This window comes from Schistocerca piceifrons, chromosome 2, assembly GCF_021461385.2.
Source record: "Schistocerca piceifrons isolate TAMUIC-IGC-003096 chromosome 2, iqSchPice1.1, whole genome shotgun sequence".
In the NCBI taxonomy this organism is placed as follows: domain Eukaryota; kingdom Metazoa; phylum Arthropoda; class Insecta; order Orthoptera; family Acrididae; genus Schistocerca; species Schistocerca piceifrons.
This window is the reverse complement of record NC_060139.1, coordinates 430,155,996-430,228,084: the sequence shown is the minus strand read 5'-3', so window position 1 is coordinate 430,228,084 and position 72,089 is coordinate 430,155,996.

The following is a 72,089-nucleotide window of genomic DNA, read 5'->3' as shown; positions in this document are numbered from 1 at the left end:
TATGAATTATGAAGTTTTTCTTTGCAGATGAGGATAATGATGAAGTTTATATATTTACGGTTAGTTAAGAGATGCTATGTAATTATTTAAGTATTTGTTGCAGTTCGTTTTGACAGTATGTCTTATGTAGCATCGTATAATGACTGAATGTTTTGGAAAGGACAGCTAGAGTACATACATATTGAGTACACGTTTCATTACCTGTTAATTAGAAGTTCACTACTTTTCAGCATAATATGCGTTTCTTCTTTCAGCTGAATAACCCATTTTGTATTTTTTCCAGGAGAAGCTATTCATTAAATTAATGTGCTATAAGCAGTTGGTTATTAAACCTGTTCTAGTACTTGCACTTTTTTTTACTCATTTGTGTATGTCATTCATGAGTGTGATCACATATACTCTACTTGTTCATAACATTGCTACAGCTGACTCATGACGAATGACGCTACTGATCCTTATTTGCAGCAATAAGTCAAAAGCAAATATTTTCATGCGCCAGCAATTAATTATCGATCCCAACGCAATGCATTGCTGACACAAAAAAAAAAAAAAATGTTACCAGTCCCAAATAATGCTACTAGTTTAAGAGATATTTATAGTACTAATCTATGTATTATTGCACCACACACCTTGAGTAATAGTTACAGTGTGTTACATTTTAAATATGTCCTATGTCACTTGAATGATGAGTTCTGAGTAATACTGAATGATGTTTTCTAACCACAGACCTTGAGTAATAGTTACAGTGTGTTACATTTTACATATGTCCTATGTCATTTGAATGATGAGTTCTGAGTAATACTGAATGATGTTTTCTAACCACAGACCTTGAGTAATAGTTACAGTGTGTTACATTTTAAATATGTCCTTTGTCACTTGAATGATGAGTACTGAGTAATATTAAATGATGTTTTGTAATAATACATAAATGCTATGCCAATAATTAGCTCTCATTTTGAATGATGACTTCTGAATAATACTGAATAATGTTTTATAAAACTATATGAATACTTTGTAACTGGCCAATGAATGCCACTGTTTCTTATATTTTAAATTTGTCTTATGTCACTTACATGCTATTATATATGAATACCAGTAACTTGATGCTACACTCATTAACTCTTGTTTTGAATGATGAATTCTGAACAATGCATAAAAATGGTTTGTAACTGGCCAGTGAGTGCCAATGATTACTATAACTAGATGAATTATGTAAATGGTATGCCATTAATTAACTCTTGCTTTGAATGATCACTTCTGAATAATGCATAAAAATGGTTTGTAACTGGCCAATGAGTGCCAATATTTAGTGTAATCAGATGACTTATGAATAATGTTCTGTAATACTCCATACATAGTACAGAAATGTTTAGTAACTAGGCAATGAGTGCCAACAATAATTCAAATCGGTTGATAGACTAGTGTAATTCTCAATTATGACTAGCGTAAGACTTAATGTCCTTCACCTTCTGACCTAATTACCAGAAATTACTGCAATATCCGTTTGTCCTGCCTATTCTCATGATCATGGAGCACTATATTTGGTTTTTGCACTAATTCTACGTTGGTGTACCTTACAAGAGTGTGGTGTTGACACATCAGGCTGTCCACCACCTTGAACGATGGAGATGTTATTATGGTCCCACTGTTTGGTGTACCTAATGTACTAACAAAATGATAACATTGAATGTTAATACGACATTTCAGTGTCTTGGCTACACTGATTAATACTTTGGGGAAGAGAACTTCAGATTGTCTCACTTGGTGTAGTGCTTCTGTAGAAAGATATGGACTTTCAGTGCAGCTACGTGTAACCTACTTTGCTACACCCATGATGCAATCCTTCCCTTTCCTTTCCTAGTTCTTGTAAAATGGTAGAGACATATACAGTGTGTGTGCACTTTATGTCATTTATTAATATGTTTTGTACTCATTGCGTATCCTAATTCTTGTAAAATGGTAAAAAATATATACAGTGCGTGTGCACTTTATGTCATTTGTTAATGTGTTTTGTACTCATTGCTTATACATTTTGTCATTGCTTGATATGTTCTGTACTCAGTGCATGTGCACTCTATTTCATTTCATATTCTGCACTTATATATATATGTATATACTCTGTGACTGTAAACTTAGTTATTTAAGTAGATTTTAGAAAAATTTGTTGCTCATGGCAAGTCCAATTGGCTCACCATCGCTGCCAAATTTTTGCCTCCCCAGTGGAGGGTTATGTAAGAGGTCCGAGCAGATGTATTTCGATGTATTGCTCATGCGCTGCCTGCGATATGCAAGGTCTCTGACCAGAGAGCAGTGTTGACTGCAGTAGGAACTGTGTAGCTGTAGCAGTAAGTTGTTGCTAGTCTGGAGTCTGCTCTGGTCTGGTATGGTGTATCGTGTTGGCTGGCCCGGTAGCGGTGCAGCGATGCCGGAGCCTGAGTATTATTGTATAAGGTAAAAAGCAGCCTCGCGCATATGTAGTAATGTTATCTCAAGTCGCATGTAAATGTTTTAAAAATCTCGTAATAATAATCTTCCTCATAAAAAGTAACTTTTAACAACCATTCATTTCAATTTAAAGAATTTACTAATTTCTCCCATCCATGATAATCCCGATTATTGCAATAGAAAAATCAGTTGCTTCCTTTCATAAATGACAGATAGGTCGGCCAGCATTGCACAGAGCTGTGCCGGAAAAATTTATTGTAAGAGCAGATATATCCGGCGACTTCATTGGGGTAAGAATTTTTCCTTTTTTTATTCAGAACGATCTTTCAGGGCCATGACGCAGCACTGCTGTCGTCCAAAATTTACCATGTTAAATTCACAGTGAATTATTGAAAAAGTCATAAGTGAGCGACAATTTAATTGAGAGGTTAGTTACATTGTTTTATCACCAGGTTACCGAATTTATTTTTTTATTGGGACGTTACACTGATTGTGAACGACATAATTATAATTTTTACTGTTGAGAGGTTCAGGAATTTTTCTGTTGTGAGATTACGCTAAATGTGAATGAATTTTGAGCTTAGATTAAATCAGAAAGAATTTTGTGGGTAGATTAAATGTAAACGAATTTTGTGTGGAGGTTAATGTGAAAAGAATTTTGTAGGGAGGTTATAAGTGTAAATGAATTTTGTGGGGAGGTTTAACTGTGAAAGAATTTTGTTTTGAGGTTACACTAAATCAGAAACATTATTCATAATATTTATTATATTTTATGGGGAGGTTACATACTGAAACATAACCAACCTAAGGACATCAGAAACATTCACGCCCAAGGCAGGATTCGAACCTGCGACCACAGCAGCAGCGCGGTTCCGGACTGAAGCACCTAGAACTGCTCGACCACGGCGACCGGCTCTTCCTTACGCATCTGCGACGTTCGCTATGACTATCTCAATGCAGGACCGCACTCTGCATGTAAAATTGTATTACAGGAATGATGACGGTACAGACGTCGCTCTGCAGAAGGGTTTTAAAGAAGGCGTTGGTCTGGAGAAAACTATTCGGGAATTCGAAAAGACAGGTTCCTTTGGTGTGAAACCTGGTAGAGGGAGGAAAAGAATTGATTCATCGTCAGTGGAAGCAGTCACCACAGCAATGCTGGAGGAGACGAGTGGTGGTGTGCAAAAGAGTAGGGCACGGAGAATTGCCCGTACATTGGACATACCTGTGAGCACGATGCGTGAAATCCTACGAAACATCCTTCTTTGCTAATCATTCAAAATTATCTATGTGCAGGAGTTGCTTCCTGTTGACCTGCCAGCAAGAACGACATTTCCTTTAGAATTTCTTGCTCGCTTGGAAGTGGACAATGATTCGCTCTGGAAGATTTTGTGGACAGACGAAGCCCACTTCCATCTGACAAGGATATGTCAATACACAGTATTTTCCAACATGGGCAATGGAAAATCCACCCGCAAATCAACCAGTATCACTTCATCCTGAAAAGATCGCTGTGTGGTGCGGGTTTACGGCATCTTTTGTCATAGAGCCATATTTTTTCGAAGAGACAGGTGCCTCCGGTCCTGTTACCTCTACCGTCACTGGTAAGCGCTATCAGTGTCTTTTGCGCAGCCACGTCATTACAGCTCTCCAAGAGTGCGGATGAGTGGATGGGATCATTTTTATGCAAGATGGCGTATGTCCGCACTTTGCAAATCCAGTTAAGCAGCTGCTGAAGCGCCATTTCGGATATACTAGAATTATCAGCCGCCATTTCCCTACAGCCTGGCCGTCCCGATCACATGATCTTACTCGGTGTAACTTCTGGAAATGGGGCTATCTGAAATATGTTGTGTTCAGTGTTCCGATTGCAAACTTAGCTGCATTGAAGGCACGCATTGCACAACAAACTCTCTACGTGATTCCGAAAACGCTTGGATCAGTTGTGGAACATGCTGTTTCTCGATTTCAACTTGTTCCAGAAAACGGTGGACAGCATACTGAACATCTTTTGCGCCAGTCATACGGAAATTAATAATCCGATTTGAGTTTGGCTGACGCTTTTTATGCGGTTTTTGGCCTCAGGACACTTAAAAACCGGGGTGATTGGTGCTTTTAATGTGGTTTTTGCGCTAAGGCAATTAAAAACCGATGTGGCTGATCCTTTTTATCCGTTTTTTTGCTATTAGGACAATTAAAAATCGATTATTCCCGTTCGATGTGATATGACCTTGCGATGGTGGATGTGCTTACGTAACTAACGGTATCACACCTGTACACACATGTACATTAAGTAATACAGTTGTTTAACGTCAAACACACACCTTAGACATTGTTGTATGATTCATTTGTCACTTGGAGTCGACCATGATTCAATTATGATACTTACAGCGCCATTTGTTTCTACATTTTGTAACTATTTAGTTTTCTTCTGCCAAATATTTTCCCCCATCTTCGATAATATTCCGTTGCAATTTGAAGTCATCCTGACCAGTGGCGTTATTTCTACAGCGGTTTGAAAGTTTAACTTTAATTATAATCATCCCGTACTAGTAGTTGTGAATGGTGAAAAATACTAGGGTTCTAAATTTTTTCTATATTTCTAAACATATCATCGATAAAATATGTCTGTTGTGAATCTCAGTATGAGCCCCTTTCACCATAGAACATACACCAAAAATTAGAAATGCAAACCTTGGAGTTGTGCAATATTTCTGCCAGAAAAATCTCATAACACCACCAAGAAATACCTGAAAAACTCAGAGATAATTTGTTATATAATATGTTTGAAAGGAAAAAAATCTTAGTTTTGCTCGACACGTTCACCCTCTGAAGAATACAACGGTTTTTACAACTTTTTATTTCTCGACTTTAATGAAGAACATCTCGCGAAGGACTTTGCGGGGTAAAACTAAATTAATGGTCTTAATCACAGTTACTTTCTATAAAAGCCTCCGGAAGTTAAGTTATTTAACGAAGATTGATGACTCGTGCTACTTCGTGAAACTTCCTTGAAAGCTATAACTCGTGATGTTCTCCTCTAATCGCCAGCTAGCTTCTCTGGAACCTCGTTACTTACAATGTAAATACGATACTACATACAACAGTACATCTTTTCCGATCTTCCTAATACAACTGGCTCTTCTGTTGTATTCTGTGCAATTTCAGCTGATGACCGGCAAAGTAATTAGCAGTTTTCTCCAGAGATTTCACGAGTATCTTAAATGGTTCATTTAAAATCCGAAGCTTATATTTATGTATGTCCGTGGTTATATTTGGCGCTGTACAGTGCTTGTTAACGTCAGTTCATGGCATGTGACGTATTAATATGCACAAAGTATTCCATAATTCTTGCGGAAAGGAAGGAAATAAACTTCAATGCAGTCATTTCAATCTCAGATACACAGATTCTTTTGTTTTCTTTTTTTTTTCATTTCATCATCTCTGGACCACGTTATTTTAAGGAAGAATAATACAACCTTTCGAGGGTCTGGTAAAAAAGAAAAACAAAAAATCTTGAGCTTAAAGTGCTATTATGTCTCAAGTTATTCAGGTTCCCCCCCTCACAAGAGATTGGAGACTCTTATGATGTTTGTTTTCGTATTATGATTATTTTTGTGCACTTTGGAAAACTCCTGCGTCAGAATGAGCACAGATCTCATAAATACCGCTTTTCCACTATACAGCCTAAAGAAGATCCTACCTGATTTCACTAAGGGGAATTGAGAAATTACTTCCTAAACAATTATTGGGAAAGCAAGAACAAATATCTTTTATTGTTATGAATTTCCCTTCCTAGAATTGATAGTGTAAACTCCTCTTCAAATATACCCTTTACGTAAACTGAAAATATCAAAATGTTAGGAATTATTATTCTGAGGTCACAGATACATTTTACTGACACGAATAATTATCTTTGTTGTGGATATTAAACATTTTTCTTTTTGACTCAAAATATATTCAAAATTATTTTAATTATAAAATATTACTTCGTCAGGCTGAAACAAAAGTTAATGCAAGCTTCTGCTATAGCGTTTTTGCCTGAAGATAAATTTTCAACGGTCAAAGACAACAGTGCAGTGTCAACAGAAAATCGGGCTTCGTAAAGAACTTTGAAATGCAGGTTGTTCGGAATGTAGAGATAGAGAAATGAAAGAAGACTAATTTTAAACTACAATTGGAAATTACATTAAAATACTCACGAACATCCACCCGTCCAAAGCATTGGCCATAGTTAAGTAAATGGTAAGCAGAAGAAAATGTTTCCGTTTCATAGCAAGAACAAATTATGAAAATTCAACACTAATGATTATTCTTTAACCGTAATTCAACTTACATGAATAGGCAACAAGCCTGTATAGATCCAACGGCATACAGAGCCAGGAGCGCAAGACAAGACAAAAGCTAAGCAACAAGATCAAGAAGACGATTATAGAGAAATAACATGGCGTCTTTCCGTTATATAGTAGCTCGTGGTGTCTTTGTATATCACCGAAGAATATAAAGTTTCGATATACTACTTGGTTAAGCGTGTATCACTGCAATTACTTCTACTGCTAATTAGAGGCTTCATAAGGCCGCTATGTACGTTTGTTGTCTAGAAGGCTAGTCACAGCGAAGCGTAAATTTCTCTTGTCTTTGTGTTCCTATGAAAACGTCTTCGATACCGTCATGTTCAATGAATGTTCACCAAATTTGAGACTTACGAGCATAAAACTGTCGGTGTCCGTGAAGATATGTTGTCAGAAAAAAAAATAAAAAAATAAAAATAAGGTGGCAACATGTGTACCTCGATGAGGACAACTACCACAGTGATCTGAATTTCAGCGAGTTAGTGCTGGCTCTCAGCTGGAAACTAATGGCGTGGCGGCATTTACGTATCGCTGCTGGTACCAGACCTCTGAAAAACAGGGCACTCGCGTCGTCTTGGTTCAAAAATGGCTCTGAGCACTATGGGACTTAACATCTGAGGTCATCAGTCCCCTAGAACTTAGAACTACTTAAACCTAACTAACCTAGGGACATTACACACATCCATGCCCGAGATAGGATTCAAACCTGCGACCGTAGCAGCAGCGTGGTTCCAGACTGAAGCGCCTAGAACCGCTCGGTCACAGCGGCCGGTGCGTCGTCTTGGCCCCGGTCGGCAGTGCCGTGCGGTCTCACGTCGTGAGTATCGTTTCGGAAGGGCACTTATTTCTGATTACGCCCCTACTACAACACAAGTCAGAACCAGTGTTACAGTCATTCTGCATATTTGGATCTGCAGCCGTTATGTGTGTTTCGCATGTCAAAAACATTTTCTTCGAGAAAGACTATTTTAAACTTTGTAATAATCTGAAATATTTACTTAATATTTATTGTGTGAAATCTGCGAGATTCTGTGCGTTTCCATTTTAAAATACAGATATTACATCTTTCACATGTGTTTCTTCACAACGAAAACCAATTCTTGTTAAGTAGAAACAGGTGCTGGAGGCCACAAAAGTCAACTACTTCCTGTTCGTATTTATACAGAAGGAACTTATCAGTGGTAACGAAGGAATGTACCGATGTGGCAAGAACTGGTCTGAAATATGGCACACACTGTGGCTAAACAAGCGCTGTATCATTTGAGAGGTACAGAGACTAGCGACTGTGCCGGGACTTACCCCAGTTTACTGCTAGTAGCGTCACGTCACCATAACGCGTATGTGCGTAACGCACAAGTATTGCACCATAATTGAGAATGAAATTAAAAGTTAAAGTTGCTTTTTCAAACTTTGTCAACGTATGCTTTAGTGTAATAATGTTTAAACTGTCAAATATCAGATTGATTAGGTCAACATTTTACCTAAATACATCGTTTTAAGGAAAAAAAGTAATTGGCGCTAAATAATAAAGCTAGGAAGCCAGAAATTGGTCATAATGTGCAGATGTATGTCGAAGTTAAGTAGTACAAGTCTCAATGTGATTTAAGCAATATTTTGGCCAGAATCCACGTTTTTAAGAAAAACTGATGGCACTAGATCTTAAAAATGTGTAATTTTGTATGATTCTTCAGTTCAACATAAAAATAATAACTACGTGACCCCCATTAACCTACCTCTAATAGTTTTCGAGTAACTTACTAAAAACTAAATTTGAAACAAAAATATTCTTATTTGTAGTAGATTAAGTATCAGTTATACTAATGCTAGAAAGTTTTGGTTATAGCCTGTGGTGGAACTTTTTTAGGACTCTGATGATGATAACAACCAATACAAGGTCTCTTAAAGCCGTTGTTCAGAGGTAATGTTCTACTGTCACTTTCGTTCTGAAATTTCTAGAAGGCAAAGTTTTAATGCAGGCGAGCTAAAACTTTTCCTGTGATTTTAACCAACATATCTACAGGGTGGTCCAAAAGTCCGGAAACACCCTGTTAAAATCCAAATGGAGTAGGAAACAAGGAAACAGAGTCCCTACACACGAGGAACGGGAAGGGGGAAACTTTATAGGCTATGCCAAAAACATGGCGGCCATCTTGAAAGCCGCCGTCTTGGATTCAACTCCAAAATTTCAAATGGGAATGTGGTCATGTGACATATCAAACAGATAGAGAATTTCACCTGAAAAACAATGCCGTTTTTATTTTAAACATAGCTTTATTCATTCTCGGGTTATAGCCAGTTACATGTGGCAGCGGTGGGACGCTCGGCAGCATGTGTGTTATGTGCCGAAGAGACATTACGCCGATGTTACACAGTCCTAAGAGACCACCAACAGTCATAGGAAAGGCTCGGTATGTTGTCCATTATGTTGGATTGTTAATGCTATCCTCCGAACCCAGTCCTGATGAACTTAGACCAACACATCTGGCTGAATTTGACCATACGCATAAACAATGCGCTGCTTTAGATGAGCAAATCCTGTATTTTCACAGAATAAACCAGTGCTTTGACATGACCCCAAAGATAAAAATCCAAAGGAGTCAAATCTGGTGAACGTTGTGGCCACTCCACAGCACCCCTACGTCCAATCCACTTTTCAGGGAACTGCACATCCAGGTATGCTCGCGCATTGTGCCCGTAATGTGTTGGGGCTCCATCATGCTGGAAGAATTCCGGAAATGTCCCGTCCTCTGTTAACAATGAGGGAAACACTTCTTCATCCAATAACCTCAGACAACCGTTGGCTGTTAATGTACCATCAATAAAAAAGGTCCAACTACTTTGGTACCCCACACCAGACCATCACTTTTTGTGAGTTGACCGTTTTGCAAGCATCAATCCAGTGTGGATTTCTGTCGGACCAGTATCTGTGATTCTTCTTGTTCACTTCGCCATTGATAAAGAAATTGGCTTCATCACTAAACAGCACCTGATAGGGGAAACGTGGGTTTATCTGCAGCTGCTGTGTCACCCATTCCGCGTACTGTTCCCGATGGTCTGTGTCATCCTTGCCCAGGTGTTGGAGCAGCTGACTTTTGTACAGGTGTCATTTGTGCTGCGATAAAATTCGCAGTATGGAGGTACGGCTAACCCCACATTCTTATGACAGGCGACGAGTACTCCGTTGCGGGCTCTTGCTAAATGATGCCAACACGCTCATTGTTGTTGCTTCATCGGTGGCGGATTTTGATCTTCCAGCCTTAGACGTATCTGCGACAGAACCTGTTGCTCGGAATTAGGCTAAAAACTTGGCAAATGCGCTGTGAGTGATGGGCTGTCTGGTTGGGTGACGACTGTTGAAATCCTCAGCAATGACCCGTGTGCTTCTTTCTCCTGATATCAAGATGATTTCAATGCATTCTTCATGTGTTAAGGACATTTTGTGAACTGTAAATAAGGAAACATTGATTAAAACGTTAGCATGGGTAAATGATACCTAACAGGTAAACATATGTAACATATCAGGCATGGAATAGTCACTTTGCACCGTTTCAGACTCCATTTTAGGACTTCTCAGTACGTAATATTTACGCTGCCGAGCGTCCCACTGCTGCCGCAAGTAATTGGCTATAGCCCGAGAATGAATAAATGTTTAAAATAACAACGGCATTGTTTTTCTGGTGAAATTCTCTATCTGTTTGATATGTCACATGACCACATTCCCTTTTGAAATTTTGGAGTTGAATCCAAGATGGCGGCTTTCAAGATGGCCGCCATGTTGGTGGCATAGCCTATAAAGTTTCCCCCTTCCCGTTCCTCGTGTGTAGTGACTCTGTTTCCTTGTTTCCTACTCCATTTGGATTTTATCAAGGTGTTTCCGGACTTTTGGACCACCCTGTACATTAATACAAAAAATACAAAGATTCTAAATTTATTCATAATGTTGTTATTAAATATTGTGTGTCCGAGAAAGCGGTCGTTTAGAGACTGCTACCGTGTGCATAGGGCGGATGACAGCAGGTGTTCCCTTGGCCGTCCGCTGCACCACGTATATAAATATAGCCCGAGAGGCAAGACTAGGCTTCACTTCTCACCCAGCTACCGTAAGATCCGAGTCAATCAAACACCGGAGTGCGCGCTGCCTCGGATGATGTCAGAGACAAACTGTTACAAAACGCTTATTTTCAGTAATATATAAATGGTTCAAATGGCTCTGAGCACTATGGAACTTAACAGCTGTGGTCATCAGTCCCCTAGAACTTAGAACTACTTAAACCTAACTAACCTAAGGACATCACACACATCCATGTCCGAGACAGGATTCGAACCTGCGACCGTAGCAGTCGCACGGTTCCGGACTGCGCGCCTAGAACCGCGAAACCACCGCGGCCGGCAGTAATATATAAAGTGAACTCGTGAGGACTGTACACCGTCCTGGAAGGCTTAGATTTCGCAAAAGTAACTGTCAGTGTGTGATACCCGTAATGGTAACAAACTCACGTGGCAAGTGGTGACAATCATTTTCCACTTTTGTGGCAAGCATTTATTTTGATTATCAGTAGTCAGGGCGAAAGACAATTTAGTAGGAACTTACTGTAGAGGTCGCCTCTGAACTGCTCATAGTGCTGTTTAGGATAGAAAGATTTCCTGTCAGTATGAACATAATGAATATTACAAGGTTGTGCGTGTGAAATTTTACCAAATACGAGGGCGGTTCAGAAAGTAACCTCCGATTGGTCACAGTGCGGGTTGTTGGGGGGAGTAGCGACGCCATCTGTGCGTTCACGCACTCAACAGGTCAGTCGGCATCAAGTCGTGGTCGAGTGAACGTCGTACCTGCGCTAGTTTAGTTTTTGTGGCAGTTTGAAATGTGTGCTGCAATAGAAAACCCCGCCAAATGTGAAGTGCGTGCTGTCATAAGGTTTTTTACAGCCAAAGGATATTCTGCAGCAGCTATTCATCGTGATCTTTGTGCCGTGTACGGACCAAGAGTTATGAGTGAAGGAGTTGTCCGTGAATGGGTACGCTTATTTAAAAGTGGACGAGAAAACGTTCATGATGAAGAGAGGAATGGTAGACCATCATTGGTGACTGACGAACTCGTTCAGACAGTTGATGCAAAAGTTCGTGAAAATCGACGTTTCTCAATGCGGAGTTGTCTACTGGTTTTCTACAGATTTCTAAGACTCTCTTGTACGAGATAGTGACAGCAAGATTGGGTTACCGTAAGTTCTGTGCACGATGGGTGCCCAAAATTCTTACCGACCACCACAAAACTCAAAGAATGGCCTCTGCATTAGACTTTCTGTCACGTTATGAGGACGAAGGAGAACCATTGTTAAACAGAATCGTGACCGGTGACGAAACCTGGATTAAGTACGTGAACCCTGAGACAAAAGAACAATCAAAGATGTGGGCACATTCAAATTCGCCTACCAAACCAAGAAAAGCCTCGCAAGATTTTTCTGCCAGAAAACTGATGGCAACGGTGTTTTGGGATGCCAAAGGGGTGTTGTTGGTTGAATTCATGGAACGTGGTATGACCATTAATCAAGACGTGTACTGTGAAACAATAAAAAAGTTACGACGGGCTATACAGAACAAACGCCGTGGTATGCTGACTTCCGGTATCGTTTTTTTGCACGATAACACCCGTCCTCACTCTGCTCGCAGAACAACGGCCCTTCTTGAGTCCTTCAAATGGGACGTTATCAACCATCCACCTTACAGCCCAGACCTGGCGCCAAGTGATTATCACCTCTTCATGCATTTGAAGAAATGGCTCGGGTCACAGCGGTTTGATGACGACGAAGAGCTCAAAGATGCGGTCACAGGCTGGCTCCAGGCAAAGCGGGTGATTTTTATGCAGAAGGAATTTCAAAGCTTGTGAAGAGATACGATAAGTGCCTCAATCGCTATGGAGACTATGTAGAAAAATAGTGCAAAGATGTAGTTGTAAGATGTATATATTAAAACATTTTTATTTAACTTGGTGTATTTTTTTAAATCAACCGGAGGTTACTTTCTGAACGGCCCTCGTATATGTATCAGTTAGAACTCAAAATCTTTGTTCATTATCATACTCCTGATCCCGCTGAGCAAATAGAGAACAGAAACATTTCTTTCAGTGGGGTGGATAATAAAGTGGACTTGCAGACCAGGAACGATGGTCAGTATGTCCTCCATCACCTTCTGGCTGACCGCATAAATAGTTGTTAGGCTCTCGTAAAAGATGGCGAACAATACAAGGTGTACATAAAGTCTGGGAACACTTTCAATTATTTATTGCACAAGAACTAAACATTATACGATGTCATACATATTGCAAGTTGAAGAGAAACTCTGAAAGTTTTTTTAAACTTTCGATGTGCGAACCATGAGTAACCCAGTAGACGTCAATACGGTAATCGAATTCTTGCCTTACCCGTCCCAGCATTGTCGACTGTGGCAGTCACTTCCTGTACTCTCTCCCGGAGTTATGCTACATCACGTGGTAGAGGCGGTACATACACCTGGTCTTTAATTTGTCCCCACAGAAAAAAATACACGGATTGAGATCTGGTGATCGGGGAGGCCATTTCATGAAACAGCTGTCCCGTTCTGTAGCATGGCCGATCCATCGATGCGGCAGATCCGTGTTCAGGAACCCACGAACTTCACGACGAAAACGCGGTGGAGCCCCATCCTGCTGGAAGATGAACGGAGAGTCCGATTGCATTTGAGGCATCAGCACACTTGTTTTTGTCTAACTCCAACACACAGAACGCTATCTCCGCCCCTGAACTCGCCATATTTGCGACTAGTGCTGACTATCGGCAAATTAACAAACTCCGCTGTGGCAGTATACATGAAAAAAAAAAGCTTCCAGGGTTTCTCTTCAAAATGACATATGTATGATACCTGTACAATGCTTGGTTCTTGTGGAATAAATAATTTAAAGTGTTCCCGGACTTTATGCACACCCCGTATTTACACCAATTTCAATTTCCTCGTATGACTTACGGTTACTAATATGAAAATCAACCCGCCGAGCCACAACACATCATTGATAAACTTTTGCATTAGAAAAGATTGCGGATCGAACTGGACTAGCGATACACAATTAATGTTGAAGTAAATGCTTCAGCGTGTTGCAATAAATGAACATTGTACGGTGGCTAAAATGGCTTTTCCACTTTCAGAATATATGGGAGATAGGTAGCTAGGCATGTCCATAGGGATCCGTTCGCTAGCAGCTAACTGCGGGTAGGGGACGCGGTGTGTACGGTTTCTCCTTTACCCCAACGTGAATGCTGTCTCCAATAGCAAACTGAGATACGCAGCATTCAACTCAATTGAGTGGATAGTGATTTTGAAGTTACTGATTGGCGACTGCATAGAGTGCTTTGTGCACAACGACCATGTACGTGAAATTAGAAGGAAGGTCAGCGTTGCCCGTAATATTAATGGTTTATTGACAGCAAAATCGATTTTCAATTACATAGTGATCATCTTCAGTGCTGTGGTGTACAAATTAAACTCATAGGCACTGGTGTCAAATTATTATCAGTAACCAAAGCTATGAAATGATCACAATAACTTTGAACTAGTGTTTGAAATTACCAGCATTGTTAACCAAGTGGAAAATAAGAACTGTGAGTAGTTAAATGAGTCAGTTTAGTTTTTGATATCATTGCTATTCACGGTAACTGAAAGCATATTGATCCTTTGTTTTTATAAACTATCTTTTCGTGAAAGAGCTACAGTTTCTGAAATAGAAACACACACTTGTCTCTTTGCACTCCCATTTTATATAGACCCCTTCATAAAATCATTCTGTCGCACAAAAGACTGACGCATAATATGAAGGGAACAGGTTTTTACGAGCTTTCCTCACAGAATATAATACTAGTAAGACATGTAAGGAAATTAGTTGAACAATGTACATTTACGCCTTACAATTTCCTTGCATCTTCCTTCATCACAGTTTCTCTATCATTACCACCACCACCACCATCATCATCATCTACAGCTTCAGCTTTTAGCTTCATTTTAAACAACTAGGTTCAGGTAACAGCTTTAGCCCCTTTTGTTTCTCTTCCTATGTTTATTTTAAACTTTCATCTCATTACGTAGTCCTTTCCTTTCTTCTGACCATGTTGTTTTTCTTTTTTCTTTTTCTTCATTCAAAGTCCTCTAAGTTAGTCATTTTGTTCCTAAAAATGTAAAGCAGGACAGGGAACATGTTATCGACATTCGGAAGAATATCACCCATACAGTCCTGATAAATCACGAGAAGTATCGTACAATACTGACAGCTCATGCGTTGAAACTGTGCCTCACGATGGAAACCGGGCTTAAGAGAAATCAGGACCCTTTTATAATATTTCCCGACTCAGAAAACGCGTCGGAAAAAGTAAAGTGATGAACAGTATTTGAAATCCTCAGAGAAATAGGTACACCCTATAGAGCACGTCGGGTAATATGCAGTAGCTACAAGAATCAAGAGGGAACAAAAATGATTAATGAGCGAGAGCAAAGCACGCAGATTAAAAAAGAAGGTAATTCAGGAATGTAATCTTCTTCCTGAGCGACAAATTTTGCATCAAAATTGTGACCATGAAATAAACGAAGTGAAGAAATTCCGCTACCTCAGAAGCAAAGTAGCACACGGCGGGCGAAACTAAAACCGAAGCAGCGCGCTAGTGGTGGGGAAAGAAGTATTTCTTGTCGGTAGAAGTCTACTTACGTAAAATATGACCCGTCATAAAGCAAATACTTTTTGGGAACGTATGTCCGGAACACAGCTCTGTATGGTGGAATACCGAAAAAGAAGAGAATCGGAGATTTTGAGGTATGATGTCGCATGGACTGATAATATAAGAAATAGGTCTCTGTATGAGACTCGCTTGGTAACTGTTTTCATGCTTTATATTTGTTTACGACGGCGCTAATACGTTCAGGTTGGCCGCCGTGTGAGATCACAGGTATTTTCTTCGTTCACTAAAAGAACTTATTTAAGAGGAAATAGTGTAAAATTTAAATTTTCTTTGTTTCGTATACTTGATGTAGTGTACGTTCTTGTCACAAAACTGAATATTAGTGTCCCAGCAGAACTTGTTCTTGAAAAAACTTAGTGTAATCTGATGTCCAGATAATCGGACAAACCCGAATTTTTGCGTGACCTAAACACAAAACATTCTATGCGAGTTTTCTTGGTAGCGCAAATTCGTTTTTTCAGTGTCTATTGTCGCAATAAAAGTATTTAATTAATATATTTCGTATTGTTAACTAGTTAGATAGACGCGATGTAGGCCTAAATTTTCCGAGTTATAAACGTTTAAAAACGAGACCAAACGCGGTTGATAACGTAAATTCTCTAAAAGCAAAGTAATTACTGATTCATTCTTCTGCCATTGTATCCCTAAATCAGTACAAAAACAACAACCGCACATAAGACCTTTGAGTTGGTTTTCGTTTACACACAACCAATCTCGCGTCCTTGACAAATTTAAAACATTCTTTAAATTTTTCTTTCGAAACTGGCCATGAGTGATAAATTTTTAAGACGTTATAGGGTAGTGAGTAGAGGGATTTGTTGCTAATCTTGTACCAAATATTTTCACTGTGGGGGTTGCAGTGGAGACAATATTGGGAGAACATAAGAGGCTCTGTCCTGGAACTGCAGAGTATGCAGTACGAACGTTTTGAGTGGGTTACAGGAAAGGAAAATCTGTGCCCTTCAGGCACAGTTGGAGGAAGCAAGGAAATAACTGATAAGGATCAAGGGAGATAGAGGAGAGGAGTGTGGTTGGGAACTGGCAGCTGGTGGGGGGGATAGAAAGAAAGAGAAAGCGATCTGACAGTTTTATCATCAGCACCGAAACAGGTACCTACCACTGCCAGAGTTAAGGGAAGAAGAGTCACAGGTAGAAGGAGCAGGAAAAGTGCAGCACACTTCAGCTGAGGCCAAGAAGCCTAGGAATGTATAATGTCTTAGGAAGAAGAAAGTGCTGCTGCTGGGTAGTGGCCATGGACGATGTGTAGGCTCTCAATTATAGGAAGAGGGGCTGCATACCAGGCCACCAGTATCTTCAAGCCAAAAGCAGGGCCAAGTCATGTGATAGAGGACTTAGCATCCTTATGTAAGGGCTTTACATAAGAGGACCATGTAGTGACAGTGGGTGGGGGGTAAACGGTTTGGAAAGGGATGGGGCATATGACATAGGTGGTGACCTGGACAATGCACACGTTGTTGAGCTGTTCTGGCGTCATGATAGACCACACCTTGATGGAGCTGTGAGGCGAATCAATGTGTGGTTAGGGATGGCACTGAGGGCCGTCAGCTTTGCTCATGTTTCTCTGGTGCCCGTCGCGACCATCAAAAAATGGGGTTTCACTAGGCATGGCGCACACCTGAACAGGACTGAGAAGGGAAGATTGGTACAGCTGATTCATGAAAGTATATGGAGTGGATCTCGGGCCACACAACGTCAAATACCTGTTGTTGTGGGCAGGAAAAGGAAATCTTCTTTAGGATAAGTCCAGACGGTAGGTTCCCCTGCCTAAAGAGTATCTCCAGCAGTTTAAAAAATACTGAAATAGTCACTCAGAATACATTTTAACATTGCAAATATCACACATACCAGAGGTCACAAAGAAAAACAAACCAATGGAAAGAGTACTAATAGACTGTACGACTGGTGCCAGTGGAGGTTCGAGTCCTCCCTCGAGCATGGGTGTGTGTGTGTTTGTCCTTAGGATAATTTAGGTTAAGTAGTATGTAAGCTTAGGGCTGATGACCTTAGCAGTTAAGTCCCATAAGATTTCACACACATTTGAACAAAGAGTGACATGGGGCATTTCACGAATTTAGCAATCCTTCATCAAAACATGCAATCAATAAAAAATGAAATACAACTATTAGAAGTTGAGCTCAGTCTTTGAACTGCACAGTAATTTGTGTTACTGAGCACTGGTGCAGGGACACAGAAATCCAGCATTTAGTATTATGATTGTATGAAAGGGCAAACTCTTACTGCAGAACTGGTTCAGAGGGTGGAGAATCATGCGTTGTCAGAAAACGAACACAGTTCAAATCAAGACATGACCTCAGTACCGTAAATGAAGATAAACACTTTGAAATACCAGTTGTTGAATTAACAGGGCTTGATATCATTAAGAAATTAATCATTTTGTGTGTATATAGATCTCCCAGTGGCAGTGTGAACACTTTTTTCAATACATTAACAGAAGTTCTAAATAAAGTCTCAAGTACAGAGGTCAACATAATTCTGTATGGGGACGTTAACATCAACACCAATATCATAGATGAATCCAGCAGCACCGTCATAAATGTCCTTCAAAGTTTTGGCATGTCCCTATTGGTCAATAATGCAACAAGTGTTTCTACAAAGACAGCATGAGCCACTGACCATTTGGCAAAATATGATGTAGCTGTAAAAGACAGCGGCCTATCAGACCATGTGTGTCACATAACAACAGTAAAATGAGGCATTGAATCATTTCCTAAACTACAAGCCTACAAACGACAGCTTTTGGAAATCAAAATAAAAAATTTTCAAAAGAACTAGCAAAACAAAGCGGGGATGAAGTGTATAAGGGAACCAATGGGAATATGAAATTCTCCAAATTCTCCACATTATTTAAACTGAACTGCGAAAAGGCATTCCCAAAATTGTGCATGGCTGTATCACCATCTCACAGAAACATATGGATAACTGCAGGTACTAGGAATTCCTCCCAAACACTCAAATAGCTCAGTCCCAGGAAAAAGAGTCGTAATGATCCAGAATTATTAAACTTCTATCATAGATACAAAAAGATCTATAGGAAGGTGATGATTGCTGCAAAAATGTCATTCAATGACAAAGTAATAAATAATGCGCAGAATAAAAGCAAAGCGGCCTGGGATGTTATGAGAAATGAAACGGGGAGAGGGAAACAAATGCAGAATAAGATACTGCTAACGGAGGTGTATATGATAATGAAAAATTCACAACACTTAGAAAAATATATAAACCAGCAAAACCAGCATGTTTCAAGTATTGCAGAGACGTTACAGCAAAAATTCTCCAAAAAAAATATAACACCTGTAGATAATGTTGCTCAAATACAGTGATGCTACTTCCAACCACAGAGAAAGAAGTCAATAAAACTGTTCAAAAACTAAAAAATAAAAAGTCCAGAGGCTTAGAAGAAGTACCAATGTGTGTACTGAAACAATGCATAGAGATTATTCAAGGCCCCTTAACAAATATAAGAAACGAATCCTTCACATCAGGGAAATTTCTAGAGCAGTTAAAACATGCAAGACTTGTACCTTTGCTTAAGAAAGGTAATGCAGAAGACATAAAAAATTAGCAACCCATTTCTCTGCTGTTAGCATTCTCAAAAATAATAGATGCAATTATGAAAGACAGATAAATGAATTATCTGTATAAATACAATGTTTTAAGCGAATTGCAGATTGGTTTCCAAAGTGGCAAAAATACAGAGACAGCCTTAGTAGAATTCACAATAGTAGTACTTGATGCTCTTGACAAATATGAGTGTGTCACAGGAATATTTTTGAATCTTTATAAGGCATTTGATACAGTCGACCACAAGATTCTGTTAAATAAATTAGAAGCATTAGTAATAAGAGGGGTAACTAATGACTGGTTTCAATCATACCTATCAGATAGGGTACAAGTAACACATACTTCAAATAGATCTAAACATTTACTGAAACATTTACCACAACCACAATACATTAATATAGGTGTTCCTCAAGGTAGCATATTAGACCCAATATTATTCCTGATATACATCAATGATTTTCCCAGAAGTGTAACTCATGGTGAAAAAATTCTCTTCGCTGATGAGAGCAATGTTATAGTCACTGAGAAAACAAGAGAACTCCTTGCACAAAAAGCAAATGAAACTCTCAAGGAAGCTCACGATTGGTCAATAAGCAATAAAGTGACATTAAACACGAAGAAAACTAATGCCATGAATTTCAGTTTGAAGAGGGAAAATGACAATGTTGAATTAAATGTAGATGGTACCTCTATACACTGTGTAACAAAAGCAAAATTTCTAGAACTGAATATTGTTTCTCATTTGAAATGGTGTGAACACATAAAGGCACTTGCAAACAGAATGTCATCAGCATGTTTTGCCCTTAGAAACCTATCATCAGTGTGTAACATGTAGCGTCATTAGTAACATACTATTCATATCTACACTCAGTTCATAGGTATGACAATCGTTTTTGGAGAACAAATGCACAAAATATGAACACAGTTTCCAAATTCCAGAAAAGAGCCATAAGAATAACAACCAAAAATACTAGTCAAGCTCTGGGGATTTTAACTGCTGTACATGAATACATTTAACAGTCAATTGTACACATCAAAAATAACATTGGTACTTAATGCACAAACAGTTGTGTCCATGACCATGGAAGAAGAGATAGACTCAACTTACATTTACTAACAAAAAACAAACATAAAACTCAAAACAGCATTTTCTACCAAGGAATAAATCTGTACAATAAATTATCAAAAGAGGTTAAAGAAATTGCAAAAATAACACATACTTAAAAAGGCAGCTGAAAAGTACTTGTTATGCAATACATTTTATACATTGAAGAATTACTTAGATAAAACAGAGTAGGGGTTTGGTAAAAAATATGTTATACAAATAAATAATAATAACGATTATAAAACATCCAAAATTCCACATAACACCTTCACGCTATGTTTTTTCCTTCTTTTTTCCTTTTCTAGAAAAATGTACCCCCAAGCCATGCATAGCACAATACTAACACCTCTTCCTCTTTCTGAGCTCAGCATCTCACTCATTATACAGGAATACAAATGGGAAGTTGCAGTACAGAAAATGGCCCAGAGATCACCATTACGTGTGTGTTTGTGTGTGTAATGAGTGAAGTACTATGAAACAATTTGTGTATAGTGTGTGCAGTGACTGATAGTGAGATATGAGTGAACAGTGTGGCATTACACTATTTCACAAGTTATTTGTAAAAAAAAGGTATTGTATAAAAGCATACGACTTAGCTTATTTTAAATTGATCTAAACTTGTAAATACTTTACATGTCCTGTATCCTTTTAAAAAGAGATCTACAGATGAATGAAGCTGCTAATACTACTACTAATATTAGGGATGTCATCTACCAATACGTAAGGACTTCTTTTTTCTAGGATCGATGCTCATCTGCAGACATTTCAGGTAGTGTAATGGCATTCCTCTGATGTGTCCTGTAAGAGTCTTAGCCGTTTAGCTTCAAGTTCTCTGTTAATCTCTGTGAACCGTGACGTGCAGTGAGCAGGGGCTCCTATATCCTGTACCTAAGGTGTGAATAGTGATGGCTGCTTAACGGATATTGTTGCTACCCTGCATTGAGCTAGCATATCATTCGCTACACAGTGATTTACCCTTACAATCAGCGACTATTGTCGAGAGCCCTGGAGTTAAATCTTGCTGCCACATCAGCCACTCACAGTGAGATCTGTTAGTACAGTGCTGTTTGCTTTACCTGTACACGACTGCCACTTAGGTGGCCAGTGCAGAGACTGGAATCCCAACTGCACGCTGCTCCTTACCGCTCCATTTGCTCTGATAAGAGGAGCACCCTCTCTCTCCTACGTTTAGTTATTTCTTATTTCGACATCCATCAGTTTTACGTTTTACACAGTTGTGATAAGTAAATGTACTCTAACAACTTCACAACATCGTGGATATTTTTTTGCTACAATGATAGAAGTAGTCTCGGCACTGTTAGGTGTTATGCCTTAAATTAATCATATTTCTTTGCAACTCAGCATAATTGCTATTCGTAATGTTAATGTGCAACTGAATTCAGCAAACATAATGGTGCAACCACAACGGATGGGTATCTGTTGAGAGGCAAGACAAACATGTGGTTCCTGAAGAGGGGCAGCAGCCTTTTCAGTAGTTGCAGGGGCAACAGTCTGGATGATTTACTGATCTGGCCTTGTAACACTAACTAAAACGGCCTTGCTGTGCTGGTACTGCGAACGGTTGAAAGCAAGGGGAAACTACAACCGTAATTTTTACCGAGGGCATGCAGCTCTGCTGTATGGTTAATGATGATGGCGTCCTCTTGGGTAAAATATTCCGGAGGTAAAATAGTCCCCCATTCGGATCTCCAGGCGGGGACTACTCAAGAGGACGTCGTTATCAGGAGAAAGAAAACTGGCGCTCTACGGATCGGATCGTGCAATGTCAGATCCCTTAATCGGGCAGGTAGGTTAAAAAATTTAAAAAGGGAAATGGATAGGTCAGATATAGTAGGAATTAGTGAAGTTCAGTGGCAGGAGGAACAAGACTTTTGGTCAGGCGAATACAGGGTTATAAATACCAAGTCAAATAGGGGTAATGCAGGAGTAGGTTTAAAAATGAATAAAAAAAACAGGAATACGGGTAAGCTACTACAAACAGCATAGTGAACGCATTATTGTGGCCAAGATAGACACGAAGCCCACGCCTACTACAGTAGTACAAGTTTATATGCCAACTAGCTCTGCAGATGACGAAGAAATTGAAGAAATGTATGATGAAATAAAAGAAATTGTTCAGATTGTAAAGGGAGACGAAAATTTAATAGTCATGGGTGACTGGAATTCGGTAGTAGGAAAAGGGAGAGATGGAAACGTAGTAGGTGAATATGGATTGGGGATAAGACATTTCGAGTGGCAGATGTTGACTCTGACCACAATCTATTGGCTATGAACTGTAGATTAAAACTGAAGACACTGCAAAAAAATGGGAATTTAAGGAGATGGGACCTGGATAAACTGACTAAACCAGAGGTTGTACAGAGTTTCAGGGAGAGCATAAGGGAACAATTGACAGGAATGGGGGAAAGAAATACAGTAGAAGAAGAATGGGTAGCTTTGAGGGCTGAAGTAGTGAAGGCAGCAGAAGATCACGTAAGTAAAAAGACGAGGGCTAGTAGAAATCGTTGGGTAACAGAAGAAATATTGAATTTAATTGATGAAAGGAGAAAATATAAAAATGCAGTAAATGAAGCAGGCAAAAAGGAATACAAACGTCTCAAAAAAGAGATCGAGTGGAAGTGCAAAATGGCTAAGCAGGAATGGCTAGAGGACAAATGTAAGGCTGTAGAGGCTTATCTCACTAGGGGTAAAATAGATACTGCCTACAAGAAAATGGAAGAGACCTTGGGAGAAAAGAGAACCACTTGTATGAAGATCAAGGGCTCAGATGGGAACCCAGTTCTAAGCAAAGAAGGGAAAGCAGAAAGGTGGAAGGAGTATAAAGAGGGTCTATACAAGGGCGATGTATTTGAGGACAATATTATGGAAATGGAAGAGGATGTAGATGAAGATGAAATGGGAGGTATGATACTGCGTGAAGAGTTTGACAGAGCACTGAAAGACCTGAGTCGAAACACGGCCCCGGGAGTAAACAACATTCCATTAGAACTACTGACGGCCTTGGGAGAGCCAGTCCTGAATAAACTCTACCATCTGGTGAGCAAGATGTATGAGACATGCGAAATACCCTCAGACTTCAAGAAGAATATAATATTTCCTATCCCAAAGAAAGCACGTGTTGACAGATGTGAAAATTACCAAACTATCAGTTTAATAATTCACGGCTGCAAAATACTAACGCGAATTCTTTACAGACGAATGGGAAAACTAGTAGAAGCTGACCTCGGAGAAGATCAGTTTGGATTCCGTAGAAATATTGGAACACGTGAGGCAATACTGACCCTACAACTTATCTTGGAAGCTATATTGAGCAAAGGCAAACCTACGTTTCTAGCATTTGTAGACTTAGAGAAAACTTTTGACAATGTTGACTGGAATACTCTCTTTCAGATTCTGAAGGTGGTAGGGGTAAAATACAGGGAACGAAAGGCTATTTACAATTTGTACAGAAACCAAATGGCAGTTATAAGAGTTGAGGGGCATTAAAGGGAAGCAGTGGTTGGGAAGGGAGTGAGACAGGGTTGTAGCCTTCCCTGATGTTATTCAATCTGTATATTGAGCAAGCAGTGAAGGAAACAAAAGAAAAATTCGGAGTAGGTATTAAAATCCATGGAGAAGAAATAACGGAATGGATAGCGTCTTGAAAGGAGGATATAAGATGAACATCAACAAAAGCAAAACGAGGATAATGGAATGTAGTCGAATTAAGTCGGGAGATGCTGAGGGTATTAGATTAGGAAATGAGACACTTAAAGTAGTAAAGGAGTTTTGCTATTTGCGGTGCAAAATAACTGATGATGGTCGAAGTAGAGAGGATATAAAATGTAGACTGGCAATGGCAAGGAAAGCGTTTCTGAAGAAGAGAAATTTGTTAACACCGATTATAGATTTAAGTGTCAGGAAGTCATTTCTGAAAGTATTTGTATGGAGTGTAGCCATGTATGGAAGTGAAACATGGACGATACATAGTTTGGACAAGAAGAGAATAGAAGCTTTCGAAATGTGGTGCTACAGGAAAGCGTTTCTGAAGAAGAGAAATTTGTTAACACCGATTATAGATTTAAGTGTCAGGAAGTCATTTCTGAAAGTATTTGTATGGAGTGTAGCCATGTATGGAAGTGAAACATGGACGATACATAGTTTGGACAAGAAGAGAATAGAAGCTTTCGAAATGTGGTGCTACAGAACAATGCTGAAGATTAGATGGGTAGATCACATAACTAATGAGGAAGTATTGAATAAGATTGGGGAGAAGAGAAGTTTGTGGCACAACTTGACTAGAAGAAGGGATCGATTGGTAGGACATGTTCTGAGGCATCAAGGGATCACCAATTTAGCATTGGAGGGCAGCGTGTAGGGTAAAAATCGTAGAGGGAGACCAAGAGATGAATACACCAAGCAGATTCAGAAGGATGTAGGTTGCAGTAGGTACTGGGAGATGAAGAAGCTTGCGCAGGATAGAGTAGCATGGAGATTTGCATCAAACCAGTCTCAGGACTGAAGACCACAACAACAACAACGACAATGATTTTACTAGCAAAAGGTGGCAAATAAAGGCAGTCAAGAAAGTGTCAGCAGCTTACGACCAATAATTTAGATTTACAGACTTATATTGGATTGCTTTTCTGGATGACCTGCCTATCTTTTTACGGTCTGACTAAAGATCGTCATTTTATTTTCCAATCTTTTTCCTCGATCGGATCTGGTAAGCCGCAGGGCAGCATACAAGGCCGCAATTTGTCTTCCGTCTATGATTTCAGTCACTATTTCTAGGACGATACTTAGAAGAAAAATGTATTTTCGTGTACATGCTCTGTAGTTTATTATCTGACAATAAGAATTTTTGTTAAATTAATTCCAGCAGAATTACCCTTTACTTCAATACAGTTTCTTTAGAAAGTACATAAGTGCCTATTACCTTTTCATTATCTTATTTGTATCTTGTGTCACAAGAAACTAAGTATGCAGGAGTATTTATGTTGAAAAATATTGAGAGAGGACAAATTACTGTCTCACCTATTTTTTGCAAACAGAAAATTATTAAGGATTTCATTACAACCTGATGCACCTTGACCAAGACTAGAAAAGTAATGTCCTGAGCAGACGTTGTGGAGCCTGATAGGCCGCTAAAAGTGTGAGGTATTTTTATGGTTCTTAGCTAGTAGAAAAGGCATTTTGGGAGTTGAAAGTAATTGGCAGCGAGCCCATCTCTTAGTAAATCTTGCCGGACAGGCCCACAGCCGTACAGGGCAGACAGGGCAGCCCCTCATCAAGATAGGTCTCCAGTAGAACAATGCTGCGGTACCTGCTGTGATGCCAGCAGTAGCCTGGGCTGAGGGAGACAGTCTGAAGAAACGAATCTACACAGTGGACTCGTAAATTGGGCAATGTGTGGAGAGCCACGTGTAATAAACATTTACAAGTTTTTGTGTTCGCTTAAAGTCCAAATAGGCCAGTGAACCACTTTCCCTGGCCGCCTCGGTAGTATAAGGAAAATCCAGCAACTGAGAAACGTCTGGAGATAGAATCTTTATTACACTCATAGCTAGGACTAACAATAGCCAACGCACAGGCAATTTAGGCAAATATCTTTAAGATTTTATCGGTCCACTTGTTGCTGTGGGAAGCGACGCTACTTCACAGAAAATCGTCTCTTCCACCTCTGCGAAAACTTAAAAAAGCCAATAGGTGGTTTCCTTTTTTTCAGAGACACACGTTTCGTGCATGCTTACAAGAAGCAAGACAGGTTTCCTACAGAATAGCGGAAGTAATTGTGTTTTGTTAACCGTGGATCCATGTCAGATTATTAGCGATGGCCAGGCAGATTTTAAACAGGATTCTCAGGTAAATGCAGTTGTAGACCAGGCAGAAATGTCGAACGTAGAACAAGCAGAGTATGACGACATGTCTCAGTCAGGTGACGAAGGTGAACGGGAGACCTCAGCAGAAGGAAATGTAGGCGCTGCTGGTATGAGACGCACCATCAGTGAGACTGGCAGACCAGAATCACGAACGAAAAGTCACAAAATGGTGGAATCTCATTCATTTAGTCCGGAAGGTGTTAGCGGTGGATCTCAGTTTGAGGCTCTCAGGCAATTCATTCTAGAGGTAGAAAAGAAGAAGCAAGAGGCAGAAAGGAAGACAAGAGGCAGAGAAAAAGAGGCGGGAGGAAGAGGAGGAGAGACACAAATTAGTCATAATAACGACCACAGATAGTATAGATGCAGTCAAGAAAGAGATCACAAGAATCCAAGAAGAGCTAGAGAATGTCAAGAAAACGACAGTAGAAACGCGTCAGGTCTTGGACCAGGCAAAGCGCGATGCTAAAATAGCGCGATTGGTAGCGCAAGTAGCAAGAAAGGACGCATCAGTTGCCAAGGAACAAGTTAAACTGGCAAGAACTGAGGTGTGTAAGACAAAGAAGGCACTTGCAGCTCTCCAAAAGCAAGGCAAAAAATAGTTCAAGAAACGCAGGAAAAACTGAGTGAGGCGACGAAGCGAATTGAACAGATAGAAATCCAACAGGCCGAAATTTCTGAAGTTAAAAATCAGCAGGCCCGAGTCTCCGCGTGACAAAACGAGTTGGCTAAGGACGTTCAGAAGGCACATGAACGGGTCGCGCAATTGCAAACACAAACTAGTCCGGTAGAGCGCCATCAAGAGGATCACAGAAGTGTAGAAAATGTTTTGCGGCTCTCCGAACCGTTATGTGAGGACACACCCCACGCACAGGGGCGAATGCAGCAGGTATATGCTCCTGTCGCGGCGGATCGCTCCGTCGGTAACACGCAGCATGTCAGAGACCGAGCCGGAAAACAACTGCACACGTCTACGGAGGTCAGAAACTTTATTACGTGAATCTGACAACACGAGTGGACACCATAACAGCGCACGAGGATCGTTTGGGCACGGATACATGGAATCAGGCGCTGCACACGAGAGGGAAAATTCGTACGGTGGATCCGTCGAATCTTTCGACCACAAACTTTTCTTGACCATCCAGAATTCTCAAGTCTACATGGAGGCAAACAATGCATTACATCCAAAGTCCTGGATGGCACAGTACGATCACGTGCTATCAGAATCTTGGCCACTGAAGTACATGCTCCAGTTTATCTGTTGTTTCTTAGAAGGGTCGATTGCAGAACATATGCGCCGAGTTGCGGAAAGTTGTCGCTCCTTCCAAGAATTTCAGGAAGCATTCCGTAGTGCATACTGGTCGCAAGACACACAAGAGAGGATGAAACAGGAGATCATGTTAGGAGAGGACTTAGAAGCGTCAGGATTCCGCAGTCCTGTAAAATTCTTCGAATCCCTTGTCAAGAAGAACTGATTCTTGGATCAACCGTACAGTCACAAAGAAATTATCAGGCGCTGTTACTTTAAATTACCATTACGTTACCGGCAACTGCTCATCGGTAGATACAGCGAGTCAGTAGAAGCTTGCAAGAGCGCGCTGTGCGAACTCGAGTAAGTGAATGAAATTCACAACTGGCGGGAAAGAAGTAGAAATAATGACCGTGAGTGGCCAGATTTTCCAGAGAGAAATGACGATGGACGAAATGGGAGAAAACATCGATCGAATCGAAACCAAAATTCAAACTTCAATTGGAATAACCAGCCATCATGGGAAACTAGAAGAGGACGAGGAAATTAAAATCATAACAAGAACTACCGGTGAAACGGAAACTGGAGAGAACAACAGAACTCGAACCAGGGCCAACAGGATTCTAGGGACTAACAGCAAAGCAGCAGCAGGATATACAACGGTCAAGGTCAATGGAATGACCAACGTAGTGAATATGTGGAATTGAGGCTACCTAACTCATCGCAGGGGTCATGCAAAGAAAATTCAAATAGGAATTAAGACACAGCCGCTGCGGACTCAGCTCAAAACAATGCCACAGAAAGTATCGGAACGAGCGATATTAACCTGTTAGAGTACGAGAACTGCTACGGTAAGAAAAGGAGGTCATGACACAACCGCATTTACAACCCGTCATTCACATCACAGTCGTCAAGGTCAATCTAACCGGGATTGTGGACATTGGAAGCCAAGTAACGGCGGTATCGGATTCGGCATACAAGAAATGCACTGCGAATCATACTTGGCTGGCACTCACGCTGAAGAAAACCAGAATCACCGCCGCGCTGAGAGGGAAGCATACAGAAGAGCAGTTACAAGTCAGGTTGACGTTCAGCTGCCAAGGGCATACCTTAGAAGCGAACTTTCTGGTCGCCCTTTCCTTGGAAATTGAGATAATATTTGACATGGGTTTTTGTAAATCAAAAGCAGGCCATATTGGACGTAGGGCGAGGAGAACTAAATTTACATAAAGACGGCGCCATGAATTTTCCCTTTGCAGTCACGCAATATGTGCGCAAATCCCTGCCGAATGCCTAAATCTAAACTACGCAGAAAAAAGAGGGGAAAAAACCAATCGTGGCACCATAAGTGTAGCAGCACTACTTAAGATGTTGAGCAAATTCGAAGAGAGGTGCGCGATGCTAGTGATCACATGCTAGGTACTTCAGTAAACATCCCGACTCAGGAAAAAGAAGAGCTTGAGAGAATATTAAAGGAAGACGCGGATGTCTTTCTACCGAAAACTGGAGCAATCTGAAATTTCATGTATGCGTTTTGGGTGCGGGAACACACTAAATTCTTCGTGCCTCCCTACCAAATCCCACACGCCTACAGACAAAAGGTTTCTCCCGACATCAAGAGGATGCTTGACGAAGACATCATTGAACCGACAAGCTCCACGTACAACAACCCACTCTCAGTGGTAGAGAAGGCTGACGGGTCGATCCGTTTGGTGCTGGATTCGTGCCTAATCAACACAGTCACTGAGCCAGAGATAGATCGACCGGAAAAGCAGGAGGACTCCTGCAAAATTTCCACGGTGTTACGGTTTTTTCATCTCTTGAAATTGCGGTCCAGTTTCTGGTAAATTATACCCCACCCAGGCTGCAGGAAATACGCAGCGTTCCTTGCATTATGGAAATGCTGTCGATGTAAACGTTTACCATTCGGGCTAAAAGTGTCTTCACCAACCTTCATCAGAGGACTCGATAGCATCTTAAAGGACTCCATCAAGCAGAGGATCACCACCAACGTGGACGACCTCTTGTTAGCGGAACCGACGTGGAGAGAAAATAATACGATCCTCAGAGAAATCCTACAGACCTTCAAAGAATGCGGCGTAACCGCCAACATCACGAAGTCATGTATAGGAACATCACGAGAAAATTCCTCTGACATATCATTACTGTGGAAGGAATCACACTAGACCCGGACAAAATAAATTACGAAATTTGCACGCCAACAACCAGGAAACAACTAAGTCGCTTCCTTGGCATCGCAAATTTCTATAAACGATTCGTCCATGTGAAGAAATTAACGACACCACGACTGTGCCAGCTCACAGGAAAAAGGACGCCGTGGGAATGAGACGTGGCTGAATTCGAAGGCCTCAAAGCAACGCTGATTATTGCACTAATTCTTTCACACACAAACCTGGAGGAGAACTTTCGCATGGCGTCAGATAGCTCCTACACTTGGACTGCTGTAGTAATTTTCCAATGATATGAACAAGGGGGAAACATGGTGCACAAGACCATTGCTTTTGGGAGGCGAGTCCTCAGCAAGTGTGAAAGAAATTATTCGGTTACTGAATTAGAAGCTTTGGCGGCTGTTTACGGCTTCGAGAGATTTGGTTCTTTCTTGCATGGGAGAAAAACAAGAGTATACACTGACCACAAAACCTTGGAATTCCTACTCACAGAGAAACTTCAAAACAAACGTCTAACGAGATGGGCACTCTTGCTCCAGGAGTATGACGTTTCGATCACACACATACCAGGGAAGGAGAACATCATTCCGGATGCACTGTCACGTTCACCTGTGAGGCTAAAAACAAGTGAAGCTAACCCGCTGGAAGACGAACACTACAGGTTGTTCTATATGAACAAGGTTGCATTTGAGAATTATGTAACCTCGAGCCTCAAGTGCTACCAGGAAGTGCTACTTAAAATTACGCACACTGTGCTATTTCAAGAACATGGACAGAAGAATCAGGAGGGTTTTGGCTCTCTGCAAAGCGTGTCAAAAGTCAAAGCACGTTACTGTGGTAACGCGAGCACCTCTATATCCCATCTTCCCATCGAAGTTCAAGCATCTTGCAGCTACAGATTTAATGGGTCCACTCATGCGAACAAATAGAGGTTACTGCTACAACCTTGTGGTAGCAGAACTGACATCCAAGTATGTCACTTTAACCCCGCTCAAGGAAGCAAGTGCGCAGTCAGTATGTAGAGCATTCTGCAAGGATTTCCTCACGCACTTCGGCCATGTCAACGGGATCATGTCCGGCAATGGACCTCAGTTTCGGTCAGAGAAATGGAAAGAGAAGTTGCGGAAACACGGAATCAAACCCATATTCGCTTCCACACTACGTCCACAATCGCCACAGTAGAGAGAGTGGTGAAAACTCTGGGAAACCTCTGCTGTATCTACTGCGTGATACGACACGCCACCTGGGATATTTTCCTACGTGATTTCCAGGACGTGATAAACGAGTTGCCGCACGGTGCCACCTAAATACCACAAATAACAGTTTTGAAGAACTAGCAACCCACAGATCTTATCCGTAAAGTTGTAAATTTTCTCCCGCGAACTCGAGAACAACACCAACGAGTTGTTGACCTTGCACTCAGGAGATTGCGTGAGGCATGAGAGAAACTGAAAAGAGAGTTGGGATAAAAAAGCAAGCGAGAGAGTACCGAATTAGCCAAAATGTGCTCGTTACAAATTTCCGTCAATATAACAAACAGAAACAGTTGTGTGACAAATTCTATCCCATCTATTTTGGACCTGTCCGTGTCCGTAGAATCGCTCACTTGAACTCTCTGGAGCTAGAGACCTTGAAATCAAGGAAATGTCTTGGCATCCACCATATCTGCCATGTCAAGCCATTCGTGTAATAAGAGTACATAGTAGATTTATAGATCAGAGAAGGTGCAGTATGTAAATAGTCTCCATGGATAAACAATTTAACGTAATGTAATGTTGATATTTCGTTACTAAGCGTAATTTTCCATTTGTTGTATTTCGGTATTATTTTGTTTGTTTCTCATTTCCATTAGTCTTCAGCATGAGTCCATGTTGAACGTGGTAAAATGAGTAGCGTATTTGTGACTCTTCATGCCAACATTTACTGGAAGGTGTCAGATTGAATTAAAATTCCGTTGTCCAAACCAGTTGGCACTTTTTGTGGCATACCAAACCAGGCACGTTGCAATATTGAATACTCCAAAAGACTGAATACTGCTCTTATTTCGTTGGGCCTCACAATTGTTGTCCAATTTCCGCAATTGAGCGTCGTACTCTGTCATAGCATTCTAGCAGAAGAGCTTTCACAATTATCACCATGGTCGATGAAATTGCTTCTGTTCACTTTCAGTGGTTTCTTGTATACTGTTCAAGGGACGTATGTACGTCACTTTATGCTTTTCGTGGTGTCTGGACTGTAAATCGTGCCCTGGAGCGTGGCGTCTCGATTTTCGCATGTGTTTCGTATGGTGTTAGCAGTCCATGATTTGGGCGCGTGACACCGCTAAGACTCAGTGTGGTATGAACCATCGCCTGTCGTGCGATGTAGCCTGTCTGTCTCGTAGTGGAATTTTGCCAGCGCCCTGTGAGCGTCGTCGGCGAAATATTGTGTATGGGGAATTAGCACGGACAAGAGCAAGTCATGGTACTATGTACTATGTACAATGACATGTAGACAACCATAAAGTTCCACTTCAAATGTTTCAGGCAAATCACCAGCACCTGAGTGAGTAGATGTACTTCCTGGCCACTTCAGCGTCAGTAGACAACCCTGCTGAACATCGAAAAATAAAAGAGGAGTATACAAGAAATAAAATGCATTAAAATTCGCTTCGATAGTATTAGCAAAGGCATAGGGTAGTACAGTAAGTTAGTATTTAGTATTGGGAGAAGTCTGTACGTTTGGTGGAGGTATAGAGGTAGCGCTGGCGTAAAAAAAAGGTTCAAATGGCTCTGAGCACTATGGGACTCAACATCTGAGGTCATCAGTCCCCTAGAACTTAGAACTACTTAAACCTAACTAACCTAAGGACATCACACACGTCCATGACCGACCCAGGATTCGAACCTGCGACCGTAGCGGTACAGCGGTTCCAGACTGAAGCGCCTAGAACCACTCGGTCACAGCGGCGGGCGCTGGGGTAAAATATTTGTATGTATGGCAGGAGCAGAACTAACCAAAAACTAACAAAAACACATGACAACCAAACAAAGACACATCACACCACTTAGTTTACGTCCATACAACGTTAAGAGGGCCCTGCAGTTTTGGTTTTGCATCCTTAGTAATAACATAAACAAATAAATAAATAATTATATTAAGTAAAGAAAAAAGTTGCATTGGTAATTATTTTCTTTTTATATGAGTGACATTTGTGTGAGATCATGGAACTAGACCACTCTTGAGGATTGTGTAGACTCCGGAACCAAGGGAACCATCATGGCCGACGCCAGCCAGCGAGGGCAAAGGGAGCGGGAACCGTAATGACTCTCAGCTGTGGCAGCCCGCCGGCCGGGGTATCCGAGCGGTTCTAGGCGCTACAGTCTGGAACCGCGCGATCCGCTACGGTCGCAGGTTTGAATCCTGCCTTGGGCATGGATATGTGTGATGTCCTTAGGTTAGTTAGGTTTAAGTAGTTCTAAGTTCTAGGTAACTGATGACCTCAGAAGTTAAGTCCCATAGTGCTCAGAGCCATTTGAACCACTTTTTTTTGTGGCATCCCAGCTGCCCAGGTGTGGCACACAGTAGGGCGTCACAAACCAGTGGAGACAGCGGAATTGCACCACATGCCAGCAGCAACCCCCTAGCAGTCAACGACCTGCCAGACCATTATTCGAAGGACAAGAGCATCGTGTGGCACCACAGTCGATGTGCGCGCCAGGCATAATCGACTCAGTGGGTTGCCGAGAGGGATGTGTCCCGTCGGCAAAAGGTGAGCCAATTCAATGTCCCACACTGGCAGTGCGTTATGATGGAGAGATGAATGGGAAGAGCAGGGTTGCCCCACATTCCACTAACACTGAATGGATTTCTATGCCAGGGGGCGGGTTGTACATCAAATGCAACCCTGTCAAGCCAGTTGCTGATGGCTAACTGCTGCCTGACCAGGTTGACACCAAGGGTCTAGCTGCAGTCCATAAGCTGCCCAAATATGCCGGATGCTGCCCAGACACAAGATGCTGTGAGATGCCAGGAAATGCCAGAGATCTGCCACCACTTCTACCAAGTCATGCACTGAGTGAGAGGCCATTGCACTTGGGCACAAATTGCTGTTCTTCACTCCTACCAGTCACAGTTTGTGCGAGTGCATAAATGTCATGTTTTCAATTCGTGTGACATTTTCAATTGTAAAATTTGTCTCTCTTGTGGAGGGAGCGATAGGATACCTTTCTGTAATATCATTATGTAATATCTTTTTGTGTTTTTGTATGTATCAATTGAACTGTCTTGATTGTGAGATATATGTTGTTCTGCACATTTATTATTGCTCTGATTATGTGACTGTATTTGTTTTTATGTCGTAAAAATTATACACAAATTACACAACTTAGGGAATAAGACAAACGGATTACACATGTGATTTCCTTGTTCATTGAGAATCTGAGAATGTATGTGTGACCAAATGAGTGGTAGAGCAGGGGTAAATCAATGAGCACAGAACAGTTAAGGACATTGTAAATGATTATGGCCATTAGACATCTCTGATCTCAGGATACAGTTTGAATGGGTATATTTCTTTGCTGCAAGGCCTTTAAACCACCTATCAAATGTTTATCAGAAGTCTGTGATGTACAATGACCCCAGGGTCTAACATAATTCATACTACTCACAGCAAACTTGTCATGTACTCTTGCTGGCTTGCAGCTTCATGTGAGTGAATGACCCCAGGAATGAATGAGGTCAAGTAGGATATATTTTAGCCATAGGCAATCCTGATTGGCAAAGTTACTTTTTCCACACATATATATCAATTATAAGGAGGAGATTCTTCTACTATCTTCAATGATTTACTCTGGTTCATGTCACACTAACCAATATTGAACGATATTGAAATGAGACACTACCCATGCGGAAATCAACAGCAGGTAGAGGGCAGTGAGACAGGACAAGTTACTCTCTCATCTATTTTTCATATATGGAAAATTATTAAAGATTTTGTTACAACCTTAAGCACCTTGAGCGAGACTATAGAAAGTTAAGGGCCAGAGCAGACGTTGATAGAGCCTGGTAGGTCGCTAAAAGCATGAGGTATTATTATGGTTATTAGTTCATAGAAACGGTATCTTGGAAGTTGAAAGAAATTGGTGGCGAGCCCATCCCTCAGTAAACCTTGCCAGACATGCCCACAGCCGTACAGAGCAGGCAGAGCAGTCTCTGGTCGAGACAGGTCTCCAGCAGGACAATGCTGCTATACCTGCATTGGCGCCACCCAAAGGCTGGGCTGGGAGAGACATACTGAAGGGACGCATCTACACAGTGGAGTCGTAAACTGGGCATTGTGTGCAGCACCAAGCATAATAAAAATTAACAAGTTTTCGTGTTCGCTAATACTGCAAATAGGCCTGTGACTCACTTCCATCGGCCGCCTTGGTTGTAAAACGAACTCCGGCATCTGAGAAACGTTTGGAGATTGAATCTTTATTACACCTCATAGCTAGGACTAACATGCTCCAAGGCACAGGCGATTTAGATAAAGATCTTTAAGATTGTATCTGTTCGTTTGTTGCTGTGGGAAGTGACACAACTTCAGAGAAAAACATCTGCTCCCTCAACAAAAACTTAAAAACGCCAGTAATTGGCTGTTCCCTTTTTTTTCAGAGACACAGGTTTCGTAACTCTTGCCCTGGTTCGATATGAGTTTGTGCTGTCGTGTGGGAGGGGAGATTTAGCGCCTCTAGATCCCCGTGCTTGGCTCAAGATAGCTTGAAGGTGATGTCGTTCGTGTACTTTGCTGGAAAATGGAATTTTTTTCAGGAGAGGTGGGAGACACTTGGGTGTGGGACTTTGGTCTGAAAGCATTTCTGGTCGAGGCTCTGGCATGTGTGGTTGGTACTTGGGACCTGTCGTGAGACTGACTTTACTTGTAATTAGTTTAGACTGGGGAGCCTGTGGTGAACTTCTTGCTGTACCAACACTGTGACTTCAAACATCTTGGACTGCTCGTTTGCCGAGGGCACCATTATTCTTTTTTGGTTTGCCAGTCTTGACGTTTGGTTTCCTTGTGCACTCTGTAGTGTAAGTGAGCCAAATTGGTCCTGGGTACGACCAGCTAATGGGTGTGTCACACATTGAAATTTACCGTGATTTCAGAGCTCTGGTAGAGAGTAAATAGCGATCCTTCTGCCTGATTGCTAGACCGTGAGGTTTTTGCATTTCTTTGGTGGCCGCGATCGATTCACAGGTGCCACCACCATGTCTCACCTCTGCTGCACACATCCCGTTGTCTGCAAGTTACATCGCTGCACAAAGAAAACAGGTAACGTACTGCTGCTCCGGCCTTGTCAGGGCGTACGGATCTCAATCGTCACTTGCGCTCAGCTACACCTACATAAACTTCTGTAGATTTGAACAATCAAAGTCTGCTCAGCGTCAGATCAATTCCGATTTGGTTATCCACATTTTTAGGACCAGAGTACTTGAATCAATCCTGCCACCCCTGATACGTGTCCATTGTGGTCTCAACCCACTCTTTAGTTGTTTATGATATTCAATCATAACTTGTTTAGCACAATTTATGTCTGTCTTTGTTTTGGGAAACTAATGTTATTAGTAAACCAAATTTTGAATACATTCTCAATCATTTTTATATAGTCCTAACAACGTTACCTTTCACAGTTACTTCTACCATAGTAGTTATTATAACACTAGGTCAAAAAGTGTATAATCTCAAAACAGTACACATTTAATTCATATGTTGACTTACTGAACCATCTTCCACTTTGGAAATACGTTAAATAACGGGAACACAACATTCAGACCTGTGTTTAAATATCCAGTTATAGTATTGCTCTGTAAACATGTATATAGGAATGAAAATAGGGAAGCACATCAGCTACAATGTGATTATTTTTTTAAAAGAATGATTGATTGTACACTCTTTTAGAATGAATCAGGCAGCTGAAAATAAAGTTCTTTATTTGTATTGACTAAAAGAAAGAAGTCAGTCGCTGATTGTGAACAGTAATTAATGAAATTTGTAAATTAATTCCATTATGTGCTATGATTGACTCATTCCCCAGGCCGATTTTAAATTTCTGAAGACCAAAGGAGTTAGAGTCTGTCCTTGTACTGATCGCTTGAAACAGTATGATTCATGAAATCAAACACCAGTATATGAATCAAAATTTATTGTGGATGTAGCAAAGGTTTAGTTAGTCATTCAAATTGACGTTTAATCTGAGAAGGTAAGAATTAAAAAGTGCGGATTGAAGTAGTCAAATGTAGAGCATGTAAAGAAAGAATTTATTGGTGGATGGGATAGGTGTATGAACTCAGATGATGAGAACAAATAAAATATCTTAGACACCAATAAACGTTTCTCACTTTCATTCAAATTATCATCTTTAAAAAAGTAATATAGAGAGATCAGATACATACTACGAATTTGTAGCAGAGTGATGTTTTGTTGCGACAGAGTGCTTGCGAGAAAAGTCTTGGGTAAATTTATCGAAATATGCAATAATTATTATTAACTTACTCTCGGAGCCGAACCCTAGCCTAGCTTGGCTATACACACTGATCGCATGTCAGTTAAACAAGTGAAATTAATGTGTTGCTGATCACGGTCTGTTTCTTCAGCTGATATACATTCGCTTCTTCCTGAATACCTCAGTTTCATCCATAGTAAAATGGGTTAACAGTCACGTAAATATGATGAAGGTGACTTGCTGCAAAACGTGTGAACATTGTATACCTAGTCGTTTTGTGGGAATAATAATAACGTAATGTTGGTGTTGTTGTTGTGGTCTTCAGTCCAGAGACTGGTTTGGTTCAGCTCTCCATGCTACTCTATCCTCTGCAAGCTTCTTCATCGCCTAGAACCTACTGCAACCTACATCCTTCTGAATCTGTTTAGTGTATTCATCTCTTGGTCTCCCTCTACGATTTTTACCCTCCACGCTGTCCTCCAATACTAAATTGGTAATCCCTTGATGCCTCAGAATATGTCCTACTAAGCGATCCCTTCTTCTAGTCAAGCTGGGCCCCAAAGTTCTCATCCCCCCAATTTTATTCAATACCTCCTCATTAGTTATGTGATCTGTCCATCTAATCTTCAGCATTGTTCTGTAGCACCACATTTCGAAAGCTTCTATTCTCTTCTTGTCCAAACTAGTTATCGTCCATGTTTCACTTCCACACATGGCTACACTCCACACAAATACTTTCAGAAACGACGCCCTGACACTTAAATCTATACTCGATGTTAACAAATTTCTCTTCTTCAGCAACACTTTCCTAGCCATTGCCAGTCTAAATTTTATGTCCTCTCTACTTCGACTATCATCAGTTATTTTGCTCCCCAAATAGCAAAACTCATTTACTACTTTAAGCGTCTCATTTCCTAATCTAATTCACTCATCATCGCCCGATTTAATTCGATACTTTACATTATCCTCGTTTTGCTTTTGTTGATGTTCATCTTATATCTTCCTTTCAACACACTGCCCATTCCGTTCAGCTGCTCTTCCAGTTCCTTTGCTGTTTCTGACAAAATTTCAATGCCATCGGCGAACGTCAAAGTTTTTATTTCTTCTCCGTGGATTTTAATTCCTACTGCGAATTTTTCTTTTGTTTCTTTACTGCTTGCTCTATATACAGATTGAATAATATCCTGTCTCACTCCCTTCCCAACCACTGTTTCCCTTTCATGCCCCTCGACTCTTATAACTGCCATCTTGTTTCTGTACAAATTGTAAATAGCCTTTAACTCCCTGAATTTTACCCCTGCCACCTTCAGAACTTGAAAGAAAGTACTCCAGTCAACATTGTGAAAAGCTTTCTCTAAGTCTACAAATGCTAGAAACGTAGGTTTGCATTTCCTTAATCTTTCTTCTAAGATAAGTCGTAAGGTCAGTATTGCCTCACGCGTTCCACTATTTCTACGGAATCCAAACTGATCTTTCCCGAGGTCGGCTTCTACCAGTTTTTCCATTCGTCTGTAGAGAATTCGCGTTAGTATTTTGCAGCTGTGACTTATTAAACCGATAGTTCGGTAATTTTCACATCTGTCAACACCTGCTTTCTTTGGTTCAAAAGGTTCAAATGGCTATGAGCACTATGGGACTTAACATCTGTGGTCATCAGTCCCCTAGAACTTAGAACTACTTAAACCTAACTAACCTAAGGACATCACACAACACCCAGCCATCACGAGGCAGAGAAAATCCCTGACCCCGCCGGGAATCGAACCCGGGAACCCGGGCGTGGGAAGCGTGAACGCTACCGCACAACCACGAGCTGCGGGCTGCTTTCTTTGGGATTGGAATTATTATATTCTTCTTGAAGTCTGAGGGTATTTCGCCTGTCTCATATATCTTGCTCGCCAGATGGTATAGTTTTGTCAGGACTGGCTCTCCCAAGGCCGTCAGTAGTTCTAATGGAATGTTGTCTACTTCTGGGTGCCTTGTTTCGACTCAGGTCTTTCAGTGCTCTATCAAACTCTTCACGCGGTATCGTATCTCCCGTTTCATCTTCATCTACATTCTCTTCCATTTCCATAATATTGTCCTCAGGTACATCGCCCTTGTATAGACCCTCTATACAAGGGCTCCTTCCACCTTTGTGCTTTCGCTGCCTTGCTTAGAACTGGGTTTCCATCTGAGCTCTTGATATTCATACAAGTGGTTCTCTTTTCTCCAATGGTCTCTTTAATTTGCCTGTAGGCATTATCTATCTTACCCCTAGTGATATACGCCTCTACATCCTTACATTTGTCCTCTAGCCATCCCTGCTTAGCCATTTTGCACTTCCTATCGATCTCATTTTTAAGACGATTGTACTCCTTTTTGCCTGCTTTATTTGCTACATTTTTGTATTTTCTTCTTTCATCAATTAAATTCAGTATCTCTTCTGTTACCCAAGGATTTCTATTAGCCCTAGTCTTTTTGCATACTTGATCCTCTGCTGCCTTCACTACTTCATCCCTCGAAGCTACCCATTTTTCTTCTGCTGTATTTCTTTCCCTCATTCTTGTCAATCGTTCCCTAATGCTCTCCCAGAATCTCTCTACAACCTTTGGTTCTGTCAATTTATCCGGGTCCCACCTTTTTACATGTTCTTCAGTTTTAATCTACAGTTCATAACCAATAGATTGTGGTCAGAGTCCACATCTGCCAGTGGAAATGTCTTACAATTTAAAACATGGTTCCTAAATCTCTGTCTTACTATTATGTAATCTGTCTTAGACCTTCCAGTATCTCCAAGCTTCTTCCATGTATACAACCTTCTTTCATGATCCATAACCAAGTGTTAGCTATGGTTAAGTTATGCTCTGTGCAAAATTCTACCAGGCAGCTTCCTCTTTCATTCCTTATCCCCATTCCGTATTCGTCTACTATGTTTCCCTCTCTTCCTTTTCTTATTATCGAATTCCAGTCACCCATGACTATTAAATCTTCGTCTCCCTTCACTATCTCACAAATTTCTTTTATCTCATCATATATTTCATCAATCTCTTCGTCATCTGCGGAGCTAGTTGGCATATAAACTTGTACTACTGTGGTAGGCGTGGGGTTCGTTTCTATCTTGGCCACAATAATGCGTTCACTATGCTATTTGTAGTAGCTTACCCGCATTCCTATTTTTTATTCATTGTTAAACCTACTCTCGCATTACCCCTATTTGATTTTGTATTTATAACCCTGTATTCACCTGACCAAAAGTCTTGTTCCTCCTGCCACCGAACGTCACTCATTCCAATTATATCTAACTTTAACCTATCCATTTCCCTTTTTAAATTTTCTAACCTACCTGCCCGATTAGGGGATCTGACATTCCACGCTCCGACCCGTAGAACGCCAGTTTTCTGTCTCCTGATAACAACGTCCTCATGAGTAGTCCCCTGCCCCAGGAAAGTCCATATGGGGGACATTTTACCTCCGGAATAATTTATCCAAGAGAACGCCATCATCATTTAACGATACAGTAAAACTGCATGCCCTCGGGAAAAATTACTGCTGTAGTTTCCCCTTACTTACAGCCGTTCACAGTACCAGCACAGCAAGGCCGATTTGTGTAGCGTTACAAGGCCAGATTAGTAAATAATCCAGACTTGTTGCCCCTGCAACTACTGAAAAGACTACTGCCCCTCTTCAGGAACCACACGTTTGTCTGACCTCTCAACAGATACCCCTCCGTTGTGGTTGCACCTACGATACGGCTATCTGTATCGATGAGGCACGCATGCCTTCCCACAAACGGCAAGGCCTATGGTTCATATGGGGGAATAACGTAATAGGATTAATAATAACGTAGGAAATGTTGTAAGAGAGAGAGAGAACGAAAGAATGAATTGCAGCATTTCATTTACGTATACTTGTCACGGACATAAAGTAGCATTACATACATGCAACTGAGATCTTGGTCAAAAGACAGGAGAGAATGCAAAATCACTTTTGAATTCAGATGCAGAGTTAAGGCGGAGATGATGAGTTCTGTACAATACAGCATGTGCTAGACACTGAAGTCGTGAAGACAAAATAGAACAGCTTAATGAATCCTGCTGTATACGATATAACAATACGTGATGTGACGAACAATAAGAAGTAGGTTTTCGCTGTAGAAGAAATACTTATCCATAGCTCCACGTCTATGTAACTATCCACACTGTGAACATCAGGCAATGTGAATAACATCACGCCGCTACAGCATCACCATAGAAAGTCATTGACAGGATTTTTCTGTGAGTACAATCCATAAGCGGGAAATGTACAACTTTAAACAGGATGGAAGCTTCATCAACAAAGTTTGTCTGCTAACGAACTAGAGGTCCTGGAAAGTTCCTAAACATTACATCTGGAGCCGTGCATTATATGGAACTGAACTGAAGGCTCTCAGAAGAGGAGATGAGTCAGTGAGCTCACCTGAAGTGTTGTGCTACTGAAGTTGGTTTATTATTATATGAACAGATAAGGCACGGAATGAAGATGTTTGAGATTATTTGACGAGTGGGTGCTATAAAAGAAATATTGCCAGAATAATGGACAGGCCGTGTAAAATGGCACCGATAAGCAGTTCACAAGGCGCAGGAAGTATTAACCAATATACTTTGTGAAACATTTTTAGGATACTGATGTTCATGGATATATACAGATAAGGACTGGCACGAAATATATGGAAGCAAAGGACGGCATCAGATGGAACAAAAGACGTTTGTCATACTTTTTAAGGAATGATCCCTCATCCGTGTTAGCACTGCACTATTTTCAATAAAGCAGACAAGTCTGTACATGTATGACTCATTTACCATTCCTCATCAATATAATATAATCATCCACGTTCGATGTCCTTACGACCAAAAGGATACATAACGTAATTGTGTCTTCGGGAAGCCTGGTGTACATGGGGTTCACCTATTGGTTTTTAATTGGTATCTGTCCATCGCATCCGCCAGCAATGAGAAACTGTGTAAAGGCAGCAGAAGAATGTTGTGTGTAAATTACCTTTCTAAAGTATTTAAAAATATATTGGTGATTGCTCATGTCTGTGTAAAATATGGACGGCAAGAGATAAATCCTTCGCCTTTAGCCCGTTATACAGAGAGCCGGCCGCAACGTTGGATTTTGGCATTTAACCATGATGGATCATTAATCTCCTTAATAACAAGAGATTTAGTTTCGCTTTACTGCCAAGCGTATGATGACTTTCTCTGCTTACCAAATCACTTACATTAGCCAATATGATAGAAACCTATCATAGACCGTAAATTCGCTGTGGCCATGCTACTTCCTCTTTCTATTTCTGAGGTAAGCGATCACCTTCACTTAGCTCACGGCCGAACTGACGGACGTCAATTAAAATCCAGCACATCTTAAAATATTACGTCCTCTTTAAATAATTTTGTTTGTTACTCGGCAGGAACCGTTAACGTTAGTTTACTATAGTTGACGTTTTTGGATTCTGCTGTTAGTGGCTAGATGCATGTCATTCTTCTTGACATTTTTCTTGCAAAACAGAACTCAGCAGAGTGTTGCTTCCAAAGCACAACGTCTCTCCGTCTTCCCTGAACCGCAGCGTCGTTTCGTTTGTTAGTACAGGGCGTTAGCATCTACCTAAATCACTCTGAAGTTCGTGTTGTTCTTCCATTCTCACTTATTTATGAATCACTGTTCCCCATGTAGCCATAAGGCTCTCGCGGCGCGCTCCAAAATCAACCAGCTGGAAACAGAGATGTCAGCTTACCTGTTTGCCGACATACAAAAGGAGGAAATAGCAATAAACATGATTTGTTTTCCCTGCCGAGAGAAGCAATGTGATCTTACGTACCACCTCTCACAAAAAATGACGCCTCTTTAGAATTTACTGTGGCATTTTCTGACAAGAAAGTTACGTTGGGTCTGATGTCGCAGAGCAGTAATATACATTTATTTGCTCATGATGATATATAATGCGACTTTTAATATAACATTACTTCTTAATTGAGAAAACAGTGCGTACACGGCTGTTTAATGAACTGTATAATACATTCTTGTTCGCGAGAAAAGAAAGCGTGGAAATTATTGTGCGTTTAATATCAAATGGCTCTGAGCACTATGGGACTTAACATCTAAGGTCATCAGTCCATTAGATCTCAGAACTACTTAAACCTACGTAACAAACCTAAGGACATCACACAACACCCAGTCATCACGAAGCAGAGAAAATCCCTGACCCCGCCGGGAATCGAACCCGGGAACCCGGGCGTGGGAAGCGAGAACGCTACCGCACGACCACGAGCTGCGGACATTAATATCAAATGTTAAACTTTTAAGAGAGGTGAGTGTTCATACGCTGAACATTATGAACTCGGTGGAACAGTGAATACGGCGAAAATGATAAGTTACAACACAAGCCGTTCTTCTTTCTTTACTAAGAATTAAATAGAAGACAAATATAGATTCTACCAAACTGCGAGTCACTGGAAGGTCAGTTTCGAATTCTTTGTTAAAAAAAATTGTGGCGGTTATTTTACAGAATGGTTGGTATCAATGCTCCGTCTGACATTAAACATTATTGGTCAAGAAAATTACAATCTGTGACACTCCATTAAGAAAAATCAATAGGAAAATGTTCTGCATTGTTCTTTGTCTGAGTTTATTGCTCTGAAAGTTGTTGAAACACCTTTCGAATAGTATTTCACTTTCTTGGGTTCCCCGTGTTGGTCGTATACTGTCCGTAGTGAAATTAACTCCTGTTTATTGTCTGCACATTTTACTGGTGTGCCCACGCCAAAGCTAGAAGACCTGCTCGCTGATCCTAACATAGGCACTGAAGAAAAATTACAACACCAAGAGAGGGTTGTGTGACACACTAACGTTGGAGGCGAATTTCTATAACTGAATAATGGTTTCGTGTCAGTCACATAAGAGTGGATCTAGTAACGCCACTATGAGAATGCAGATCAGATTTACATGCTCTAACGATGGTGAGCGTTAGTTACCTTTGAGATTGGACATGGTGAGTTGATTTTAGTCAAGAATGCTTTTAAAGTGACAAAGACGCCTTTACCAACACCTCAGCGAGTTTCAGTGGGATCGAGCAGTAGCCACTGTACATTGTTGGTAACTGGTAGCATCGATGGTCACGAGAATGTACGGTCGCAAGAAGACCGGTCTGCGAGTGGCCACGTGGCACTGCCAACAGAGAAGACCATCGTTTTCGGAGTATGGCTCTGGAACATTGTACTGCATCTAGAGCAGGAATTTGAGCAGCAGTTGACACAACGAACTGTTACAAATCGGTTGCTTCAAGGACAGCTCCGAGGCAGACAATGTGTAGCGTGTATTGCACTGATCCCAAATCACCGCCGTTTGAGATTTCGTTGTTATCAAGTGAGAGCTTATTAGAGGGCGGGTTGGAGGTCAGTTGTGTTTTCTGATGAATGATGGTTCTGCCTCGGTGCCAATGATGGCAATGTTGGTTAGCACGAGGCCTGCAACTGACCTATCTGCGTACTAGACACACTGGGTGTACACCAGGAGTTATGGTCTGGGATGCAATTTCGTATGACGACAAGAGCTCTCTCGTGCTTATCCCACGCACCCTGACTGCAAAATTGTACTTCAGTCTGATTATTGGACCAGTTGTTCTGCCATTCGTGAACAGCATTCTTCAGAGTCATCCACAAACAGCATTAACCGTCCAAGATGCTACTCCAGACGGGTGTAACATGCATGACAGCGATGGAAAATATTGAAAGCTAAAATGATTTTGGCCCTGGCTGACTACCCCCTGAAACAGATTTTAGGATCTCTCAATGCTCTTGAACATATAAGTTACAATCTCAGCAAATACTACTAAATGATAAACGTTGTTTCTTATTATACATTTATTGTAGATTAAAAAAAACCTTTATTACAAAAGTTTATATTTCCTAACTAAAATTTCAGACCAGTTGCCCAACTCTGCCCCTTTTTATGGCCACGCGATCTAACATAAATAACGCGAATTAACTGACTTCATCTACGCAACGAACACTAGAAGACACTACTTTCAAAGACGATCTACGGTAGTGTGGAACCTCAGTGGAAATAAACGAGCGTGATTCACAGCTGTTTAGCTTTATAACCCTAATAAGCCGAAGCAATTAGCAATATCACCGTATGTGCTGCGTCTGGTTCGTCGGAGCGATGGTTCTCGTACACGTCTGCGACGATGGAACAACTCCAGCCACAAAATAAAATTCTTTCAGACACTAGGACGGCAGAAGGCGGTCCACTGACTAATACACTCTAATACTGTCTTCTCCTCTGTGTGTTCTACAGACGAGAAACGCGAACTCCCAACCACAAGGATGGAGTTCAAATAACGTCCCAACGTAAGAAGTGCTCTCAATCACTAAACACTGCGTACTCAATGACGACTTCCAACCTGGAGGCGAAGTCCAGCATCGTATAACTTCGCAAAAGTACAGTGCCTAACCGTTCTAACTATAAAATCTCCTAAGAGCAAAGACGACAAGTCCTTCTGTACCAACAAAAGCTGATACTGAGCGACTGTCCAACATGGGCGCTCAAAACGGAAGACTTCTCCCCACCGCTTGCTCTCCAGCAAGACTCGGCTCCCCACCCTTGTAACTCAGAAAATATTCTCCCTCTCTACAGATCCATCCAAACGCCGACCAACCATATTTTAGTCTTTTGTCGTCTAGAGCGGAAAGTTTGCGAGGAAACACCTATACACATACAATGGTACACTTCTGAGTGAAATCCGCGGAAATAACCCAGCCTGCGTGATTTTCGAGATGACGCTTCCTCGTTTCTCTCAGCTGCGTCCAAGATTTTCATAGTTTCCGAAGTATAATCTTTCCAGCCTAGCTACAAAACTGGCCAGCCGCTGCTGTATTGTGCTTCCGCGCCTGGATGTCCAGACTGTCCGTCTTGGCACTTTCTGTGTCAAGCAGGACCAGCACACCTGTGCGGGCTATTTTTCCACTCAGGGCTTGAGTTCCGCCTGCCGTTTCATCTCCACTGGAGTTCCAACCTCTATTAGTATAGGCAATCGTTCATTACGCCGTTTCGATAATAAAGACACTCCGTCACCTTTCATGCAAAAGCGTTAACAGTTATTTACAAGGCGTATGTGACAATGTCAGTCTTCTTTAAACATTCGTATATACGATGAACAACCTATCAAATGATACCGAATTGTGGTTGTAGATCATGGAAAAGTATGTAGACGAGTGCTTGTAAGGTGCAAAATTATAGCCACGTTACAACCGATCCGGTATTGACCGACCAAGTGCAACAGAGATGGAACTCCACCCCACAAACTGATATCTAGTACCTCTAAAACACAGTGCATGCACTTTTGCACTCTTGCATGTAACATTCAGGCGGTTAAACCGGTTATTAATGTACCAGTATCTCAGTTTGCAAAGGCTTATGTCGCGGTTACATTAACCTGTGATCTTGCAGTATTAATCACTCTAATAGACTACCGTGTTAAGCGTATTCCCATAAGTTCATTGCTCTACATTAATTTTTTTGGAATTGCGATTTATTCCGTCAGTCTTTTCAATAATTCCGCTGTATTTCACACTTACTTAATCAACAAGCAAAGTGCATACATTGTCTCGTATTTTCCAGATTGCTACCATAAGAGTCACGGATATAAGTTTCTCTCTGTACAAGAATACTTAATTGTTACTGTACTGAACCAGTTATTGATATTTCACATGTATATTTTAACACATGTCTGTGCTAAAAACGCCAGCATGTGAACACTGTTGATCTGGGATTGGGTTCTGTTTCTCTCTTGTACGTGAAGTTAAATGAACCTGAAAACATTCGTTTGGACCTTGTTATATTTTCATCCGGAAAAAGGCAGCTGGTAATACCGCAGTCTGCTGGAGATTGAGTGCCACACCTTGTGAAAGTCTTAGAAAGGTCGCATGGCCTCACAAACTGCATCACGAAGATACGAATCGACGCTTATCCTCTCAGGTGAAACAAGGATCACGCAACCATGCACGTTATGCCACATATTCCTTGCAACATATACTATGTAAGTGGCCTCCACTCAGAGCATACTCACTCAGCAAGTGCCAGGAATTCCTGAAGAGATTTATGCAGCCTACCAGTTACACAATTAATATTCATAGAAATACAGTATCTTTCTGGTCATGGTTACAGGGTTTTATAATTCGTTGCCAACGACAGACAACAGCAGTCTAATTCGTTTTCCACCAACGCTACACAGGTCACTGACATAACGCTTACAAATTAAGCACTTCTCAGCCATTGTTTGTAGCAGCGTTTGTTAGATTATATCTCACTTTACAAATGGAGATAAGTGCTCACTTAACAAACTGAACATAGTTCCAATATACTGGATATTTCTCCTAAGAGCTGACAGGCGCATTTTTTATGATATTTCGGAAGATATCTGACATTTCTTGTTTGCAATGTGCAGCTGGAGTGAGCTCAAACAAACACCACTCATCATATCTTTCATACGACGCTCAGTGTCGACGAAAAGCGTCGGTTTGTTTCCAGTTACAAACCAAATGATTTTTAAAGTGGAATTTTACGTGCACGTCCGATAGCGCGGTCCGACGTTAATCTAGCGCAATATTCGCTTCATCGAGATATGTTAACAGGGACGCAAAACGCAGTGAATAACCAGTACTCCAGCAGTCACTAGGCAGCGCTTCTGACTGGCGATAACAGTCAGGGTGGGCCGGGGCGGTGCTATTACTGCTCGAGTACTGGCTATTTTGTGTTTTACTGCCCCTGTTAAGACGTAGCGATAAAGTATATGCCGCAGTACACTAATCTGGAACCGCTCTGTCGAGTGGGCACGTAAATTTACGTGTTAAAAATTTTGTTTGCAACGGGAAACAAACCAACACTTTCCGAAAACAACGAGCGTCGCATGAAAAGACGTGATAATCAAAACTTTTTTGGACTGACTGCAGTTACTCATTGCAAAAAGGAAATTGCAATTATCTCCCAAAACACCAGAGAAAAAAAAACCACGCGACGACTCTTAGGAGATACACCCAGTTCATACACGAGATCAGTGATGTTATTTTGCTGTTTAGACAAGATAACTTGACAGGTAGTGCCGGGGAGATATTTCTTGTCTGTAAAATCAAAAGGAGCAGCTCTCATTATGGGTAAAGTCGCCTTTCCCGGAAGAACGGCAATGTGTAACAATGTCCAGAGATTTTCATAGAATCTGTTCACATGTTCCTCTTGCTTTTGTATTATCAGCAACACACATTCAGTGTAACGGCAACACACGCTGTGAAAAATAAAAAAACCCTCCCCACTGGAGTTTCGGTGCACTGCGTCGCCAGTGAATCATAAGGTGAGCTGCAGAAACGTGGTTACGACTTTGTGGAACACCCTGTAGTTGCTTTTCGCGACGTAGCGTAGCAGAAAGAAGGAGGAACTGCCCGATCGTTCTTCATTTAGCAGACGTACGAAAGAGCAAAGTGCATAACCACAATCCGGTGACCTACCTTCCCTCCTAACACCCACTTCTGCGTTTCCACTCTGTTCAAACACCAGACCATAATTCACCCGTTAAAGTGGTTCTGCTGCACTTAGATGGGGTACAGATATCTAACTTTTTTTCTTAAACAACTTTATTTAAGAATAAGCATTAATTTACACTAGTAAAACACAGTTTTTTATAATCTTCGATTTTTCCCGTCCCCTGCAACGCAGTAGCTATTCGTCCTTTAACAGGAGATTTTCAAGGAAATTCAATACAGTTTAAGTTCACACTGGGAAACATTCTCCCTAGAAGCCACAGCTGTCTAGCGTCATAAAAACATAAACAAGCGACCTTTAAACGCCTCCAAACCCCGTCAGGCAGGATGTTTAGTAAGTAGTTCATGACAGGCCCCTTAAAACCATGCAAAATTTGGCAATAGTACGAAATTTTTCCCCCAGTCGAGATTTTTGGTCTTCGTTAACTGGGCAAGAAACTACAGCGAAGCCTTAGCCTTTGCATGCAGTTTTAACTGTCCCCACTTCCTTCGCCGGCTGCTGTGGCCGAGCGGTTCTAGGCGGTTCAGTCCGGAACCGCGCTGCTGCTACGGCCGCAGGTTCGAATCCGACCTCGGGCATAGATGTGTGTGATGACCTTAGGTTAGTTAGGTTTAATTAGTTCTAAATCTAGGGGAGTGATGACCTCAGATCTTAAGTCTCATAGTCCTTAGAGCCATTTTGAACCACTTCCTTCCATTCCTAAACTGATAATTCTTTGATGCGTCAAGATGTTTCCTATCAAGCGAACATCATCTTTGTGTCGTCCGCTTCTTTTCTATCAAAGTCCACTGAATACCTCTTCCTTAGATAGCCGATTTAACCACGTACGCCGGCCGGTGTGGCCGTGCGGTTCTAGGCGCTTCAGTCTGGAACCGCGTGACCGCTACGGTCGCAGGTTCGAATCCTGCCTCGGGCATGGATGTGTGTGATGTCCTTAGGTTAGTTAGGTTTAATTAGTTCTAAGTTCTAGGCGACTGATGACCTCAGAAGTTAAGGCGCATAGTGCTCAGAGCCATTTGAACCATTTAACCACGTACAATTCAAAATATGCTCCCACACCGCGTTTCAAACTTTTGCTCTTTTCTTGTCTGTACCCTTTACCGTCCATGTTTAACGTTCATATAAGGATGAAATCGGGTAAACGTTTCCTGAAAGGACCACCTAATACGTAAATTTATGTTAATTGTTAAAAGTATCTCTTGTAAAAACGTTAACCTTATATCTTTTCTACTTCGGTCATTGTCAGGTATTCTGCTGCCCAAAAAATTACTATAATCATCTATTACTTTCGTTTTTCATTCCCGTAGCATCGATTGATTTAATTCGAGAAAGTTTCGTTATCTTTGACTTGTTGCTGTTGATGTTCGTCGTATAACCTTTTTTGAAGATACTTCAATAGCGACGACATTATATTACATGTTGAATATGGCAGGAATTTAACAGACACTGATGTGTGAATGGACTCCATGTACGTAATAGTAAATAATTACGCAGTCAATGGATCTAATGACAAATAAAAATATGGAAGGCAATTTTTGCTTTTTCATGAGTCATAGAAATTGTATTGCGTAGCTCATTATCAGCACATACTAGTATTAACTCCGGAGTTAATGTTTATTAACATCCTTCCACCTGCAACTTGCAATATGCTACCATCCCCCAGCAATATTCTGCAGTCTAGCGACCAATGGCCCCGTAACAAATGACGGTAGCCTCATCCAAAAGAAAGTTCGTTGGCTTCTCAATAAAACCGAATGTCATTGGCGACGATATCGTTGCTAAGCAACGCTATGGGATCCAACAGGCAGAGATGTAGCCTAACCATCTGTGACCTAACTGTACGACTCATGTGAATTGGGCTATGACATGATTCTGGGGCTCGATTTCCTGTATCCGCATTGTGTTAAAATATATCTTTGGCGGCATGTGGTGAAGATTGCTAGGGAAATGTTTCAGCTGGATGAAACTGCCGGCAGTGTACCGATGTCACGAGGTGAACATTGGATCAGGGATATTGTTTAGTGAACAGAAGTGTTGTACATGTAAAAGAGATAAGTAGTGAGAAAATGGTACCTGTGTTTGGAGATAATTGCGTTGCCTAGGATTTTCGGTTAATGAAGGGGTTGTTGATCGCTAATGTGAATAAAGAGGAAGAGGAAGAGTGGGACACGAGGGATGTCAGCCACGCACAGTCACCAAACACCTCTGAAACTGCACTGCGACTTAAGATAAAGCACCTGAAGGGAAGTGTTAGAGTAGGGATGGAACACTTACTTTCAGAATTTTGTGATTTATTTTCACAGAAGGGCCATTGTCAGCTACATATATTATGCAACACTGGATCCCAACAGGAAATTAATCACAGATTTACCACAATCCATAAGAACACTGATACTGCAAGACTTCATCGATCGGTGGCGGAAGGATGGGATTATTGAGAATACGAGGGTTGCCCAGAAAGTAATGCACCGCATTTTTTTTCTCACCCTAAAACAATGTCACGAATGTGAAACGTGACTTCTGTATTATTTGAAGTTTCTTGAGTAAGTGCGCCAAGTTTCCGTCACTTCCGACAGATAGCGTAGCTGCAGGACAGTTTCAAAGTGACGTCCATAGATGATGTACGTTATAGGCAAAGTGCCGTCATTGAATTTCACAATGTAGAGAAAGAAACTGTGGGGAATATTCACAAACCCTTGTGCAAAGTCTATGTGAATGGAAGTTAGCAGGGTCGATGGAGCAGTTTATTGCTCTGAGATTTATTCCACCTGAGTACCATTAGGACTAAACCGAATGTTGGAATGTGATATAACATGCTTGCATACTATTGTTATTGTATCGGTGGCGGTGGTTAGTCATTTGAGAACCTTGGTGCCACATAGATTGTATGAAATCGGGCTCGCAGCTGTCCAATGTCTACCTAACGTTTGTTACGTGCCGTACGCACCACAGACCACGACCTTTATATTTCTCAAAGAAGTTTGGCTCTCAAAGAAAGACCTGCTCTCCCGCTTTCGATGCTTCTCATTATAAACAATTTTGGGAAGCAACAAATCAACTAAGTAATATTGTAATGAAAAAGGGTGTTGCAGCAAATAAGAACACGGACCTACAGTGATAAATGCAATATAATTCATAGGCGCAGTGTCCTCCAATAAAGCACATGTTTTACATCTGCAAACCAATCCTACTACAGTAATTTTTGGCACCTGTAGTTAATCCGAGAGCGCACAAACGACAGAGTATCGGGTAACGTCTTCCCTTACGCGCCTTACGATGACACATCTCTCATTTATGTTCATAAATTATCTTCACAATGAATCAGGATCCATCCTTCAGAACAATGCAATATACCTTAGCCCCTTCTCTTTACGTACAAGGATATTAGATACCGATTTTACTCAGAGTTAAACAATTCATTTTATACTCCCACGTGGGGCTTCTAATGATGTAACTACAACAAACTCTCGCTCTCCAGAACATTACCACATTACACAATGAATTTAAGTTCATTTAACTGCACACGACTCTCCGTCCATCTTGCGCAAAGTCTGAAAGACTTATTGGAAATCACGTAACCCTGACGATGAGACTGCATCTTGATTGCGACATGTGATTCTACTGTTATTCTAATGTTCATCACAGGTCCAAAGGGGCTTCGTATCATACAATCAAAATCCCTGCCTAACGTACGCTTTTACTGGCGTATAAAATTGCGAAATAACCTGTCGCTACTCAATTGCTGTTCCAGACACTCGGAGCAGTGCCTGGAAAGCCATTTTTACTGTAAAAGTTCTTATCAAATAAAGTTAGCATTTCACCGGAGCGGTCAGATACAGGTTTGTCCATCATGAGGGCCCAGAGTGATTATCTAGAGCGAAAGTGACAACGCCAAAACTATAGCTCCCCTTCGCTTTATTCGTCTCCGCTCCTATGAGTAATCCCGTCGTTACTCATTTTATAAACTAATGAAAGAAAATAGCACGTAAGAGAGGAGATCGTTTTCTTAATCCCTGTCCTAAATTGCGTGCTTCAGTTTACATTTAAAACATATTTTTCTTAATCTGAAGGGTTAAGTGGAAGTGGGACTACTTTCTCTCAACGTCGATATCTCTCAATATCGCCATCGAAGTTCTACAGGGGGACTTCCCCTCAGCGTTCACAATCCCCCGCCTTTCTGATACCGTAACGATATTACTACGCTGAAATTGTTCTAGAAGGATACCAGAAACCTATCATTTTCCCTTGCAACTGGCACTCCCCTCTACATCTGGCCACGCCAACCAGTGCACCTTCCTGCTCGAGATGACACAGAGCCTTCTATAGCGATCGTTCGAAGTGTGCCTGCACACTGTCTTCTGCCTGCTCTCATTTGCATTTACTTTGACTAATAACGAAAATATATTAATTCACGTCGCCTGACGGGTGGCGAGAATTACTTTGACTTTAATTTGGGTGAAGTCCTTACGTTATTATTATTATTATTATTATTATCATTAAAATTACTATTGAACCCTTTAAATAAAATTGCAAAATAGAGTGGGTATATTTATTCAGTACTACGTAATGTAGTTAAACGTTACAAGCATCTGCTGTCGACAGAAGTATAGTTAGTCGCTGGACACGGAGGGTGAGGTCATCAGAAGGCGGTTCGGCGGAGCTCCACGATTAGCAGCGGTCGGGGACACCATTTACGGCTGTCACAACTCACATGTTGCAGCGAGCTGATGATGTCATTCGCGAGGACAGACGCATTACGACTCGGCAGTTGGCGCTGCGTTTCTTAGTCAGCGAAGAGAGTGTGGATGCAATTATCCGCACTCTTGGATATTCAAAAGTGTGTGCAAGATGGGTCCGTGGTGTCTAACTGTGGATGACAAATCTCACATGAAAAAAGAAACGTTTGTCTGGATTTGTTGCAACGTTTTGAAGCAGAGGGGGAGGCCTTCTTGGCCCGCATTGTGACAGGTGATGAAACATCGGTTCACCATTTTGAGCCGAAAACAAAACGACAGTCAATGGAATGGCGCCATTCACACTACTCACAGAAGAAAAAATTCAAAGCAACTGCTTCCGCTTGTAAGGTGATGATCACCGTGTTCTGGGACTATGAAGGTGTGATTCTCATTGATGTGACCCCAAGGGGCGGTACCATTAATTCAGAAGCTTATGTCAACATATTAAAAAAACTGAAGATGCACTTCCGGTGACACAGCAACCCAGGAGACGTTTTGTTCCAACACGATAACGCTCGGGCTCACACAAGTCTGAGGACTGCTGAACATATCGCAAAACGAGGTTGGACAGTGTTACCCCATCCACCCTACCGCCCTGACCTAGCCCACTAGCCCACTCAGACTTCCACTTGTTTGGGTAATTAAAGGATGCTGTTCGTGGAAGACGTTTTGAGGGTGTTGAGGAGGTGATTCACACAATGAAGCACTGACTCCGTCACCAGGACAAGGATTGGTTTCACGCTGGAGGACGGCCATGGAATGGGATGGAGATTACATGAAAAAATACGATGTGTATGTAAAACATTGTTCTTTCGTGTACGTAATCTCATTACATTCAGTAACGAAGTGTTGACGAGAAAAAAATTGCTACGTTACTTTTTGGAAAACCCTCATAGTAACAGTACATGGGCGGGTTGGAATTGTGTCCAAGAAGCTAGCAGATGGATTGTTGCGATTGTCGACATCTGAATGCTAAGACCTTTGTGGATGCCTACCATTTGCAGAACACTCTGAAAACCATAGACTATTTGTGCGAGTGCAAGTATTCTTCAACGATGGACTTACGGACTGGCTACAATTAGCTACATGTCGCTTTTTCAACAGAGATGCATTTTTGATTAAAGGACGCACCTTCCAAGTTTCAGAGATCAGAGATTATTAGACTGAGTTCTCAGATGTTTGGAACCAGGACAAAGATTGGCCTATCTTGATGATATAATAGTCTGTGCAAGTGATAAGTAACGGCGCATACAACACTTGAGGGAAGTGTTCCTGAGAGTTAGGGTAGTGGCCGGCCGGTATGGCCGTGCGTTTCTAGGCGCTTCAGTCTGGAACCGCGTGACCGCTACGGTCGCAGGTTCGAATCCTGCCTCCTGCATGGATGTGTGTGATGTCCATAGGTTAGTAAGGTTTAAGTAGTTCTAAGTTTTAGGGGACTGATGACCACTGATGTTAAGTCCCATAGTGCTCAGAGCCATTTGAACCATTTGAACTTAGGGTAGTGAATTCAATGTTAATTACAGAAAAGTGTAATTTTGTGTTGGACGAGGTGGCATACCTTGCTCACAAATTAACAAGGATGGGATAAATACAGACCCCCTCCTCCTACAAGGACTTATTAATCCAATACACGAATTTTCTGTGCCAAAGTCAGTGAAGGAACTATAATCATTCCTTGGATCTGCGAAGGAGTTGCGAAGTATCATCGAAGATTCGTAAAGGAATTTGATGATGTTGTCAGATCATTTGCACAATTGCTGAAGAAAGATTTCACAATTTTTTTGGTCAGAGAGCTGTCAATAGGCTTTTCAAAAACTGAGTGAATCTTTGACTTCAAGACTGATCATAGTGTTTCCAGATTTCGATAAGGAATTCATTCTGTTATGTGATGCATCGAAGCATGCACTTGTTTGTGTATTATCTCTAGAAACAGAAGACAAAGAGCACCTGTTAGCCTGTGCTTCAAGGAAAATGAATTCAATGGATAGGAGTTATTCCACGATGGAAAAAGAGATGTTAAGCATTATCTATAGAATGATCTACTTCTAATGTTATCTGTACAGGGAAAATTTCGAGTAATAATGGATCACGCAGTATTGAACTTGTTGCTGGAGATGAAGGGCCGTTCTGTTAGGTTGGAATGATGGGCAGTGTAGCTGAGTTGGTTCAAATGGCTCTGAGCACTATGGGACGTAATATCTGAGGTCATCAGTCCCCTAGAGCTTAAAATTACTTAAACCTAACCAACCTAAGGACATCACACACATCCATGCCCGAGGCAGGATTCGAACCTACGACCGTAGCGATCGCGCGGTTCCAGACTGAAGCGCCTAGAAACGCTCGGCCACTTTGGTCGGCTGTAGCTGAGTGATTTTGATTTTGAGGTCATACACAAAACTGGAAAGAAACATGAGAATGTAGACGGCTTAAGTAGATATTATCAGTGTTGAAAAATTGTGGTAATGAGATTAAAAAGTGACCGACAGCATTGAAGGCAGATGACGAATGTAAACAGTGTAGTACTCAATCACAGTTTTGTATGCAAGATGGGTTGCTGTGCAGACGAAAGAATTTGGGATGTTGAGTAGCAGTACCACCAAAACTGGGGGACGAAGAGCTACAAGAGACATATGATAATGTGTTAGGTCATGGAGGATGTAGGGCTACCAAAAGGAGAGTAGAGGAGGAAGTCAGATGTGAACCAGTATGTGAAGAATTGCATACAATGTGCACAGAGAGAGGATTTGTGTTGAATAAGAGTATTACTGTAACATTACTTGAGGTATTATCACCATTTGTATTTCTCAGGCTTGATAACTGTAAGCTCTTTCAACAGAATGCCTCAGTAAATAAATATATAATCACGATTTTAGATCATTTTTCGAGATATGTGAAAATCGTCGCAGTGCCATGGCAACAGTGGCACAAGTGCTAGTGAACAATTGGATACTGAAGTTAAGGTTACTTGAAAAGATGATAACGGATCAGGGAACAAACATTATGTCGGATTTGTTCAAGGAATTGTGAAAGTACTGATGATGAGTACTAGTTTGCTGAAGCTCAGATGACGAGGACTGATAAATATAATGTAGTTGATTCCTTTCTACTTAAAAGTGTTGCTCAATGTATTACAGTAGTCAACATGAGTTTAAGAAGTAAATATAAATCGTTGACTTTTGAAGATACTTGATAAGATGGAACCCAGTGCTTCTGTCTAGACTTACGGAGTTTGGTATTTCTGACCCATTTTTTATGAAATCAAGAAAAACCGAAGTAAAACTTTAGAACGTTGTGCTAAAATAAGATGCGCCAACAGAAAAACGAATACGGACGACTGAGCCAAACCGCACCATATTGATGATGTTGGGATCACCTGGTACAGACAATAACAACTAATAATCAGAAACGGAGAAACTATTAATGTAATGTTGAGTGTTGCGTACCTTAGAAATCAAGGTGCCGTTGACAAGTCAGAGCTTCCTTCCTTCCTACTGTAGTTTAGAAAGAATGACTAATCTGAGAGCGGTGGTGTTGCGATCGCTTGCTACTCGAAGAAATGGTTCAAATGGTTCTGAGCACTATGGGACTCAACTGCTGTGGTCATAAGGCCCCTAGAACTTAGAACTACTTAAACCTAACTAACCTAAGGACAGCACACAACACCCAGCCATCACGAGGCAGAGAAAATCCCTGACCCCGCCGGGAATCGAACCCGGGAACCCGGGCGTGGGAAGCGAGAACGCTACCGCACGACCACGAGATGCGGGCGGCTACTCGAAGACTCTTTCTGTCTTGCTTAGTACGGAAAATGAGTGCACGATCTTGCTTTTGTGATGTAGCAATGGTTGGGTGAAATAACACATTGTTGAACCAGATGGTCTCTATCGAAACTTTGATTTGTAAGACTGGGAAGGATGTAAGATGAAAATTAAGTCATGCAGTGTATACCACTGGAAATGTGCTACATTGCAGGAAGACTGGTGCCTGGAAGAAGTTCGATGGTATAGTCAAGGCTACAGACGAAAAACTCAGGAAGTTCATAAATTCCAACGAAATGGTTGCTTTCTCACTCTAAATGTATACTTAAGGAGTTCAAAGGAGTCTCCCCCTCCCCCACCCCCCTCTGCCCTAAGAAAAGGAACATTCACACTACGTACTTTGAGTCGCAATGTTTAACAGATTTCAACGATTTTTTAATATGAAGGAATTTACATGATTTCTTTTATTTTACCATGGAGTTTCAAATAACTAAGTGTAAATAATATATAAGCTACATTCTGACATTATGTAAGTTACATATATGAAACAGAATTCTCTAGCTTCCATACTTACTGAGAAAAGTTGCTTATACATGGAAAACAAAAAAAGACCATGAAAATGGACTTGACTGTTTTTGCTATATGTTTTATATAATCCTGTTTCATCTGCTGGGATTTCAGAGTCACCGGATATTTCCTTTTCAAGTTTTATTTTTACTCTTTCATGATTTCTCTTTCTTGTCTCGCATATTACATTATATGTACTTTTATTTTGAGGCTATATTCAACAACAGATGCATCGCTGTAAAAGGTCTCTGTTAAACAAATCTCTGAAAACTGGCTTTATAATATCTGTAGAAGCTTACACTAGCCTATATGTCGTCTATGAATTTCTTTGAGAGCAACGCGATTTTTTCACAGGCTGTTTTGTTATTTTTATGCCAAAACAAATCTAAAGTAAAAATTCCATTTCCAAGAAAAACATCATCAGTTTGTCCATTTTTTAATATTTCGAAAGTGACTGCACTCTTTCAGGAATTAAGTAACACCACCTACAATCACAATTTGCATTTAATTTTTAAAAAAGCAAATCATTTCAAGGCGTACCACCTTCTTTTCAAGTGCTGGGTATGCTTACAAATAGACTGAATTTTTGGACAGTGCAGTCCAAATTAGATGCACAATGTAGTTAACTATTCGTTTATCATCATTATTTCGTTCACTGTACTGGGATTTCACTCACACCAGTCATTGTTTTACTCGATGTTTTCTTGAGATGGTGCACAATTTGTACCTGAAAATTTCAGTAGCTTTCTTTTATAAGCTGAAGATAGCAGTATTTTAGTTAAAATTGGTTTGTGAGGGAAGGCAGACTTGTTTTTCGTGTGTACATTATTAGTAAACTTTTTCTGAAGCCACCCAGCACTTCCAGTTTTATGGCGTAAAATGGGATTAAATATGCCGCAAACACAAATATTACGCTACGCTATAGGTCAATTTGCGGGAACAATCTGTGGCTTCATAAATTATCGATAGAGTTAACGCATTTCAACCTAACGTAGACTCCGGGCTACGCTATACGACAAAGATTTCCCGGAATAGGAAAGGGATGCCCATTATCACACTTCACACTCTAGCCAAACATATCAGTAGTGCTGCTGCCAGGTAAAGTACGAAGTGCAAAACTTTTCTCGGAACAAATTAGCTTCTTGGTTCATTTCTAAGAGCGCGGTAGATTATAATTTCATACAGAGATACACAGCCTTTAGAACGAAGTACGAACGTCAGTCAACGGATGGGATACGACATTGAGTATTATAATGCTTAAATGCTATTTCTAGTTGCTATCTTTCACCCATTTGTGGCTGAAATCGCAGCTATATGGTGTAAAGCTGTTATTGTGAAACTGCAGATTCTTGATCACTGATATGTAACCATAGGTGATATCTTACGGAAGGTGTTTCAGTAATGAAAAATCAATTTTTGCTCCAGATATTACATACAAACTACACACTACAACGAAAATTAAAACAATGTAAGTATCCTCATTATTGCTCTTATTGTTCGCAATCTGAGCATTAAGAAAAAGGAAATAGTCTGTCTTCCTAACTGTTCGAGCAAGAACAGTGAATTTTTGTTGATAAGCCGTAATTTTATGATGATAACTGAAGATATTGATTTAAATACAGTTAGCTTACAGGCAAGCGAGAATTACATGAAATTTATGCACTAGACCTGTTTTAACTTTCTGGCAAAAACAGGCATATTCACCTTGACCAAGTGGAAAATTTCAATAGAGAGGCTATACGAACTGTGACAAACATCAAATTCATCAGTTGCAGCTATTATTTTGTTTTCCCGTGTTACGATTACTGCATTTAAAAGAAGTTCTTCACCAGACGCATTTGATTTATATTTACAAAGCATCTTCTCTGTTCACCGGTGTCTCTTCCTGTTGTTTACACGTTTTGAATTTTGCTGCTTTTCCTGAGTTGTTAGCGGAGGATGAAGTCAAGAAAAACATGATGCCACCTTTCGCGATTTCTTGGCTTTTACTTTTGCGATTTCTTTGCTTTCAGAAGCTCGCTGTTTCTTTTGCGGCAATACGAACTTTTACATTGTACTTCACCATTGAAAACTTTACAGAAATTGTTTTCATAGAAATCGAACAGTGGTTTTACGTGTTCCACGCTTACCACTTGGGCAAACACATGTTTTCCCGATATCGACCTCCGCTACAAAAATGTAAACGAGACAAGGAGACACCAATGACGACAAAAGGTAGTTTATAAACATATGCGAAACGCTTCTATAAACATATGCGAAACGCTTCTGGTAATGAAACGTCTTTGAAATTGCAATAATCTCAGTACGGGAGAAACAAGAAACCTAAATTTGTAAATAAAAGCAAAACGTGTCCGGTGAGAAACTTCTTCTGTAGTCCAGTAAGCTTAAGACGGGATAAACGATGATAATTGATACGTAACACCTACTGCCGAAGATAACTATGCTAGTAAATATACTGTATCATTTTGTTTCTAAATCATGTAAAAGTAATCAGCAATGAGTAACAAATAAAACAATGATATCATTCAAAAGAGGAAATGCGGCCGTTCCAGATTTGTTCATGAATTTTGGGCTTCCGGACCCCTTTAGTTTACCATCTGGCTGGAATCCACGCAGTGAGTACACGTAACAGCAAAACTCACTGTTGAATCGGTCCTCGAAATATTGTGCATGAAATGGAAACAACAACTCGGCAGAACCCCATAAGAATATGAGAGAGCACGTAAGTAAATACGTACATAAGGGGCATTCCAATGAAAATGAGACAGATGGAAACCGACGGCGGTCTGGTTAAGACACCGGACTGTGGAGGAGTTTTATGCCGGCTTCACTTGTAATGACCTCCTCGAACCACTTGATCGCAGCGTTCTCGCACCAAAACAGACGTATCTGTAAGAGTCACGGGCTGTGTGCATCCGATTTGTGGGGCACACATGACTTGCTACGTTAGGCATCGCAGTAATTCGACGATGGAATTAGTTAGAGAGCATCAGCCGTTTCTAGTTGAATACATTGATTAGTCTTTCGAAGAATTTCTATTTGGTGCACTCTGCCAGACCATCCAAACGTAATCCCATATGACTGATGTCGATATTGCAAGAAATAGGACTGGTAGTCGCAATATTTCTAGTATTACTCTCTCGAAGCTGAAAATCTAGTCTTTTAAGTATTTTTTCTGCTATCACATAAGAAGACACCACAAAATCGGCGTTTTATGTTTAAAAAATGTGTCATCCTGTAGTCACCAGTCTTCTGACTAATGTCTTAACACATTTTCTACCATCCTATTGTTTCCTTTTGTCAGTGTTTTCCATATACTGATTCCCTCACCGACTCTGGGGAGAATCTACTCATTTCTTATCTTACCAGTCTACCCGATTTTCAACATTTTTTTTCTGTAGCACTACATTTCAAAAGTTTCGATTCTCCTGTGTTCCGGTATTCCCACAGTCCATGTTTCACAACCATTTAATGCTATGCTCTAAACGTACATTCTTAAAGATTTCTTTCTGAAATTAAGGCCTATGTTTGATACTAGCAGACTTTTCTTAGCCAGGAATACCCTTCTTGTCAGTGCTGATCTGCTTTTTACATCCTTTTGCCACCCTTCATGGCTTATTATTATTTCTTTTTTGTCTACGTAGCTGAATTCCTTAACTTCGTCTACTTATGATCGTCAATGCTGATGTTACGTTTCTCGCTGTTCTCATTTCTGCTACTTCTCATTACTTTCGTCTTTCTTCGTTACTCTGTCAATCTATATTCTGCGCTCATTAGAATGCTCATTCCATTCAGCAGGTTCTGCAATTTCTTCTTCACTTTCACAGAGGGTATCAATATAATCAGCGAATCGAATCGTTTTTATTCTTTAACCTTGAATTTTAATCCGTTTCCTGAACCGTTCTTTTATTTCCGCCATTGCTTATTCAATGTATACAGTAGATTGAGCAGCAGGGGAGAAAGACTAAATATCTGCCTTAAACATTTAAACTTCATTTGTGGTCTTCTACTCTTGTTCTTCGCTCTTGGTTCTTGTACACATTCCGTGTTACCCGTCTTTCTCTATTTCTTAGCCCAATTTTTCTCAAAATTTCGAACATGTTGCATCGTTCACACTGTCGAACGCTTTTCCCAGGTCAACAAATTCTGTGAACTTGTCCTGATGTTTCTTTAATCTTGCCGGCCGCGGTGGCGGAGCGGTTCTAGACGCTTCAATCCGGAACTGCGCGACTGATACGGTCGCAGGTTCGAATCCTGCCTTGGGCGTGGATGTGTGTGATATCGTTAGGTTAGTTAGGTTTAAGTAGTTCTATGTTCTAGGGGACTGATGACCTCAGATGTTAAGTCCCATAGTGCTCAGAGCCATTTTGAACCATTCTTTAATCTTGAGAATGAGATTTTCACTCTGCAGCGGAGTGTGCGCTGACATGAAACTTCCTGGCGGATTAAAACTCTGTGCCGGACCGAGACTCGAACTCGGGACCTTTGCCTTTCGCGAGCACTTGCGCATGAAAGGCAAAGGTCCCGAGTTCGAGTCTCGGTCCGGCACACAGTTTTAATCTGCCAGGAAGTTTCATTCTTTAATCTTGCTTGCATTATCAGCTACAATGTCACAAACGGCCTTTACCTTTCCTAAAGATAAACTAATCTTCATTTAATAGATTCTCAATTTCCTTTTCCATTTTCTGTATATTATTCTTGTCAGCAGCTTGGATGCAGGAGATGGTAAGCTCATTATGCGATAATTCTAGCACTTGTCAGCTAAAAAATACAAATTTTCGGAATTCCGTTTTTGTTTGTTTGCGTGTACGTGGCTGCAGTTCAGATACACAATGAAATATTGGCGCCACAGTACCGAAGCACGCTGGTAGAGGAGGCATCACAGCTCTGTTCTACGGTACAGTGGCGCCGATATTTCATTGTGTATCTGAACTGCAGCCACGTACTTGCAGACAAATCAAACAATCAACCGTGCGGGGTAGCCGCGCGGTCTTGGGCTCCTTGTCGCGGTTCAAGCGGTTCCTCCCCGTCCGAGATTCGAGTCCTCCCTCTGGCAAGGGCGTGTGTGTGTTGTCCTTAGCGTCGATTAGTTTAAGTTAGATTAAGTAGTGTGTAAGCCTAGGGACCGATGACCTCTGCAGCTTGGTTTCATAGGAAATTACCACCACCAAATAATTACCTAGGTTTCTATTCGAGGTGACAATTACAACTTCGACTCCCTTCATAAACGTTGTTAATAGTTTCCTATGTCTCTCTGACTTCAACGCATCGGAGCAGGCACCCTGATAGCTTTCAGGCTTACGGGTAAAGAGGAGCGGATAGTTTTTGCGGTATTGGTTTTGTGTTGAGCCCAACGTGAGGATGCACATAGGATCTGCTATTCCTATTGTGACGAGTTTGTGTCTGACACGGGGGACTGCGCGTCAATGGGAAGCAGTCGAAGCGTCGATGGCATGGTCGTCCAGACACGGTGAACAGCGAACGGCTGCCTCTGTGGCATTTCGCGGTGCGGCGCTGTCCGCACGCTGGCTGTGTGCCGGCTGACAGCGTCACGTGGACCGCGGTGTATTTTGCAGGCAACGAGTCCGCCGAGTGGCGGCGCTTCTAAAAACAGCCCGCCGTGGCGCGGCCGGCCGCCGCCGCTGCCTCACTCGCTTCCAAAGGTCCGCAACTTTAGAATGTTAAAGCTCTTTCTACATCAGTATTCGGATACGTTGTGTGTTAATTGCACAGAAAACGTTAAAATGTCACACATTTTTACGCTAAAAAGAAAAATGTCATTAATATGAGTTAAATACACTGACGAAAAAAATCGCAACGTCAAAAAATAATTAATGTGGAGTACTGGAAATTTCAGGAATACATTTCTCTAGGTAACATATTTAACTGATTAACGTTGCAAGATCACAGGTTATTGTAAGCAAGAGATAAGCCATCACAAATGTAAAATTTCGGTATATCAATAACCGATGTAACCGCCAGAAAGTTGAATGCAAGCATGCAGATGTACGTGGACTGAGTTGTGCAGGTGCCGCATTTCACTTTATGGGACGGAGTTCCATGCCTGTTGCATTTGGTCGGCCAGTACAGCGACGGTTAAGGCTGGCTGTGGATGATGTAGTCTTAGAAAGGTAAGCTAATAAAATATTTGTGTACATAAATCACTGGTTCCTAGCCAATTCTTTGTCACTTAACTTTGAAAAAAAAAACACACTACATGCAGTTCAGAACTTGTAAGGGGTGTCCCACGAGTATATGCCTAACATACGATGACAAGCAGATAGAAAAAGTGGACAGTGTTAAATTCTTGGGGTTACAGCTTAATAATAAATTCAACTGGGAGGAGCACACCGCAGAACTGCTGAAGCGTCTTAACAAGTCTCTATTTGCAATGCGAATTGTATCAGATCTAGGGGATATAAAAACGAAAAATCTGCTTACTTTCATTCAATAATATCATATGGGATTATTTTTTGGGGCAATTCATCAAGTCAGGCTAATGTTTTCCGCGCACGAAAACGTGCAGTAAGAGTTACATGTGGTGCGAACTCAAGAACATCCTGCAGAAGCCTGTTTAGGGAACTAGGGATACTAACTACTGCTTCCAAATATATTTATTCCTTAATGAAATTTGTCATTAAAAATATATCACTTTTTTCAAACCAACAGCTCAATTCATGGAATCAATACAAAAAATAAGAATAATCTTCACAAGGATTTAAAGTCACTTGGTCTTGTACAAAAAGGTGTGCATTATTCAGGAACATACATTTTCAATAACTTGCCAGCAGCCATAAAGTTTAAAAGTTTAACAACCGATGAAATTCAGTTTAAGAGAACCTAAAGGATTTATTGGTGGCCAACTCCTTCTACTCTATCGATAAATTTCTTATATATATATATATATATATATATATATATATATATATATATATATATATATTGTTGTGGTCTTCAGTCCTGAGACTGGTTCGATGCAGCTCTCCATGCTACTCTGTCTTGTGCAAGGTTCTTCATCTCCCAGTACCTACTGCAGCCTACAACCTTCTGAATCTGCTTAGTGTATTCATCTCTGGGTCTCCTTCTACGATTTTTATCCTCCACGCTGCCGTCCAAACTAAATTGGTGATCCCTCGATGTCTCAGAACATGTCCTACCAAACGATCCCATCTTCTAGTCAAGTTGTGTCACAAGCTCCTCTTCTCCCCAATTCTATTCAATACCTCCTCATTAGTTATGTGATCTACCCATCTAATCTTCAGCATTCTTCTGTAGCACCACATTTCAAAAGCTTCTATTCTCTTCTTGTCCAAACTACTTACCGTCCATGTTTCACTTCCATACATGGCTACACTCCATACAAATACTTGCAGAAACGACTTCCTGACACTTAAATCTATTCTCGATGTTAACAAATTTCTCAGAAACGCTTTCCTTACCATTGCCAGTCTACGTTTTATATCCTCCCTACTTCGACAATCATCAGTTATCTTGCTCCCCAAATACCAAACTTATTTACTACTTTAAGTGTCTCATTCCCTAATCAAATTCCGTCAGCATCACCCGACTTCATTCGACTACATTCCATTATCCTCGTTTTGCTTTTGTTGGTGTTCATCTTTTATCCTCCTTTTAAGACACTGTCCATTCTGTTCAACTGCTCTTCCAAGTCCTTTGCTGTCTCTGACATAATTACAATGCCATCGGCAAACCTCAAAGTTTTTATTTCTTCTCCATGGATTTTAATACCTACTCCGAATTTTTCTTTTGTTTCCTTTATTGCTTGCTCAATATACGGATGGAATAACATCGGGGAGAGGCTACAACCCTGTCTCACTCCCTTCCCAACCACTGCTTCCCTTTCGTACCCCTCGACTCTTATAACTGCAGTCTGCTTTCTGTACAAATTGTAAATAGCCTTTCGCTCCCTGTATTTTACCCCCGCCACCGTCAGAATTTGAAAGATAGTATTCCGATCAACATTGTCAAAAGCTTTCTCTAAGTCTACAAAAGCTAGAAACGTAGATTTGCCGTTCCTTAGTCTAGCTTCTAAGATAAGTCGTAGGGTCAGTATTGCCTCACGTGTTCCAACATTTCTACGGAATCCAAACTGATCTTCCCCGAGGTCGGCTTCTACCAGCTTTTCCATTCGTCTGTAAAGAATTCGCGTTAGTATTTTGCTGCTGTGACAAACTGATAGTTCGGTAATTTTCACATCTGTCGACACCTGCTTTCTCTGAGATGGGAATTATTATATTCTTCCTGAGGGAATTTCGCCTGTCTCATACATCTTACTCACCAGATGGTCGAGTTTGGTCAGGACTGGCTCTCCCAAGGCTGTCAGTAGTTCTAATGGAAGGTTGTCTACTCCGGGGGCTTTGTTTCGACTCAGGTCTTTCAGTGCTCTGTCAAACTCTTTACGCAGTATCATATCTCCCATTTCATCCTCATCTACATCCTCTTCCATTTCCATAATATTGTCCTCAAGTACATCGCCCTTGTATAGAGCCTCTATATACCCCTTCCACCTTTCTGCTTTCCCTTCTTTGCTTAGAACTGGGTTTCCATCAAAGCTCTTGATATTCATGCAAGTGATTCTCCTTTCTCCAAAGGTCTCTTTAGTTTTTCTGTAGGCAGTATCTGTTTTACCCCTAGTGAGATAAGCCTCTACATCCTTACATTTGTCCTCTAGCCATCCCTGCTTAGCCATTTTGCACTTCCTGTCAATATCATTTTTGAGACGTTTGTATTCCTTTTTGCCTGCTTCATTTATTGCATTTCTCTCTCTCTCTCTCTCTCTCTCTCTCTCTCTCTCTCTCTCTCTCTCTCAATTTGTTTCAGTGCAGTAATGTGTTCATTGTAAATAAGTGTGTGTATATGTGTATATGTGTGTGTGTGTGTGTGTGTGTGTGTGTGTGTGTGTGTGTGTGTGTATGTGAGTACACTTCTACATTTCAGTGGAGTAATGTGTTCATTGTAAATAAGTGTGTGTATGTGTGTGTGTGTGTGTGTGTGTGTGTGTGTGTGTGTGTGTGTGTGAGTACACTTCTACATTTTAGTGCAGTAATGTGTTCATTGTAAATAAGTATTTAGTAGTTGTATTACACGTTTATTACCTTATAAGTAAATAAAAAACTTTTTTATTTTAAATTCAGAGCATTAGCAATTGTAAAATGATTCTTTCATATATCGTTCATTAAAAAATGACGATTATGCCACTTGGGACCTGTGGAATTGCACATTAGCTTCTTTGTTTGAGCTGTAAGTATTTGTCATGTGTTGTTGTTTTTCTGACATGTTCTACATCCTGGAGGACCTCCTCACTACGGATCAATTGAAATGAAAGTAAATAAAATTTAATCTAATCTAATCTGATGCTGGAGATGTCATCCGACGATGTCACACATGTGCTCGATTGTAGACGTAGATGGTCATCGAGCAAGACAAGGCAACATGCCGCACTCTGTAGCTCATGTTGTGTTACAACAGCAATTTGTGGGCGAGCACTATCCTGCTGGAAATCCCATCTGGAATGTTGGTAATGAAAGGCGGCACAATAGGTCGAATCAACAGGCTGACGTACAAATTCGCAGTCAGAGTGTGTGGGATAGCCACGACAGTGTGCCTACAGGCATACAAAATCGAATCCTACACCATAACTGCAGGTGTAGGTCAAGTGTGTCTTACACGCAGACATGTTGGCTGCAGGGCTTCAACTGGCCTCCTAACCGAAACACCGAATCCTCACCTAAAGCCAAACTAATCCACATGTAACACATCCTCAATTTTCTTTTCCACTCTTCGGTGTACTATTCTTGTCAGTATCTGGAATGCGTTAGCTGTTAAGCCGCTTTTTCGATAATTGTCGCACTTGTCAGATCTTTGAATCTTCAGAATTGTGCGGATGATGTTTTTCCGAGAGTCAGATGGCGTATCGCCAGACTCATACATTCTACACACCAACGTTGCCACTTCCCAGTGATTTTGGAAATTCTGGTGGAATGTTATCCACCACTTCTTCTTATTTGAGCTTAAGTCTTCTAAAGCCCCTTTAAATTCTGATTCCAATACTGGCCTCCTACTTCTTTTATGTCGATTACTGTTTCATCTCCTGTCACGTCAACAGACGAGTCTTCCCCTTCATAGAGGCCTTCAATGTAGCCTTTCCACCTATCCGCTCTCTCCTCTGCGTTCGACAGTGGAAATCCCATTGCAGTCTTAATCTTACATCCCGTGCTTTTAATTTCAACGAAGGTTGTTTTGACTTTTATATATGCTGAATCAGTCCTGCCGATAATAATTAATTTTTAGATTTCTTCACGTTTTTTCACGCATCCTATTCGCCTGCACTTACTATTAACTTGATTCCTAACTAACTTTGTATCTCTGTATTCCTGAATTTCCATAGTCATTTTTGTATAGTCTTCTTTCATCGATCAACTGAAGTGTTTTTTCTATTACCCATGGTATCTACGCAGTTACCTTTTTTGTACCTATGTTTTTCTTTCCAGCTTTTGTAATCGCCCTTTCTAGGTATGTCCATTTATATTCAACTGAACTGCTTAGTGAACTGTTCTTTGAGGCAGTATCTATAACCTTGAAGAACTTCAAGCATATCTCTTCTTACCTTAGTACTTCCGCATCCGTTTTTAAACGTAGCCGGCCGGGGTGGCCCAGCGGTTCTAGGCCCTACAATCTGGAACCGCGCGACCGCTATGGTCGCAGATTCGAATCCTTCCTCGGGCATGGATTTGTGCGATGTCCTTAGGTTTGTTAGGTTTAGGTGGTTCTAAGTTCTAGGGGACTGATGACCTCAGAAGTTAAGTCCCATAATGCTCAGAGCCATTTGAACCATTTTTTAAACTTCAGCCTGCTCTTCATCACAACTAAACTGTGATCCGAGTCTACTTCTGTTCCTGGGTACGCCTTACAATCCTGTATCTGCTTTCGCAATCCCTGCCTGACCGTGATGTAATGTAAATGAAATCTTCCTGTATTTCCAGTTTTTCTTATTATACCTCCTCCTCTTGTGAGGTTCTTATTGGTGTCAAAACAAAGGTTTCTCGTAGGTTTTCCTTCATGTGAAAAAGCTGTTCTCTCCCTTCTGGTTTGCAGATACTTTCACGTAATTTATGCACTCTTAATCAATAATCATTCAATAATACAGTTTATTCATCACTGTTGCAGTACATTCTCATTGTCGTTAGAGATGTGAGAAGTAATCCGTATCGATCACCGCAATCGGTGATAAAACCACGGGTCAATTCAGCCGCCTGTATTTTGAAAAGAAATTAGCAAATTCCTTAGAAACATTAAGAAACCTAGATAAATTACCGTTACAATGAACAGCCAAAGAAGGTAGTCTTACGATTGTACAGTTGTCTCTGGAATGTTTTAGTGAAATGCACAAAACACGAGCATACTTAAAAGCCTTGACAGTTGACTAACATTACTGTATATTGCCACCAATATAAATAACCACGCCATCTCTATGTCAGGCTGAGAAATTTTCCCCGTGCGTTTGTATTCTTCACCTGCGCACTCAAACATGTTATGAAGCTATTAGGTACGAGGCGGAAATAAGTAGAGGCATACCCCACCTTACCGCTGAACGTCGCAGAAGCACCAGACGTCACGTCTTAGAAACCCTGAGGCTACACACATTTCGACTACGGGGCTGCATTCGTAAAATACTTCGTTGATAAATATTCCAGCTGTATTTCTTTACCTTGTATCCCAGCCGAAATGGGCGAATACGCCATCTCCATAAACTAATGTCACGACATAATAAATAAACAAACACAGCCTGGATGAAGACTCTTTAATACCAACTACCAGTTTCAGTGCGCTGCAGATCATCTTCAGGCCCAAGTTGGGACAAGAAAAAACGTAACAATAGAGAGCTACAAAACTAGTATATTACGCGGCTACGGTCAAATGTTGTTCAAATAATAACAAAATATAGTGGACCCAGACATATCTTGCGCCGAAAAATGCAATTTGTTATTAACATTGTAGAAAGAATGTAAAATGCAAGGATGCGATGAGGATTTTCATGTCTTACAGTAACATGATGTGTGCGTAGGTCATAGGCTGCAAAGAAGTGCAGAGTTCCTCACGAACATTAAAAAAAATTAAAAATTATGAATTAAAGGACACTTTGATGTAATATATTTCAGTGTGTATAATGCATTACAGGATGAAAGATAAAATAAAAATTTAATAAACAATCTCACAGCACATTGAGAATCGTATATTTTTGTTCTTGTTAATATATTTTAAAAGGCGGCACAAAATTAACAAGGATCTCTATTTAGTGTCGCTTGAACCCATGTGTTAAAATATAACCTTAGGAATTTGTCTACTCTTTAATAAATAAAAATATCAGTACACTGAAGACTCCTAGTGGCAGTGAAAAAAAGGAGACAGAAGGGAGTAATTACAAAAATAAATGTAGCCTTACAGCAAATAATTACTAGAATTTAACGAAAGTGTCAAATGATAACAATTTGAGGAAACGGAATGCCCGTTTGAGTGCGCCACCTGCCGTAGCAGACTGAGTGACCCAGTGAAAAGCTTTAAGAGTGCTTACATAACAAATTAGGAAACATTACTTTTGCGCGCGCTCTCGTAGTACAAACTGTGCTCACATACGTCAGTTGAATGATGATGATCAGTAATATTTATGGTACGTATCTGTATTACTAACCTGAAAGATTAACAAATTTTGATACTTCTCACAGCGGTGTTTTATAATATATGACTGCTATAACACGAAATTCATTCTCGAGCTTCTTGTCATCTACTTACAGTCCCGGAACAGAGAAATGATGACAATGTTACATGGGTGGACTGACTCCAAATCTTTGAACATGGTTCACTTCCCGCACAGCGTTATTGTGACACTGTACTTCTACCCGATATATACATTTTCAGGACTGTGTTCGGCCCACTGACCTCATTTGTTTGGGTAACAGTGCATGACCATGTTGAACGTTGCAGATGGAGTAGTTCTTGGAGCGAAAAGAAAGTCGATGAATGGACTGGCCTGTCAATCCCCCAAACTATAACCCCATCGGGCTCTGGTGAAATGCAATGGGTTGGCGTATTGCCGCACATCCACATGCACCAACGACAATCTTGCAGTTGTCAGTCTCACTGTGGAAGAGTTTTTTTTTCTTTTTATTTACAGCTCAAATTCCGTAGGACCAAACTGAGAGGCGAATCCCCAAGGTCATGGAACGTGTCAATACTTGAAATTACGACATAAACGTAATAACAGATAAAAATGAAATGCTTATGAACACAAAACAAGTGAAGCCATAAATTAAGTACAAACAATCAGCAACATAACATAACAATCAGCTTCATATTTCAAGCATGTGTAATGTGCAAATGGAAGGTGCTACTACATGGGAGCACACTGCAGAGCATGCGCTGCTGTCCGTGATGATCATACGTCCTATTAAGAACCATGTTCTGCCTGTCGTATTGTCCAGGGAATCAACAAAAACCATGGCGAGTTCAGTGTCATTATTTTCTCTCAATGTAAATGTCCTTTCTGTTCGCGTCAATGCGGATTTATTTCACTTACCTTTTGTAATTTACTGTAGTATTTCTTCATACTTACGGTCCAAATTTTATGGAGCTATGTTATCTGGCAGTGACACACCAAGCGAAAGTTTCTTTGTCCTTAAGCTTTACACACCAGTGTATTTCAGAATATGACCAATATGACCTTCTGTACGGCTATATACAAGATATAAACCTGCCAGAATGGACCACTTAAAAAGGAGGTTGTCCTCTGAATGAATGTTTATCACTGCACTTTTATGTGTAGTCCTCCATAAAAACCTTTATTTTCATTTGTATTCACGTAGTTCAATTACGTCATTCACTGCAGAGCGTAACGTCTCTCTTGAGAAGTTTCAAGTTTCTTTAACAACTAACCAATAACATTCAGTACCAACCATCATTAATTTCGGATGACATTAAACTGGTATAATTTGTATTAAAGAACATGTGTTTTAATTCACTTGATTTGTGCAACAGAAAATTTCAGACTAGCAATAATTTGAGGCTGGTTAGTTAATGAAATCTTCGCTTAAAAACATTATTACAGACTTTGATTTTATCCATACTGGATCAGAGGTCGTGGTTGTCAATTTCAATGTCAAAAAATGTATCGGCTCAACCACTTGTTTATAGTGTAAAACACATTATTACTGACCTTAAAAATATCTAGGCTCTTTAAACCCAACCATATTAGCTATCTAACCTGTATATATTTGACTTCTAAATGTTTGCTTAACAGCAACTTATTCAAGGTCTTTGGCTGAATCTAATGTAATGCGTTTTGATGCTAGTTCAACCATTATTGCAAATTGGCGCTAATACAAAAAATTACTAATTTGTGTAAGTAAAGATATCGCAC